The 71741-nt window shown below is 42.1% G+C and overlaps 4 protein-coding genes across 11 annotated transcripts in view; 3 read left to right on the forward strand and 1 right to left on the reverse strand.

The window, feature by feature from the left end:
* The window catches only part of vmp1 (vacuole membrane protein 1), a 10617-nt gene extending 10290 nt beyond the window's left edge, over nt 1-327 (forward strand). For both annotated transcript variants that reach the window (XM_027021233.3, XM_027021236.3), the window contains exon 12: nt 1-327. This exon is cut by the window's left edge and continues 584 nt beyond it. The gene's annotated coding sequence lies outside the window, so the exon portion shown is untranslated.
* An 815-nt stretch (nt 328-1142) lies between these two features.
* tubd1 (tubulin, delta 1) lies at nt 1143-4260 on the reverse strand. The gene is made up of 8 exons (XM_027021232.3): nt 3625-4260; nt 3314-3461; nt 2990-3206; nt 2664-2895; nt 2411-2575; nt 2129-2257; nt 1806-1989; nt 1143-1709 (listed from the first exon to the last, which is right to left on the reverse strand). Exons 1-8 carry the CDS (start codon nt 3773-3775, stop codon nt 1607-1609), a joined length of 1329 nt encoding a protein of 442 aa, XP_026877033.1. The 5' UTR covers nt 3776-4260; the 3' UTR covers nt 1143-1606.
* Nucleotides 4261-7638: 3378 nt separating this feature from the next.
* On the forward strand, nt 7639-14596 carry rps6kb1b (ribosomal protein S6 kinase b, polypeptide 1b). 3 transcript variants are annotated; one of them, XM_027021208.3, is made up of 15 exons: nt 7639-7807; nt 8825-8868; nt 9160-9280; nt 9401-9469; nt 9614-9761; nt 10126-10183; nt 10472-10572; nt 10872-10962; nt 11742-11832; nt 12066-12173; nt 12273-12335; nt 12498-12575; nt 12661-12768; nt 12859-12971; nt 13212-14596. In XM_027021208.3, exons 1-15 carry the CDS (start codon nt 7739-7741, stop codon nt 13456-13458), a joined length of 1509 nt encoding a protein of 502 aa, XP_026877009.1. In that variant the 5' UTR covers nt 7639-7738; the 3' UTR covers nt 13459-14596. The 3 variants fall into 3 exon arrangements, with proteins under 3 accessions (XP_026877009.1, XP_081555990.1, XP_081555991.1); XM_081699865.1 differs by lacking the exon at nt 8825-8868 and adding an exon at nt 8908-9005 and having other exon boundaries at nt 7663-7807; XM_081699864.1 differs by lacking the exon at nt 12498-12575.
* Nucleotides 14597-14816: 220 nt separating this feature from the next.
* Nucleotides 14817-37133, forward strand: snx19b (sorting nexin 19b). Of its 5 annotated transcripts, XM_027021230.3 has the most exons (13): nt 14817-14998; nt 15421-16122; nt 16630-18264; nt 18997-19135; nt 19228-19328; nt 19420-19539; nt 19628-19749; nt 19831-19924; nt 19997-20180; nt 21621-21747; nt 34887-35071; nt 35234-35321; nt 35574-37133. In XM_027021230.3, exons 3-13 carry the CDS (start codon nt 16645-16647, stop codon nt 35695-35697), a joined length of 2904 nt encoding a protein of 967 aa, XP_026877031.2. In that variant the 5' UTR covers nt 14817-14998; nt 15421-16122; nt 16630-16644; the 3' UTR covers nt 35698-37133. The 5 variants fall into 5 exon arrangements, 4 of the variants coding, with proteins under 4 accessions (XP_026877031.2, XP_081555987.1, XP_081555989.1 ...); XR_014117839.1 differs by having other exon boundaries at nt 19831-20180; nt 34948-35071; nt 35574-35622; XM_081699861.1 differs by having other exon boundaries at nt 19831-20180.
* The last annotated feature ends 34608 nt before the right edge of the window (nt 37134-71741 follow it).

The raw sequence follows: 71741 nt of genomic DNA on the forward strand, positions 1-71741 counted from the left end.
TTATACAAGGATAGCAATATCAAAACTTCAGTGCGATTACTTAATAGTTTACGCATTGTGTAAATAATTAGTTTCAACATGAATGCATAGCTTTGTTGAAGTCTGAAGAGAACTATCCATCTGCCATAAAGACTGAACTGATTTTAACCTAGTAAGGCAGAAAACTGACCTTGCCTCATGTGCTGTGCGTGTAGATGTCTCCCTTTAGAAACTGCCTCATTCTTGTTTTTCTGTCTGCCTTTGTTCTGTAAGTAGAAAAAAAATCTCTCAGCTAATGTTGACTTACTTTTTGACATTAAATTGGAATAATATCATTGTTTTGTTATACTTTCCACGAGCCAGCTTTTGCCTGTATTGTGCGTTTGTCATGGAATTCTCGTATTTATCATGGAAGTCCTTTCTGAAACCTGCACTTGGAAACACTGAACAGGTTCACCTAAATAGGTAAGTGTACAGTATAAAATACAAGTAGCTTTCTAAATGTTACTGTAAAATGTCAAGACTTTGTGAGGGAATGAAAGGCTTTGCTTATTAGTATTTCCTACTACAGTATGTTACATATGAACCTCTAAGATGACATAAACAAGTGGCATGATTAGGTCTTATAAACGGTTAATTTGATAAGCAGGTCTATGGAAATTCTTTGTTCAAGCCAGTTTTGCCAACTAGGCAATTGCTGCTTTCGGTGCCATTGTGTCGGTTAGCTTATCAGACTGGTGTTGGCTCTGAGCTCCTAAAGGCAACAGCAGTCTATAGGCTGACTGAAACTTTGGGTTGATCACCACAAAGGACCTGAATAAATGTATTTGTGTTCTGTCTACTTCTGTTACCAGTAACCAGTGTAACATATATATAATTTTCTAGTGTTCTCGTCTCCAGAGTTGTTTGGACAGCCTGGTTTCCCCAAATGGCATCAGGGTTATTTGGTCCAAATAGCTTTATCAATATTTATGCCAAGTTTCTTTTAGTAAACTGTGCAGTAGTCAAGTTCAAATCAGGCCTTTTCATTTCACATAAGGTACTAGAGACGCAAGTGGGGAAAATGGACGTTAATCATTATTTAATTTAGTGTTTTATATGCTTAGATTCTCATGGAGACTTGTCTATGCTTGTCACTCTCCCATATCTATATGATGTCAACATGTGTGTGTGTGTGTGTGTGTGTGTGTGTGTATATTTATTTATTTGTGTGTGTGTGTGTATATACACAAAAATAAAGATGACTGCATTTATTTTCCTTCATTAAAAAATGTGGCTGGCTGGTTGTGTCAAATAAAAGCACAGTTGATTTAAAATGGCTTGAAATAACCTTGTAAAACATTGAATACTACCTAAACATGTATGTGACTACAGTATGTGCACTGAACTGCCCCATTCTCTTCTGGATGAGAAACTTGTGTGAATGTGTTCCAACTTTCTGTAGTGTATGACTATGTAATGTTACATTCCCAGATAACTAAACAAAGGGGTCTTATCTGCTGTTTTCTCTTTATAATTAAAAAAAAAAACACTATACAGAGCTTTTCAGGTTGCAATAAGGACTTATATTTTCTAATGTGAATTCATGACAGGCATTAACATTCCTAAGAAATCTGAAAAACTAGATTCAGAGGTGTGTGTAACTAGAGATAATCTGTTCCAACATGGCAAAGCTGTCAAGGAAATTCTCTTCTGAAATTCCAAATTTGGTATATTGATGAATATAAGCCCTATGGAGGGAGAAAAAACTTAATCATTCATAACCTGATGCAAGAAAATAACATTTTAAAATACAGTATACCACATCAATGCATTCTTTGTCTCACCTAGAGGCAAACATATTCCAAGCCTTTCTAACAATATTATCCAGAGGTTTCAGCAGAGACTGGCTGTTGCTGACTAAAGTGGCTGACTTCTCATAGCCATTGAAGGGCACAGGTGAATTCCATGTGTTGAAAGTGCCCCCTGGTGGAAGCCATGGCACATAAAGTGAAGCATCCTTAAAACCACCTGTTGATCCAAAAAAGTTTATTAAAATCAAGTCAACCTAAAGTGAAAACTACACCTGGTGGTATGTTACCTTGGCTTTGATTAGCCTGATTATCTACTCAGTGTGCATTTGTTGATCATGCATCAGATGTCTAATTACCTGTATCTGCACTCGAAGCATCTTTACCTCTCAGGATCAGAAGGTTAGAGAGTGACCTGTTAAAGCACATTTGTCTGTTTGCTGTGCTTTCCTCTCCAGACAGTGGAACACACACTTTCCAATCAATACCTGTAGGAAAGGGCAAGTTTAACAGCTTTTGACAAATTTTAATGCACCTTTTTTTAAACCCACAGATTTCATATAAATAGACCAGACACATCAGTTCAATTACAATGACAGTTAGTAAATGAGTGCACAGTTGTATCAGTTTAGGCCACCCACCTTCTTCCATTCTGGCATTGGCAATAAGCATCTGTCTTAAATGTTTGAGCAATCCAGGCCAAGTATAAGCACTGTAGGCCAGAGAGGTTTGAGACATCTGTGGGATGCTACACAAGGACAGCAATTTATATTCTGGATGACACACCAGGGAGCTCAGCAAGTCACCTGGACAAAACACATTCATCAGAGTACATCTTTGTTCTCGCCAGTCAAAAGACACCGCAGTGTGTGCTAATAAAATAAAGAACGGTACCTAGAGCATTCCTGCAGTAGTGAGGGGCCGAGTCTGTAGTGACTGCAGGCTGCAGAATGCTACCCAGCTGGTGAGCGATTACCCTGTTAATATCACTGATTGAGATGTTCTTGATGTTCATCAGCTGGCTGCAGATCTTGTGAACAGTGTCATTCTCGTGAACCACGAGGGCGTCGGACAGGTGGTAGAGGCGAGACAGCGTGAGCACCGAGTTGTAGTTCTGCACGATCACCTTTGACAGGAGCAGAGGGAATTAAAAGTGAACGTCCACAGTAATCTTTCCACCGACAAGCAGCACACTCTCTTCAGACATACAAGCCATTTACCTCCCCTGTTGCATATGGCCATGTCAGATGATTAAGAATAAAGGACTGCGGATACATGTCTCGCAGACACTGTGTGACGTAGGTGCCGACCCCAGAACCTGTCCCCCCGGCGACACTCATGATGGCAAAGATGCCCGCTAGGCGATCGCAGCGTTCCGCCTCCCTGCGGACGAGGTCCTCCACTGCGTCCCGGTGACGAGGGCCGTGAACGCAGTAGCTACACAGAAAACACGTGACAACACACAGGCTCAAACACGACGCAGTAAGAAACGGGCACAACGGGAGTACAATATGAAACGCATCAGGGGATGGGTCCCCTCTTACCCGTTTGCCCAGTTGTTTCCAGAGCCTTGTTTCTGGCAGAAGTGCGCCTTGTCCCCATATGTCCAGTGTCCCGACTTCGAGGCTTTTGCTATGGCTCGAGAAATAACTTTAGGTTCCATGTCAACAAGAACAGCCCGCGCCACCAGCGCTGCAAGAGTCAGAACGCAATCACAGAAAACGTCTAAAACTTTCCGAAAAACATAGCTAAGGCTAACCAGATGTAACGTAAAAGCTAGCGAACTTATACGTGTTTCACACACAGTACACGACATAAGTGTCACTACTTATTAGTGACCTTGCTAACTACCTACCTCCAGCTGCATTCACACGAAAGAATCTCTCTTCGCTGCATTCCTTGTACATTTTTTGACCGGCTCCAACAGAATCATCATGTATGGTGCTGAACATTTCTTGACCTATTTGATTGCCACACTGGCCTAATTGCACTGTCACAACGGACATGTCTGGCTACAGCTACAGGTTAGCGTTAGCCAACCTAGCTAGGAGACACTGGTTAACGTTATATTTTAGAAATTATGTTAGCTATATTTATAAACTACTGTAACTACGCAATTGTAAGTACACAAAGCTTTACAGTATCATGGGTGGCATGTTAAAGGTTTGCCTGGTTAGCTAGTTAGCACTAACAATTCCAACAGGTCTCTTCAGCTAGCTACATGGCGAGCTGGCTAGTTGTGGGTGCGTCCTAATAACCCTGCCAACCCTAGACTGTTAAACTCCTTGTTTTCCCGCTGCTTCCACGTTCACATACGTTCGCTAGTTAGCTTACCCTAGTTAGATTTCTCACAATACAATGCAAGCACTGCTTCCGTCGCTGTAACAGTCAGTTGAGTAATTTTTATTAGCTAGCTAGCACCTTATTTCTGCGAGCCGGCAAGGTTGCAGCCATTCGGATGTTCTACGCCACCTTAACCTACATGATTCGGCACCCGGGAAAAACTTGACTATAGATGGCGCTCAAACTCTCATATTTCTTCTATTACTTCTATCTGATTAATTCTCAAAATCCTTCTGAGATGTAATTTAGGCTAAATCTGCTCCTCTAGGACCTTTGGGGACCCTCACGTGAAATATCTTGTTGAATGCTAACAATGTAGATGACATCAGTGAACGGTAGCTTTGAAATATATTTAAATAGAGATATTTAAATAGAGATTCATAAATTCAGTTTTATTCAGTCATAATTGTAAGTCGCTTTGGATAAAAGCGTCAGCTAAATGCTGTAAATGAAAATCAAAATCAATTAACATTCCTCCAGTTATGAAATCATTGAATACTGCTAACAAACAGCCCATATAGTCTCTAAATAATAGCTGAAGGACCAATACATGTTTGAAGTGTATGTGTGTGGTACTTCTCCCCGCGCTGCTCTGAGTGCTCTGGTATCGATGTGAGGGATAGTCACCTCCTGCAGGTGTGCTACAGTGGATGCAGGAGGAGATGTGGCTCAGAGTTGGAGAGCATTTTCACAGGAGAGCAGTTCGCTTTGACCACTGAGGAGATTGGAATAGAAGACATCAGCCACCCTGTGTTACTTATTCAGTTTGTATTCATTAATCTTAGGCCTCATTAGTACTTCATTTAAATTCTGTTCAGAATATTTAATCTTTCCAGACAAATGTTTTGTTCAATTAAGTGGTTCATTGTTGATAAATAAGAATCCACTGGTGAGACCATAGAAGTCCAGAGTAGTGGATTTCAATCATAAAGAAAACATTCAGCTGAAAATGACAAAATAATAAACACTCTCAAAGAATTATGCACATTTTGATGAAGTTTGCCATAGAGGAAAGGTTTACCACAACAGAAAAACCACTTGTGAGCCTCACAACCAGAAAGGGTAACCTACAATGTGCTAAAAAGGACAGAAAGATGCCAGTAGAGTTTTAGGACAGTCTTATGAGTATGGCAAAAAGGGAAATCACTTTCAAATTAAACAAGTACATTTAAATGAAAACTGCTTTGGGTGTGTATCACACTTTGCAACTATACCTCTGTTCCCAATCACCCATATATTTGTAATCACCTTATCCTGTCCCATGTTCCAGTAGCTCCCTATTTAAGTCCCATAGGTGTCCAGCTACAGAGCCTCAGCCATCTGGAGACTGTCTGTGTACAATGCGCTTTAGCTCAGTGTTTTCTACTGGTGCCACTACTAGTGTAATATATATATATATATATATATATATATATATATATATATTTCAAAGTTTATTTGTCACGTACCTAGTCATACATGGTATAGCTGGCAGTGAAATGCATTTTGTAACTTCTCTATCCATGGCTGAGGAGAGATGCAGGGAAATGGATACGGTTTAGTGAATAAATAAATATGTTATGATGAATGAAGAGGGGATGAGGAGAATGAGGAGGAGAAGAAGGGATGTATACCATGCATATATACAATGTACAATTTCCAGTTTTTACTATTTACAGTTTACAGGTTTTTAAAAAAAATAGTTTTTTTAAATGATGTTATTGTATCATACACAGAGTAGTCCCATCAGGTCCATCAGTTGCCCTGATTCAGGGTCTGAATGGCCTGTGGGAAGAAGCTCCACTTCAGTCTCTCTGTGTTGGTCTTCAGGGAGCGAAAGCGCTTCCCTGACCTCAACATCCCATTGTTGGGATGGGTGCGGTCCTTCACAATCCTCCTAGCCTTGGTCTGGCACCGCTTGTAGTAGATGGTCTGCAGGTCAGGAAGTTCCATATGAGTGATGCGCTCTGCTGAATGTGCCACGCTCTGGAGTCCTTGCCTGTCCTGCTTGGTGCAGTTCCCAAACCAGACTGTGATGTTTCCTGTGAGGATGCTCTCAATAGTGCAGGTGTAGAAGTTCTGCAGCACCTTGGAGGGCAGTCTGAAGTCTTTTAGGCGTCTGAGGTGGTAAAGACGCTGACGAGCCTTCTTTGCCAGGGAGTTGGCGTGGTGGGACCAGGACAGGTCCTGCGAGATGTGAACTCCAAGGCACCTGAAACTATCTACTCTCTCCACCATGGTTCCACTGATCCTCACAGGTGGGTAGTGCTGCTCCTGCTTCTTGCTGCAGTCCACAATCAGCTCCTTTGTCTTACTGATGTTTAGGAGGAGATTATTTTCCTGGCACCAGTTCTCCAGGTGTTTAATCTCCTCCAGGTAGGCCCTCTCTTCGTTGTCCGAGATCAGGCACATGGCGACGGTATCGTCAACAAACTTGACAATGGTGGTAGAGTTGGAAGTGGCCACGCAGTCGTAGGTGTACAGTAAGTAGAGCAGGGGGCTTAGGACACAACCCTGGGGAGCTCCAGTGCTGAGGGTGAGGGTGGATGAGGCACAGTTGCCCACGTGTATTGATTGTGATCTGCCTGTTATCAAGTTGGAGATCCAGTCACACAGGAGAGGGAGATATTCAACGGAAAGTACTCAAGGACAAGGATTCCAGAGAACCAGAAAATTTCAGACAGAGAAATATACTTCATCAGCCCTGATCAAAGTATTGTGCATTTGAATACTTTCTGTAGGGAAGCAAGGATCCTCACAAAATCTTATTTAGGAGGTGACAACATTTGTCATGGATTAGAGATTGATCTCAAGTGGAGCACAGGCGCTGGTCTGATATTAACATTCACATTTATAGTGTTTATTAAGAGCAACTTCCAAAACTGCTTTAGTTATCTACTTAAAATATCCTTACTAGCACAAATAGGTTAGAGTCCAAAAATACCCTTAACCAAGATATGCAAGAGGCAAGTGTCAGTGCTGAAATCTAGGATGAGATCTACAATACAATACTATAGAATACAATACAATTACAGCAATTACTAAACAGGAGTGGTCAAGTGCCTGATCAAGTTTGATTAAATTACCTTTCAACGAGATAGTGTTTGAAAACAGTGAAGCACTCTACTGTTCATACAGCCAGCGTATAGTGAATGTTGAATGATGGTCGGGCAGGCAGGGCCTTGCTGAAGGGCTGAAGGAACAGAATGAGCTTTGACCGCTGATATGCGTTTGATATGCATTTGTATTTAAAAATGATAAATGTATGAGAACTTGATTGATCCTTTCTGAGTGGGTCAAGTGATTAGTAAACCACGGTTCACATGTTCTGAATACACATCTTGGGGATAACTAACCAGTGAACCATTATAAAATCCCAGTCCTGTTCAACTGTTCATGTGAGTCGATCGCTTTGTCTTTAAGACTGATCGCTTACAATGTGCATCATGCTGCGAGAGTTACTGAAGCTCGGCGCTAAATTAAAGGGCGCGTGTGTGCCTAATCCCTCCGCGTGGGGGTGCCCTTTACGCACTACTGTGCGCATGCCCTTACCTTTGCCGGTCATGGCGACGGTGTGTTCATGTCCATGAGGCGGGAAGTACCACGTACTCTCTCAGTAAAAGTGGATTAACGGGGCGAAATAAACAATGGCTGGAGTCTTCGACATTGATCTGGATCAGCCGGAGGAAAATGTCTCCGATGATGAGCTCGAGGAGGTAGAGAGTTTTGTCACAGCTCGAGTCGCATGGCTGCACGAGCGTGCCACCCTGCTAGCTGGGCTGTTAGCGATGTTAGCTATGTTAGCTAGCGCGCTTGCTCACTGGTCGGCCTGTGGCTTTGGTTAAATGCCTTGACAGAGATGTTAGGCCTAACTGTATTTGTCAACGGAAACCCTTACTTAAGACAGAACAGTTAGATAGCTAACGCTAGCTAGTGCTAGCTAGTTTACCAGGTGGCTAATTGTTATGCTAGCAAGCTCTGAGATATATATATATAGATAGATAGATAGATCTCTCGTTAGCTTGCTAGCTAGCTATCTCTCAATTTCTTTCTGAAATGCCTATGTGAATGTCTAAAATTAGCAGTGGCAGGTCAGAGAAGACTTCCCGACTACTTTCGGCAGATACATTTTAGTCGTGTGCTAGTGATGGCTAAGCATTGTTATATCGTGTTGTGGTTAGCTAGCTTTAGGAAACCGCTTGATTATGATCAAGTTACCTGCCCAACATGTATACGTTATTCTGCATGTAACGTAACTTGAAACTTTGTGTTAGTACGATAGATTAGATATCTAGCTAGCTGTCCAGGTCACTTGCCAAATATTTCTGAAGTTGTCATATATGACAACTAGTTATTGATGACACGTTTCATGAACAATTTCTAGGGTCTTTGCTGGCCACAGTAAGTTTAGGAGGCGTGTTTTCATATGGCAAGCTAACCTAGGTTAGGTAACCAGGCAGCTAGATGAGCTACGTTCAAAAGAAAGGCGACACTAAAGCAAGGCTAGCACATTAGTGATGGTGGTGAAGACTGACACTAAAGCAAGGCCAGCAGATTAATGATGTTGACGAAGACTGAATAGCCGATCGCCACCAACCCGCTAATGGCCGTGTCCTCGTGCAAGGCTCCTAATAAAAGATCAGTTTTCAAATTGCAGTCCAACGGTAATGGAATGCATACCGGTTATTCGTAACGGCTGACCAACAAATCTACTGTTTTATTTATTTTTGTAGGCTCAGATCACTGACTTAATGGATCAGTGCAGTGGCTTTGAATTGTGAGTATTTATATATTTTGTATGTAACGTCTTTTGCAGTTTGCAGAGGGCATCACCGTCACCACTACAAACGCTGATGTCATTCATATGAAAGTGCGATTAAACGTATTGGTTCGATAGATGGCCAACTACACAGTGTGAGAAACCACGGGAAATGCCATTTAGTTAAAAATGAATACAAGTACACACTAAATTTGTTACATAAACTAGATTAGTATTTTCCAGTATTTGAGAAGTGACACTTAAAATGACTTCTTGGAATTTTATATATGTATGCATGTGTGTACTCAGTAATATGGAGGACTGTGAGAAGATTGAAATATCTGAGGACAATGTAAACCAAGGCACAGAGAGCATACGTCCAGAATGCTTTGAGTTGTTGCGTGTTTTGGGAAAAGGTGGCTATGGAAAGGTATGTATTTATGGGGACATTTCTGTGTCTGACTTGTTTATTTCAGAAATGGTTGCATATACTAGTTCTACTTGGTTTGTACTATTAAGGGGCATTTTAAAAAGAGCATTAACTTCACAGGTTTTCCAAGTTCGGAAGGTGACGGGTGCGGGGTCAGGAAAAATATTTGCTATGAAAGTCTTGAAAAAGGTTTGTGTTGATATTTAATTTGCAAGGTTTCAATAATTATACATCAAAATGTTATTTTTTGTACTGTATTAATTTTTTTAGATATTCTGAATGTCAGTTTTATTTCATTATTTTTATTTTTGTTCCTAACATGACTTTTTCTAGGCTATGATCGTGCGGAATGCCAAGGACACAGCCCATACCAAGGCTGAACGCAACATTTTGGAGGAAGTGAAGCACCCTTTCATTGTTGATCTCATCTATGCCTTTCAGACCGGCGGCAAGCTTTACCTCATCCTTGAATACCTAAGTGGTCAGTGAATCAAGCTCCACCTTTGTCTGTAAAGACAGTTTGCCTCTCATTTTTTTTCAGTGTCTTCCTGTTGCCATGGAGTTGCTAGGAGATATATCCCCCCTGTAATGTGTAATGGAATGTCTTACTTGAATTTCTCTCTTCCTTGAATGTCTTCATTCATGTACATTTGCAATGTACAGTCATTTAGACTTCACAATGCTGTTTGGTTTCTGTGCTTCACTCCTGTGTTTGATATGATGTCTGGCATTTTGGAGGGGATCGTATTATTTTTTTGTTGTCCTTTTTTAAGAGATTTTCCCTCCAGTAAAAAAAAAAAATAAGACGTTTAAGAAGAATCTCTAATCATTGGTGGTCTTTACAGGTGGGGAACTTTTTATGCAATTGGAAAGGGAAGGGATTTTTATGGAAGACACTGCCTGGTAAGGATGGTTCTGCTCTTGCTCTTATTGTTTTCTTTGCTGATTTTTAAGGGAACACCTACCTTTTGAAATAACAGCATTGTGTTTTAATAATTCTTTTCATGTTTTATTTAATTGATTTATTTGAGAAGTAGCTTTGTGAGAACTCACCATTATTAAATGTATATTGTTGTGCTAAGGACTTTTACTTTCAGAGGTGCGTAGGTTTGTGATCAGATTAGATTTGATTTCTTGACTGGAGTAATAAGAAGATAATCAGTAATGATCCCAGAGGCTTTTTACTTGCAGCTTTTACTTGGCAGAAATTTCTATGGCTCTGGGCCACCTGCATCAGAAGGGCATAATCTACCGGGACCTTAAACCCGAAAACATCATGCTGAGTAGTCAAGGTGAGGCTTCACTCTTTATTAACAATCTCATTATCAATAAAACGATTAATAAGAGAAATGTTTAACCTCCTGTTTGGGATTTACTGATATGATTCCATGGAAGACTAAGGATTACCTCTGAGTTTAATAATGGGGTGTTTAGCATCGTTGTTGTTTTGAAAATCATTGCTCTTGCAGTACAAGAAAGAAATCCTGTTTCTTGGGCCAGTTTCTGATTGGGCTTCAATGAATTTGAAATACAAGTGTGTTCTTGTGGCTGAGGTTTCTTATTTGTAACGTTTTGTCTTTTTCTTGGAAAGGCCATGTTAAATTGACAGACTTTGGATTGTGTAAGGAATCCATTCATGATGGAACTGTCACTCACACCTTCTGTGGCACCATTGAGTACATGTGAGTGATTTCGTTAGAAGTTGGTCATATGTGTATGTACCTTTTAAACCTTGCCTGTTCTTCAGCATTTTCCACTACCTGTATTCTTGAACTTCTTTGAAATGCAGCAGTACATGCCACACACATGTATCTAAAATTTGTGTGGTTCTAGATAGACTTGTGTGTTTTTGTTTGTTTTTTTCTGTTACTGTTTTTATGAATAAAATTGTTTTTGCATGAGTTTTTATTTTCTAGATCAAAAGATTTTAATTTCACAATTTTGTTTTTTTACAAAAATGTTAGAATAAAATCTCTGGTGTGGGAATACGGAAACTTGTGGTGGGACATACTGTGGCTTAGTACTGTTGCACGAATATCTCTGCATGACTCTTGTAGGCATTAGGCAATATTCTTTGATGGCTAATAATTCATGCCTTGCACTTTTTTAAGCTTTTAATCAATGCAACATTGGTGTCACTTTTCCCAGAGCCAGCTATGATACCAAGGAAGACTTTTACCATTACAGTCAAAACAGTGGACAAGGGGTCTGTTTAAAGATAACACTGTGTTCTTTTCTAGATTACTTACTCACACCATCACACAATGAAACCCGTGCCACTGTTGTTTGTTTTGCATTTTATATGCTATGAATTGCAGGAAAACGGGGTGTGAGTGCACACAAATTGGGGTGGTCTGGCACAAAGGGTTAAATTCATTAACTGGTAACCATTTTCATGTCCATGGTCCTAAAATGCTAGACATTACAGGCTATGTGTGACTTGTGCTGTGATTTATTATAGGGCTCCAGAGATTCTCATGAGAAGTGGGCACAATCGTGCTGTTGATTGGTGGAGTCTCGGAGCCTTGATGTATGACATGTTAACTGGGGCTGTGAGTGCAAATTCCTTGGTTTAACGTGGTATTCATATAGGGGGCATAATAGTCCGCTGTTTTAAGTGTATATCTCAAGTGAGCGTTACATTTATGGGTTAGCAAGCAAACTTGAAGTGCATCTTGGGTCTTAATTGATTTGACATGAACTACATTAAACAGATTGAACCACACTGGTTGCCAATGTATTATGTCCTAGTTGTGTAAAAGATTATATTGATTTGCCTTTATAGCCACCTTTTACTGGAGAGAACCGTAAGAAAACTATTGACCGTATTCTTAAATGCAAGCTGAACCTCCCCCCCTACCTCACACAAGAAGCCAGGGACCTGCTGAAAAAGGTACAAGAACATTACTGTGCTCCACGTACCATCTCTTTGGCAAGTTGATTGGTTTTTTATGTTTATAAAAAAAATCAATTAAAACATGTAATTGTCTAGCTGCTAAAAAGAAGTGCCTCATCTCGACTCGGAGCCGGACCTGGAGATGCTACAGAGGTGCAGGTCAGTTGGTGCTGAGTTTGAGCTGAATGTCTTTGTGTAGCGCTTGAGTAGGTTCCCTCAACACTCCCTTCACGCGTGCTGATTTGAGGAGGCTTTTGGCTAAATTACAAACTTGCAGGGTGATGGTGTCGTCTGCGTTTCACTACACTTTCTTGTTCTTAGACTCATCCCTTTTTCCGGGCAATTAACTGGGATGACCTGCTTGCGAGGAAAGTTGAGCCACCGTTCAGGCCTTTCCTGGTGAGCTTGCTCTCGCGCTTTCTCTGCTGCCACTTTAGGGAGTAGTTCTCAGTGGGGCACCTGAACTCTGCTCTTCTTTCTGTAGCAATCGGCTGAAGACGTCAGTCAGTTTGATTCGAAGTTCACCAGCCAAACGCCTGTAGACAGTCCCGACGACTCCACGCTCAGCGAGAGTGCAAATCAGGTCTTCCTGGTAAGGAGGTGTATACTCCATGTACACCAACCCAAGCATGGTTAACAAACACAGTTTCTCACGTTGTGTCCTCCTTTTGAAATCCTCTAGGGCTTTACTTATGTAGCTCCATCTGTGTTGGAAAACGTTAAGGAGAAGTTCTCATTTGAGCCAAAAATTCGTTCACCTCGACGCTTTTTAGGGAGCCCAAGAACGCCTGTGAGGTAATCTGAATTTAATGTCGCCATGCTATTTCAACTTTTGTTGACTGTATACTGCTTGCTGTACAAGGTGTAATCCACGATGAGTTTAATGTGCATGACAGTGAAACTATACATTATAAATTGTTGGGCAGATTTTTCAATTACAGATGAGGCTAGGGTTAATTCATAAAATTCATGCCTTGCTTGTGTCACAAGTGAATTTGCACATGTCATCAGTGATTGCTGCTTCCTGTTTCTTAGCCCTGTCAAGTTCACCGGAGACTGCTGGCCCCGAGGTCCTCCCATGCCCGGAGTGTCCTCTCTCCAGTCTCCAACGGAGCTTGCCATGGAGGTGTCTACCATGGACCAGATGGACATCGCTGCCAGTGCTGAAGTCACTGCTCCCCTGCCCATCAGGCAGGCCCCGGGATCTGCCATGGGCCCTTTCAAACAGCAGGCATACCCAGTTCTGTCCAAGAGACCAGAGCATCTGCGGATGAACCTATGACCATTAGCTTGACTTAGAGGTTTACTTTGCTGTCTCCGTTTCTTTTATATAAATATTAGGGAAAATGGATATCTCTCTCCTCCCACCCCCACCGTCATGCGACCTCCTCCTATTGTAGACTGTCCTTCCCTGTCTGATGAGCATGTGTGGTTTACTGAGCTCGAGACACTACTTCCAGTCTCTCCCCCCCCCCCCCCCCCCCCCCAAAAAAAAAAAAAACCCAACAATCTCAGACCACGTTCTTCTCAGATGCTTCCTGTCTCGACATATCAGATGGATTATCAGGATTGGGCCTTCTTTTGGATCAATGACTTTTTTTTTTTTTTTTTTTTTTTACATGATTGTACTGCAAAAGGATCATGAAACACATGAACAAAGCAGATCAAATATGACACTGTTTTGCTAAGTGTGCACACTAGATGACATGGTGCTCCCTTCAAGATGATCAATGCTGATGAGGAATGGCTTGCCTGGGACGCTCTGGTTTTACAGTATTCCTTGGGAAGCAGAGTGGCTTTCTGAATCTGAATTAAATCATTGTTAATTAAAAGAGGTGAATGTATTATGGGGATTCCACCAGAGCAGAGGTCGATAAATTGGCTTAAGTCTTATTCTCTTTGAACAATGAACATATGCCACAGTGATAGAGATGATGGGTCAGTACACTAAAGCCTCAATAAAAAACAAAGACATTGACTTTTTAAATTTTTTTTTTTCTTTTATATATATAAATGTGCAGGTGGATTGTTTTTGCAGTTGAAATGTATGCTCTGCAAAGTTTGTTCTAAAGCTAAAAAAGCAAAAACAAAGATGTGATGCATACAAGTTGTACAAAAAAAGCAATTTATTTAAGAATATCACCTGTCCCGGATGAATCGATGGTCGCCCGCAGTTGCATGGAAGGGAGATACTTCCATCCACGTAGCTTTTAGATGTGTCATAATTTTTGTGATTTGCATAGCCTTACACTCCTCATGGCTGTGGAACTGGATTCCCTCTGCTTATTACTTCTTATTTGTTTTAACTGACTTGAGACATATGGGGTACTCTTTTTGTGACTGGAAAAGTGAATTGATCTCACTTGACACACACACAAAGTCAACTGACCATTTGGCAAAATAAAATCGCCACACCCATAGTTTTGCATACATTTCCTAAATACTTTTTTTTTTTTTAAGTATTTTTTTTGTTTTGTTTTTTAAAATAAATTTATTAAAGATTCACAATTATGTCCTTCCCCATGACACCTACAGAACCGTTACCATGTTTGAAGGTGTAAGGAAAAAAGCAAACATGTATTTAAACATTAGTTGGGCATAGGCTTTTATTTTCATGAGGGGCGAGGAGACGTCGTTATGAATGCATGATGTAAATTGGCATTAGATTTCTTTGTAGTGTTCACTGAAATTCTGGAAAGTAAATTACCCCCTCAGGTTCTGTCTCCCTGCTAAGGGAGTGTGCTGTTTCACATGTTTTGTCCTGCCCTCTTATTATAGGACACTTGGACACTTCCAGTAGGAAACATTCACACAGCATGCAGGTATAGCTTGTGATTGACACTCAGGACATTATCTGAATAATGATAATTTACTTTTTTAAAAAATACAATTATGTTTTGCCACATTACTATGGGGTCTGATGAAAGTATATATGTTTTTAAAGGTCAAACATTCAAGGTTGATGTTAATGAAAAATGTCTATGTTGCTTTGTCACACAGCAAGCCTTTGTCGATCACTGATTAGTTAGTACAGTTATGGCCCTAAAATTATATGATTCCTATGAAGTTATTGTGCTCCATAGTGTCTTTCATTAGTCTTTTTTTTTAGATATCTAGTTTGTTAGAACAGTAAACAGCAGGCTAAAGCATAGGCAGTACCTTCATAACATGTTTCAACCTATACTGCCCTGTTGCCTGTGGTCAAACTGTCAGTAAACTTGCTCATATCCTGATTGTTTTCCAGTTGCTGAGTGCTGAAAGAAGATTTAAAGCCCTCAAGCACTCAGACGGTAGAAGAAATATGGAATATGACTAGGGGCCCCAAATGTGTTACCAAGGAAACAAAGTGCAGATCACTTGTTTAAATGGTGTAAGGGTAGGTGAGGGGGGCTTTGAGTGCCTGACCTCGGTGGATTGTGTTTATCACTCTTCAGAAGCATGTACCAAAAAGTGTGGTAGCTCAGACTCTGGTCGTGATGATGAGGGTCCCAGGTGAATAACCATGTTTAACATGTTTGTGTGTTTTGGCTTCCTCATAATTAACACTTTCAGGGTATTTTGAACTTTCAAATAGTAAGTGGACCCCTTTTTATGTTTCTAATATTCTGCTTTAATTGAAGATTTCAGCATGGTGATTTACATTATCCCACCAGTGCAATTATTTCAGACCTTTTCAGGTTTATCGCCCTGAATTTGGAAATCCAAAAGTAGGCAGAATAATTACTAGATTTTTTGTTATATTTACATGTTTGGATATAACTTACAACTAAAATTACTTCCCTGAGTAACCTGTGGGGGGCGGTAGGAAAGGCGATCATATGTCTCTAGTTCTACCGATAGGCGACGAAGAAGGTCGAGCAACAACAAAAAAAAAAGTTGGCGTTACCAGTGTTTTGGAAAGTATGAGTTGATCTGCTTCGTGTTCGTGCCATATTTATAAAACCAGGTAAAACGTACGTTTTCCTTCTGTGGCTGGCTTTTGCACGAGGAGCTGTATATCTTCCATGGTCCTGGTTGAGTTGCTGTCCCCCCGTAACTGACATGCCTAAGTGGAAACCGGAACTGGGCTAGCACGGTAGCGCTAGCTGAGGAGCAAACGGACGCTGGCTTTAGACCTTTTCTCTCCATAATCACTTGCTAACAGCTTTACGGATGGCATATTTAACATTAGTAGTCCTATAATGATGGAACCGCAACGACGACTGCGCCGTGTTTGACTTTTTAAGTGTAGCTGGCCAGCTAGGTGAAAGCTAAGTCATCTCTGACTTGGGGAAACAAGGTTAACTGCATGTCTGCATTCTCTCATTCACGTTGAACTTGAAACCAGGCCCAGAGTAGCCAGGCACTGTCCTGAAAAGCCCTTGTGGGCCAAGATGTTTTATTTACGGCATAATGTCTCCTCCTTTCCCGTATTCCTCATTCATTTCACGTATAAATTATGTCTATTTCACAGGATCCTTCCTTTACGATGTCCCAGCCAGAGCGTCTCTGCACGTCGGAATTTATGATGCAAAGGAAACTCCTTGGATTTGGTGCATTCGTGGCCTGGATGATCCTGTTTCATTTACTGGTGAACGTGTGGCTTCTCTGTTTGTTCACTAGTCTTCTAGTAGTCATAGGTGGTTGGCTTGGATCTCAGGCTGTCCTTGACTCTGAAAGCGTCATTCATCTTGAGCATTTTGTCACACTGGACAAGATCCAGTCTTCTGCGGAAAGCGAGCTGCAACTGGACCATGAGATCCAGAATACAGTTTCAAAGATCATACGAGACTTTGTCTCTTCGTGGTACAATACTGTGTCCTCGGAGCGTGAGTTTGAGGAGGAAATTCACAATGCTATGATCTCCATGGCGATGGAGCTGAAGCGTCGTGCTCAGAAAGTGGACAGGAAAGCTTTAACACTGAGGACATTAGACCTGTGTGGATGTCATCTCCAGAGCTACATAAGAGCCAAAGAAATAATGGCTGAAAATGCAAGCAAAAAGGAAGGAAGTGAGAGTGCTAAGGGCAGCCTCTGGGACACATACAGTGCGTGTTTCACTGCACACCCGGCACTGCAGGGTTCAACCGTAGAGGTCAATTATGCGAGAGCCATTGTGGATTTGCTTTTACATGTCCTGGTCCCACCACCACATCTCGAAACCAGAACAGGGAGATTTGTGGTGTGTGAACTTATCACATGCAACATTCTTCTCCCTTTAATTGGGAAGCTGTCTGATCCTGATTGGTTAAATATGAGTATTGTAGATGTGTTTAACAAGTCCAACAAACCGGAAGCTGAGCCGGAGGAGTTGGTGAAAGATTCGACTCCAACGCAGGTGGTTGCGTCCGAGCAAGATTCACGGCAGGACCTTGAGGCTCCTCCTTCTTTAAGCATCGAGGTCCATCCTGATCCCCCCACTGTCAGTGAGGTCCCGATGCCAGAACTGGCCGCTTATGATGTCATTGACTCTACAGAGCTTTATTGTCCACAGAACATGGAGGAGGAATCCAGACAGGCCAAACCGTTTCCTGCAGCGAACACAAGGCGTTTCCTGAAATTTGGTAAATCCAATCCATTCTATCAAGAAACGGATGCTGATTTGGAGTCTCCTGTGAGTGATTTCAGGAGGAGCTCGCTGGAATCATTGGTTCTGATTGGCACCGAAGAAGCAGAACGACTCAGAGAGTGTCCTTCGCCAGCAGAGGGTGTGCTAGACCTCGAGGAAGAGGTGCATGTCTCTTCCAACACAGCAGAGAGCTCGTGTCCTGAAGTCGTTGTCTCTGAGATACGAGAGGCTTCCGACACAGCTGACGGGACAGGAGAGTTGTCATCAAGCTTTTGCGCCCTACAAGAAATCGAGAAGAGTCACGCGAGAGTAGGCCTGGGAGTGGAGCAGTCGCGTGCGCTGAATCACAGCGAACTGATGGAGCCTCCGCAGGTCTCCTCGCCTTCAGGTGGGACCATTCCGCTCTCTCCGTTCACGTTCGAGCCGCTCAGCAGTCCAGAGGGCCCAGTTATTATCCAGAACCTTCGCATTACGGGGACCATCACAGCCAAAGAGCACCGGGGTACCGGCTCACACCCTTACACGCTCTACACTGTGAAGGTGAGGGTCTGTCTCCCAGTAAATGCCCAGTTCACCCTCAGTAAAGACCTGGAATTGCAGGGAATTCAGCAATATGAATTTGACCTTGAGAAAAACATGTTTGATATCTTTTTTGAAAAGGCAATGATGCTAGCCTATTTTTGCAGTGAGATTGTGTTTATGTATTTAAGAATATAAATAAAAATTAAATATAAAGTGAGAGTGAAGTACCATGCTCGTCGCATTGTAGTGGCTGTGAGGTCATGTAGTTAACGTGTTTGGTGTAGTGGGTAACAACGCTGGCTTTCCTGTTGGGGACTGGGATTCAGTTCTGTGTCTGGTCAAATGCACTATGCAATACCAAGAGTCCTTGGGCAAGACTCCTAACGCTACATTCGCCTACACTCCATATCTGCCAGTTGTGCAAATGTAAATGTATGTTATGATGACCATATCTCAATGTTTCATTTATATTTAATAAATAGATACTTTAGCTTGGTTACACTATACTGGAGAGTTAATTACAGAATTTAAAATGTATAAAAATGATATATAGTGCAATAGTAGTAAAGTATTTATAGAAATGTAATAGACTAGGTGTAGTGTAGAGTATAGAAACATGTGGTCTAGTGATTGCTGACTATAACTGAACGCCAGGGACCCACAGGGTGAGTGAGTGAGTGAGTTGGGTCATTTGATGCAATAATGCAGTTTAACTCCTGCTGTATCTTTGTCATTGCTCCTGGTTTGCAGTATGAGACAGCGGTGGACTCCGAGAATCCCGGCACCGTGCAGCCGGTGGCCTATCACATGGTCAATCGACGTTATAGTGAATTCCTGAACCTGCAGACTCGATTGGAGGAGAAATCAGAATTACGCAAAATTCTTAAACGTGAGTTCTGCTGGATGAGGGTTTCATGATGGAGTGTGCACTCCTGTGTCGTACTGCTGTGGGTCTTTTACTCACATTGATTTCCATTTTAGACGTGAAGGGACCTAAGAAGATCTTTCCTGACCTTCCTTTTGGGAACATGGACAGTGACAAAGTTGAGGCCAGGAAAAGTTTGTTGGAAACATTCCTTAGGGTGAGTTTGTCCCTGGTGGTCTGCTTGCACTATACTGTCTGTAAAACACACCTCTGAATGCCAGCTGACCGCCAGCGGGTCGTCTTTTCAGCAACTTTGTGCCGTACCTGAAACCGCCAACAGTGAAGAAATGCAGGAGTTCCTGGCCCTCAACACTGACGCGAGGATTGCTTTCGTAAAGAAGCCGTTCATTGTCTCACGAATAGACAAGGTACTTTTGAAAAAAAAAAAAGCTTTTGTGCACTGTAGTTTTAGACACGTCACCTGTGAAGTGTGTTGACTTTGGTGTAAACCGGCAGATTGTGGTGAATGCCATCGTGGACACCTTGAAGACAGCATTCCCCCGCTCTGAGCCACAGAGCCCTACAGAAGAGGTGGATACTGAGCCTGATGGGAAATTATTGTCTGACCGGAAAGCCAAGTAGGTGTATACAGAAATGAAGACTCGAGATCATTGGCTGTCTCATCATGTCCCTACCGTCTACCTCTCTTCTGTTTCCAGGTCCAGGATGCGTTTCGCCAGTAAAGTCGCTCCTACTCTCCACGTTTCTGACATGAGGCCCCAAGTGCTGTACTGTTTTGATGAGTTCAGCACTGTAAGTGTTTATACTTCTGTCTGTGCTGTAACGCTGCCCCCATATCGAAACCTCTCCTGCTGTTTTCTTCAGGTTTGTAATGGCTTCACCTTGAATGGTCTAGAGCGCTTCATCTCTGAGAAGGAGAGTCTCGTGAGCAAGGTGCCCCTCAGAGAAGCAGAAGGGGAGGGCGTGGCCAGCCCCGGAGCCAGGGGCAGCGTGAGATCGTGCACATGCCGAGAAGAGAAGTTACAGCATGCTACTTTTCAGAAGCAGGGTAAGGTACTGCTTACACTTCACCCAAACGTGCTGATCATGTTGGCACAGAAGGGAAGGTGGCGAGGGTTGGATGTGTGTGTGACCCGCCAAAATACTACAGCGTGTGAACACCACAAGCCTTTTTTGTAAATGATATTCATTCAACGAGATGCCAATGTAGCATGTCCTCCTCGAAATAAAGTTCAGAACGACATAAGCTGAATAAAGTAGCATTTAGTAGGAAGGTATGTGTATGTATGTGTGTATGTTCATGGCTGAGATTCATTGTCAGCTGTGTTCAACTTAATGAGGGAAGGAAGCTTGAAGTGGAGGTGCAGTGAATATTTAAGCTTTAATTCTTAAGTGCTGTGTGCTGGTCTGCTGTAAAGCGTCCTTGTGCCTGAGAAAGGCGCTATAGAAATGTAACATCATAATTGTGTGGCTTGTTGTTTGGCAGTTGTGGGAGTGATTAGTCATTATAAAACACAGCTGTGTTGGGGGAGTGATTCCTCAAAGAAAGAGTTGGATGCCAAGTGTCAGAATATGTATTGGTGTGCCGAAGCCGTCAGTTCTGTGAGATGGGCTAGTGTTGCCAGCATGAGGTAACGCTGATGCATGTATGTTCATGTTTAGATTTGGGATTTGACATTGTGTAACATTATATAACGTAATATTTAATATGAATATGAAGTCATGGGTATTAACAAATATTAAGCAATAATATACAAACCTGAAACTGAATTACGTTAAGTTTAAACTAATGTCTTGTCTGTATTTGCTGTAATATGATTTTCCTTTATATGGGGTAAAGGTGGTGGTAGTAGTTCAATCTAAATTTAGATGAAGGGGTGTAACTATGAACTGAACGGATATGCTGTACATGTTTTCTACCTCTGGAGGGCAGTAGATTCAAATAATGGCTCAGTGTTTGTAACTTGGTTCCTTTGCACAGGGGATGTTTAAAATATGCAGATAATTAAAGTGTGAATTATTTTGTCTCATGAAGCTTTGCTTTTGTGCACCATTTTCAGTGAATACCTCCTGGTTTAGTTGTAACTTATTGACAGTTCAGTAAACTCAGTAGCAGAACTCTGATGTGTGTACACTGTGTGACTGTAGTAGCACCTATTTTTGACCCCCACTGCTTGCCCCTTACATTCTGTCCTCGGGTCCCCTGGCCAACTTGCACAACTGTGAATCAGAATCACGTGTTTTGGACGCAGATCTGTACTGCTAGCGGATGTTTTTCTGCCTCCTCAGTATCACCTCGATTGATCACCTCGGTCCTGTTTTCTGCTGACTGTAATTTGGAGAACTATTTCATCCTTTTTGCTAATTACTAGAGTCTTTAGAGACTTCTTTGGTTATAGTCCCAAAGCTGCTATTTTCCAAACGCTGTGTTTGTGTGTACCCTACAAGCACTGCTCCTCTGCTCTCGTGAATCTTGTTTATTTAATAGGTGAGACGCTGCTGGCTGACTCGGCTCTTGGCGTTGTTAGTCTGCTGATGAAGGACCAGTGGAGCTGGCTGTGCACTCAGAACATCCAGAAGGCCATCAGGCTCCTGTTCGGGACCCTCCTAGACCGGTATGTAAAACCAGTACAAAAAACCCTCCTAGACCAGTATACAAAACCAGTGCCGTGGAAAGCTTTTGTTTAGCGTTATGCGCACTGGAGTGGTTGTCTGAGGGCTGAGATGAGGTTTGCCCAGGAAATTTGTATATTCAGATGATCACAAGAAGGACAAAGTCCAGCCAATTTTAACATGTTGGAGATGTGTGTCTTAATATAACACATGAATACAAAAACAAACTTCTGCAAGTACATCATTAAAATTAATGATTTGTTTTCACAGCTATGTTGTTTAGACTTTATGCCCTGAGGCTGTTTTCACCTCACATTGGATTGGCAGTTTGTTTTTTTATTACTATAACGACATGATTGTTTGACCTCAAAGTTGTGAAGATTTAACCACACCTTAGCATTAGTGATGTGTGCTGTGTGACAGGACCTTGAGGAGACGTCTGACTGTAAGCTTTAGTGATTTGGTTTGTAAATGATATGATGCGTTTTTGTACGTTTGTAATCTGGCTTGATCGGAGTCCTGCGTGTTTCTTGGTTTTATTTCTTCTGGGTATATCAAACCGCGTATGTACGTCAGCCAGGCAATATCCTCACACCAGCCTGGGCTCTTCTAAGGAAAATGTTGTCTTAAAGCTTTTAAATAAAGTTGGCTAAATAACTAGGCTCCATTTTGGCCTGATCTTTAGGTGTAGTGTGGAAAGCAAGATAATAATAGAGGAAAAGAAATCTCTCACATAGCTCTTGGAGAGGGTGTTTTGTGCAGACTGTACGGTGGTGTGAAAGTTTGCCCCCTTCCTGATATTTTTATGCATGTTTTTCACACCTTAAATGTTTCAGATCAACAAATTTAAGTATTAGACAAAGATAACACAAGTAAACACAAAATGCAGTTATTAAATGAAGGTTTTTATTATTAAGGGGAAAAAGAGTCCAAACCTACATGGCCCTGTGTGAAAAAGTGACTGCCCCTAACCCTAATAACTGGTTGGGTCACCCTTAGCAGCAACAACTGCAATCAAGCGTTTGCGATAACTGGCACTGAGTCTTTTACAGCGCTGTTGTGGCCCATTCATCTTTGCAGAATTGTTGTAATTTGGCCACATTGGAGTGTTTGAGTATGAACCGCCTTTTTAAAAGGTCATGCCACAGCATCTCAATCGGCTTCAGGTCAGGACTTTGACTAGGCAACTCAAGTCTTCATTTTGTTTTTCTTAAGCCATTCAGAGGTGGACTTGCTGGTGTGTTTTGCATCATTGACCTGCTGCAGAACCCAAGTGCAATCACTTTTTCACACAGGGCCATGTAGGTTTGAATGTCTTTTCCCTTAATAATAAAATCCTTCATTTAAAAACTGCATCTTGTGTTTACTTGTGTTATCTTTGTCTAATATTTAAATTTGTTTGATGATCTGAAACATTTAAGTGTGACAAACCTGCAAAAAAATAAGATATCAGGAAGGGGGCAAACACTTTTTCACACCACTGTACACGGATGGGCCGATGACTGAATTTCTAGCCAAAGGCTGTCTCTGATATTCGGAAGTTTTCTGCATATGCAGTAACATCTATGGATAAATGCCGTAAATTATGTGATTGATGTGAAAGGATGAGACTTCTAGCAGGAGCTGAAGAATGCGGCACTGCGGGAGTGTTCCAATACTCAGGAGGAGGATTTGGACACGTACTCCTTCTCTAAGCTTCCTTGACATTGTTACAAACACGTGGAAAATATTTTCCGACACAAGTCATAAGCTGAAGTACTAGCTGTAGTGATGAGGGCTGGAACTCTCGACTGTCTGGGTTTCTGTCGGTGTTGGACCGTAATAAATTGCCTTCTGGGTTAGGATCATGCACGTTTTGATGCTTGAATATGACATTACAACAGCAAAAAAAAAACTGTGTGAACAGGATGCTCACACACTCTGTTTTTTAATTCAAGAATTTCTCAACTAGCAATGGAATCAGAGTTTTAAATAATGTACTTTTGTATGCATCATATTTTGGTCTCTTATCGTGAGGAGAGGGAGATTTCTAGCTCCTAACTTACGATGTTCTCTGACTTTGAGATTACAATACTTGTAAAAAAAAAACCAACTTTATTTATTTGCAATACATTAATTAGCAGCAGTGCAAAATCATACACTTACATCAGTACAGGAATGTGCTGGTAAATTTTGCCTAATAAAAAACACTGACTTTTTTTTGTTTTAATTGCTTAAGAAATATTTCAGTAATGAGCAGAAAACAAGCACATTTGGCAGTCTCACATGCAGGAAGCGTTCACTGCGCTTCTCCTGGACTGATTCACGAATATTACCTGTACATCTGTACATCACTCTTACCATCAACCTCTCAGTACAACACTGGTAAACCCCTCCTGGTGCTTCACTACGACAGCGGGGCTTCATTACAGAAGACCTGGCTAATAATTACAAATCCCTTGGCAAACAGATTTCTGTTCCATGTCTGAGAGAGATCACTTTGACCACAATAAAAGTTGAATAGCCAGTAGACGTGTTAGTAGTTATTACATAAGTATTAGACTTTAATTACGTATATAGTCACATTAGGCTAATTTTCTTAAACTTCTCTAACTTGCAGATGGTACTTTCCATTTGTGTGGTTTCATAACTGCCCTGTCTGCCAACTACACTGTCTGTATGTGGACCGTGTTCAGGTTCCTCAGCTGGGTTGGGTGATGCGTCAGGTCAGCAGTTTACAGTTAGTGTCCCGGATTCTTAATGGGATGGAGATTTGGACATTGCAGAAGTTGCTCTTGGCCTTGTGCATGGCATCAGGGTCTTGCTGAATAGTAATGTTTCTCCAGGCTGTAGGTTTATTTTATTGTTCAAACTGAAGCAGGTTTCTTATATTATTTTCCTGCATTTTTGCACCATGCATTAGTCCAGTGACTTCAGAGGGGAACCGTGATCACCACATTCTATCAGCTGCATGCTTCTCTCTGGGGTTCTTCTTGTTGTTGATGACTTGACAGTTTTGGGTTTGTGCCACACAAAGTGTTTTGAATTTTTTGACCTCATTTTGATGCTTTCTGCCAAACCCCAGAAGGATTTTAATGTTTTTTCCGTCATTGGTGGCTTCTTTCTCTCCCATACAGGCTAGTTGTGTGCAGAGCTCTGGTTATTGGCAGGTGCACCTTCCTTCCATGTTGATCAGCATGGCAGAGTGCTGGATTAGAACAGGATGCAGCCACGCTTTGTGCACATTCTGCTTCACTTGTCTAACGTGCTGTTGTGTAAACCCAGAGGTGGAGTTTAATCTAGGAGATAAATGAGTGTGTGAGGGTGCCTGTGGACTCCTCCTCCTCTGTCACTGTGCACTCGTGCCTTGAGTAAATGGTATTGTGGGACTGGGAGCGGAGGAGGTCTTCCCCTCTTCCTCCTGATACTCATCTGAACCTCAGTACAGACTCATTTCCCCTCTACAGACTGCTGCACTGTGGATACAGTTTCCAAACACACATAAAAACAATTTATTAGCACCAAAATGCACACATCGGTCGGCCAAAGTGCTTTTCAGGATGAGATCTGGAGGACCAGCACTTGGGGGTGTGGGGGGGATTACGGCAGCCCATGGGGAGCTGGCCACTAATCCCAAGGGATGATCACAGCAGTGCAGGCTTGTGCTCAAAGATCTACCCGGATGGACAAGGCGGTTATTGTTGTCGTTGCTCCTGCTGCAGTGTTCCTTCCCAAACAGAGTGCACATTAATCTCTCCAGCAGAGCCATTTGCAGTCTGTGGATTGATCTGATTTCAGAAACACTGCTGTACTAAACCTGTTGGAGCCCTGTTGTCTCAGGAGCTGGAAACAGTACATCAATCCACGCCACTCTTCTGCTTGTCAGAACAACCTGCTGCTTCACAATTTAAAACCTTGTTGATCTTTGCTTTGGCTGTTCAACTTCATTCTTGCCAGAATGACAGATTCAGCATATAAGACCTTCGGAGAACATGGATGTGGCTAGAGCGCCCATGGTCAAATTATCCTGAGATTCAAGCAAAATTGTGTTTCTTCAGTCTTTTTTTAGACCTACTTTGTATCCTTAAGTGGCTTATTTATATTATTGCTAGAACTGTTTCTTTTGCAAGCAAATATTGAATCTATGTGACGCATAGCAGCGATGAACTGAATGATCTAATACCAGCAGGAGCGCTCGGCGCGCTGAGACATGGCAAAGCAGCAGAGTCTCGTACTGTGTGTGGTTGGCAGTGGGCGTGTCCCTACGGCGCATATCATTAAGATATGTGTGTGAGTAAGGATACTTCACTTAAATATAGAGTACAGTGGGTATAATTCATTTAAGTGCAGAGCGTGATGTGGATATTTGCTGTGTCTGAGCCTTTCTTTACCATACTCTGTACTTGATCAGAGAGATGACCACCAAAGTGTGGGCGTGATTCATTATCCTGGGCTTGGAGCACTCTGGGTAGGATTTCCCCATCCTTTCCATTTTGGTGTGATAGCTGTAGTGTGTTATGCGAATGGAGAATTTCTCTGGGTTTAAATGCTGGCAGCTTCGTTATTTTTGGCACCCTTGACTATTGAAAAATGAAGCATGTCGTTACTGAGATTCTAATTTTCCAACATTTTCCATCATCGCGGGTAACTATTCAGTGGAGTCAACCAAAGTAACACATTTTTCAAATTCCTCTTGTCACAAATCACCACCAAGAGATGACAAGCTCACACACACAAATGCACCTGTGTGTTTAAAATTTGGTACAGCCTCTCCTTCAAAAGACAAAGCCCAGTTCAGGCCACAGGGTTTCTGGGTTTTTGCAGGGTGTAAGAGACCGGGGCTCAAAACATCAAACTGCAAACAGTGTAGTTATGTTCTATACAAGCATGCTATCTTATTCCTGGATGAAGATCAGACCAGTGAGCGATGCACTAGTACTGGTTAGACCGCACCATTAAGTGGTGTTTATTATTGTCATAATTAAACAGTAGTCATAGTAACAATAAATATTAGAAGGTGATATAAAAATATTTTAAGAATCTTCCTAGTGTTATTAATAATATAATAATGTGTAATTATAACTGCTGGATATTGATATTGGATGCAAAGGATATTGATATTAGATTGATAATTCTGCTAGAAATTAATCAATTAGAAACACCAACCCCAAACATGTCTCCCAGCTATCATAAAACTGAGCAATGGGGAAAATATGCCTCATACCTACCAGAGAAACAACAGATGACTCCCTGAAAACAAAACCATTGCCTTCTTGAGATGCAGAGTGACAATCTGTGGTGTATACATGGGGGAAGAAGTGTTTTAACGTGTGTGTGTGTGTGTGTGTGTGTGTGTGTGTGTGAGATTTCCTTGGTAAAAAAATAAAAGCAATAAAGAGCAAATTTCCTATTAATAGGTGTTTTGAGAGTCATTCCAGTATCTGAGAATCAACTGAGCACAGGTTATTAAACCTGGTGTTAATGCTCTGAGTTATTCTTTCATCTGAGGTGCTGTGGTTGTGTCCCCGGAGAAAGACCGCTCTGGAGACATTCTAACCTTCCCCCCCCTATATTCCAACACGTCTCATATTGTCCTAAGGTTTTTACAATCAGTGTTGGTTACCCTTAGATATACCTCATACCTCTTTGGTGCTGTATGAAGTCGTCTTGATAATTGAACACATGACTCTGTTTTGTTCCTTGATGAAATTGAATGTTCCCTTTAACAATGTGTATAATTTGCACATATTTCCAGAAATGACCCCAGTCCCTCTAAATGAATACATTTGTTCCTTCATTCTGTTACAGGCAAAAAACTCAGATGCCTTTTCTTAACCTCTGAGCTCAGTAAATGGTCTGGTTACCTGTTTTTATTCTGGGGGATGTCGCTCCTTCCCAGTGTCTGGCCAGCTTGGCCAGTTAAAACAAAACAATGCTGTATTATGTTTAGAAGTCACAAACCTTAACCGTCTAACAAAGTGAGGGAAACTTCATGTAAGATTGTTCTATTATGCTGACTAGTCTGTAACTTAAACATGCATTGTATGGCTCTCTGAACTGCGGTCCTTGGCCTTCTCTGGCTCCCGTCAGTGTGGAGATGATGAGATGCGCATGTCATGTTGAACCTGTTCCTTCTATGTACAGTCTGAGCAGGTTGACACTGATTTAGTTCAAAAGTAATTTAGCTCTAAACACCATCACGATTGTGGCTTTAATTTTATATGTTGTATTAGGCTCAAATTATTATACTAATACTAGAGCACTGTGTGTCATCTGCTCAATTTATTACCAAGTATTTACTAATCCCAGAGTGAAATGGGTCTGTCTGGAGTGTTTAACTTCTCAAATCACCTCCTTTTCTGTTACTCGCCTCATTTTATTAGAAACTTTATCTCCTGCCAGTCAGTATAATTTTAGTTTAATAGACTTGATTTGTTTTCTTAAAACTGCCATTAAGGTTTCATTTGATGTATGAAGAAGGTCAGGGAGTCGTTTAGTTTCAAGACGGCACTTTCCTGCTCAGATGCACCACTACCATTTCAGTCAAACACATTTAAGTTGGTACATCTCAAGTACATTAAAGCTGAACTTCAAACACACACACAATTAACTCAAATGCCAGTTTAACAAAGTACCTGAGTTGTTTGTATGGTTATTAAACAAGATTTTTAGTTTTTGTGGTTTATTATTTTCTACATTTTGCAAATTCTTTGCTCTTTTGCCATTGAAGTGGTGTGGCCCTCTTGGGAAACCTTTTCCACCCACTGTACAGTTTTCTGTTAGCTGGACCTGCTCACCAGTCAGAGCATTTTGTGTGCATGTTGTCCTCTGATGTCTGTGGCGACTGTGATGTTGACACCCCCTACTGAAGTGCCTAGAAGAAATGCAAATTCAACACATTCCAGTTTATTACACTTTATGCATAAAGTGCTTTAAAAAATAAGTGCTCCATGAGTGTAGAAACCATGATTTCAGTGCACAATTCCTACAGATAGAAGGAGATTGGCTGATGTTGAATGTTGCAGCGGTTCATCAGGGAAACCGTTCAGTTGAGATGGGTGGCGTGCCCTGAAAATGGGCTTGGATCTGATATATTCTAAACATGACCTGTTCCTACAGCAAGCTGTCAAAAACATTAATGTTCCTGCTTCAAATAACCACTGTTAGTGTTGCCATGACACTCTTAATAAAAGCACTCAAATGTGCTGACAAGACGACAGGTTCCTCCACAACCGGACACCCCTGCTACACGGTTGCTAAGCACCCAGCACCTCCCACTAGACCCCTGGACTCTGTATCTGGCCGGTTCAGCTTGGAAACTGTAGCGCGCAACCTCTTCACAAGCCCCATACAGAGTGCCGGCGTGCCCTGGGCGACAGGTGGATCTCGCTGTGTGCATCGCAGCTCTGAATATCTCTGTGAAATGTATGTGAACTGATGAATTTTGGCCATCTTAGCTTACACACATCCCTTGAGCAGTTCTGTAGTTGGCGCAGCTCTGTATTTCAGAAAGAATCAGTACACAGATGCTTCAGCCTGGTGCTTTAGTGACTGTTGATCGTTTTAGTTAATTAACTTTAATGTTAATTATGATGACAAAGAGGTTGGTGTCATCTTATTAGACGGAAATATTACTGTTTTGAAAGGACCAGCAAAACAACTCAGATCAACGTGTGTCACGTGTATATTGGTGATTGGCTGTGCGTTTCCTGTGTCCCCGCTTGAACCTGCGGCTTGCTTTTGAAAAAATATTTTAAAAATCCTTCAGCAGTGTGCGCTAACGCTAACTGTGCTGTTCTGTGGAGGTCTGCACCACTGGGTGGCAGCACATGCTGTCTAATGGTGTGTAGTGTCCGACTTGGGGATTGCTAACGATTATACTTTTGTTGATGATGATAATAATAATAATATTATTCTGTACTTGTACTACATTTCTAAATTCATATTCATATGCTTTTTAAAGGCAGAATTTTTAGAATTAAACCCCCCCCCCCATATATTTTAGGCCAGTAATTGCGCAGCACTGAATGCACACTCAGTCAGCCCCAGTCCTGTGTGTTGGCACACGCGGCCGTAGGTGACCTGGGCGAGCTGCCGTTCTTTGGGCAACGCGTTGTAAATGGACTTCATCATGCCGCCTCTAGTGTATATTGCTGAGCTGAAGGCTTCACCACATGCCAGGACACATTTACCTCTCATAACGGACTGACATGCTTCAGCTTTACTGTGTCATCATGTTCCCCGTTCCGACACTGGCCTCGGCTGGGCGTTTAGTCACCTCAGACCCGAGGAAGGGCTTGGGAAAACCTCCCTGACTGAAGCCTCCCACGGTGTGGGTGGGAACAGGAAGGAGCAGGCTGTCAGGACACCCGGCTCCCTGGGGACATGTCCGTCACCAAACCACTCAGGCGTCACATATCTCTGTCAAAACCATGCAGTCTCGTTTGTGGAAGCGCAATGTCGTCCTTCACCCAGGTGGAGTGTTGGACGACTCCACTGTGCACTCTGTTGTTTGCAGACATGCTGCAGAACGCTCTGGTCTTTGGCAGTGTAAACCAAAATGCCTTTGCTTATGGCAGTGGGGTCTCGTAATGCAGTTTTCACAAAGAAGTAGCGAGTAAACTGCCAAGCTTGACATGATGTTCCACGGCAAACATTTAAATAAAAACCCAGCGTTTCCTTCACTCTGAACTGTTTTATTGTAGCCAGATACCTGCTGTAGATCTTTCCCTGCTGGACAATAGCATCACCCATGCGAGAAGACAACAGCCAGCAGATGCCTCTGTCAGTGGGGGCGAAAGTTCACGCTGTGCCTCTGAAGTGCCAGTCTGCTCCGTGTGGTCTCCGCAGCCTGGCACACTGCCTCGGGGCAGGGGGAGAGAGGCTCTGTCGCCTGCTCCGGCTGTTTTTACGATGCTCCACTGGCGCTTGACTTCCTGAGCTAAACCGAGCATGATGAGTTCTGCACTAAACATTTTGATGCTCATCTGTTTATAGCTGCATGATGGACCAGTTTAACAGTTTAAAGGTGCCCTGTGGAGATCAGTGTGCTGAGCCTGTCCGATGTATAATTTTATTTATATATATATATATATATATATATATATATATATATATATATATATATATATATATTTGTAAGTTTTGGCTCACTGTTGGTTACCTGGCTTATTGCGACATGGACCGGGCCAGAACTTGCAGAGTCCTGCTAACTGCTATCAGAAAAGTAGGGAACGATTCGCTTTGGATTGCAGTGACCCATCTACTTCTAAGAATTGTTGAATTTTGCAGCTTCTGTCATGTAATAAAGTCTTCTCTTAGTATTTTATCAAATTTGTATAAATACATTTTGTTGTACTCATTGTTGATCGTCAGTGTTTAACGTGTATTCAATAGCGTGCATTCCCCAGTGTGCCTGTTTTACTGTGTTAAACTGGACCTGGTTTGGGAAGTGGTTTCCAGCTTATACCATGGTTTTCTGCTTCTTGCTGAGGGCCATATTTATTTTACTAACAGGTCTCTCTGGGGCTGCTACAGCTGTGTCCGTGTCAGTCTTGGTGACTCATTACTTAGCTGTTTTCCTTAACGTTTTATCTGTTGGAGAAGATTTATTACAAATGGGCCCCTCACCTTGACCTGTCCTCACCTTCAGCCTGAGAAATTACGATCAAGGGAAAACCCCCTAAGCCCCCGTCTTTCCTTAGAATAGCAGATTCTCTCTTGATGGTGATTGATGTGTTTGAGATAAACCGCTTAAGTTGGGCTTAGGAAGGACACTCCATATTCCAACCTTCCCCTGGGCTTTTAAGACAGTCTAGAATGTAATGGCTTGTTTAAAGATTGGCTCGTGACCCAGACACGTTTCAGACCTTGATTATGCTGTAAGCTGAACTGATGAAATGCAGTCCTTGGCTGCCCAGAGAGTTCACTGTGTTCCATTTGGTAAGGAGGTATGGTTTGAATCAGGCGCCTCATTCCCTGTATTTGTACAAGAACCTCAGGGTAATTAGTTTGTCCAGACACCTGTCGCAAACACCTGCCCTGAGCCAGAGTGTGGGATTAATCACTCTCCCTCCCGCACTGCGACTGGGAGCTCTCACACTTCACCCTGTGTGCGGCTTAAGATACACACTTTAATTAATACATCAGGCTTGAATCCATGGTATCAAGTGAATTGTATTACGTAACTGAATTTGGAAAATGTGGTGAGCTGTTTCCATCAGTGGAAAGTACTAACATTGTTAGTGTGCTGCAAAGAATCTTTTTTACTAGCTAGAGAGGTGTTTCCATTTGACCAGTTTTATAGGGTATTAAAAAACCTGTTCGTATCGGTGTCTGATTGTCTCCGTGATTGGTTTGTGGTGGTGTTTGCTGGCTAAAATGTTATTTCTTTTAAGAGTCTAAATAATTTCTATCACTGTTTTTTAGTATTGAATTTTAAAAAAGTGCTCAAAGTTTCAGAAATTTCGCTTGTTTTGTAGTGTTGGAGTGGGCAGTGCACCATAACAATGCAGATACAAATCCTTTTTGCCAACGTTTTTCTAAATGGGAAATAATTTGAATAGAGCAGCTATAAAGGTAGTTCTCACTGATCTGAAGTCTCTTCAGCAAATCCAGCTTCCTGCCTGTCATTTGCCTCCAACCTTTTGGAGAAAGAAAGGTGATCTGCTTGTGCAGCCATGAGTGAAATCTGGGTTTGTGTTGCACATACAGTGCTGGTATTGCCCAGGAGGCAACGTGGGGCATGGTGAGAGATCTTCTGTTAGCACGGTGTGTCTTAAACGACCTCTTTCTAATTAAACCGAATCATCTCTGTAGCCACGGGATTTGTTCGGTGGAAGAATTTTTTAAAGCATACATTTGGCCAAAATAACTTCAGTGAACAATGTGGTTTTAGGTTTAATAAAATGTAATAATTTTTAATTACATTTTTTCTCCATATTTATCAGGACGTATGGCAAATTTTGGCTGTTTTGTGATTATCTGTAGACCCATTAAGGATTTTTCAGTGTCAGAAAATGGCCTGCAGTTGAATTAATGCTAAGAACATGATAAGCTTTTGTAGAATACTGTATGTCTGAGTGAATATAAGGAGAATTACATCATCAGAATTACAATATCAGTTCTTCGGATCTTCAGTTCCTCTTAGATACTGCAACGCCCTTTCCCTCAGGAAGAGTTTGGTGTGACGTAGTCATGTGTAAATAGACAGAGGTCACAGTGCGGGCTTCCCTGTTTAGCATGAGACCATGAACTGCTGCCTCTGTGCCAGCTCCAGTGCCCACTCAACTGACCACTCCAACTGTTTCATTTTTTTTCCAGTAGAAATTCAGATGCCACTTAAGGCAGGTCTCCAAATGGAATATTCATATAATTTTTGTTTTTGGAGTGTCAGAAAACCTCAGGGCTCACATTAGCATTTAAAAGGACTGTTTGTGCTGGGCCGGCTTGGTTCTGCAGAACCAGCATTTGGTTCCAGTACTCGCGGATGGAGAAGTGCGTTCCCTGCTAATGGCCTGTGACCTCCTTATAAAGCCATTAAACTAAGCTTCACTTTATAAAACTGCACTAATGCCATTAGTAGAATTTATTAGGTTTTAAGTTCTTAACATCTTCAGTATTGTGTAAAATACAGGATCTAAATAAAATGTGTAAATATTTAAGTTTGATGCCCCAAAGCAAAATATGTCTAAGACTTATCAGAGGCTCAGTTTAAAAGAGAAAGGAATGTTAGATCTGCCCGGCAACCTTGTGGAAAAACCGGCAAATATGTTTAGAAACAACTTTTTTTTTCTTGACTGGAGCTCCACGTGAGTGCCTCTCCAGAAGGTGCCCGGAGAGCCGGCATCCCCCCGACAGACCGCTGCACCCTGGGTCAGACTGCACAGCTTCTCCTGGGTTGATCTTCTCTGTGTAGTGGTTCAGAATTCTAAACAGAATGACACTCAAGTTGCAGAACTTAAATGGGAATGATCGTGTTTTTTAACTGTTCTGTGTGTCTGTCTCTAAGCATGCTCTAGTGGTATGGTGATGAAGAATTATAACTTAAGTGAGGAACAGAATGAACCTAAACCACTAGAATCATTTTGCAGGATGTAATCTGCTGAGCCTTGTGGATTTCTCTGGTAGTTACCAACTGTTGGTTGTAATGTTATCTGAAGAAGATGTAGAAATGGCAAATGCATTTATAATTCCCTTCTTTGGGCTGGAAGTACACTTTGCTTCCTGTAATGCAATGCCTGCTGGGTTATTGTATGCACTCGCTGTCTAAATGCATGTCTGGGCAGTCTAGCGCTCTTGAGCAAAGGTTGTTTGTTCTTCCTAAAACATGAGCCCCAGGGGTGCAGTAGGGCAAAGGTCTCCGGGTCATTGCTGTTGACAAGGACACACTGATATTTAGTGTTAAAATTGATCACTGACCTGCTGGACGCTGGAGTCTTGGCAAGTCCCCAGTGTGGAGGTACATCCTGACATCTGGAATTAACAGAGGTTGTGTTGTGTTGCACAAGCCATTATGGCAGTAAATCCCACCTCATATCCATGTTCTTCACATGGAAGTCAAGGACATTTGTGCATGATGCAATGTTGTTTTATATACTTTTATTCAGATGTAATTTACAGCATCGACTTTCTGTAGGAATAGAAGCGTCTGTAATTGAGCTAGACATTTAAACATTGTCAAATTCTGCGTTACGTTAAACACAGAAGACAACTGCATTTTTGCAGCATTAACAAAAATGAGAGCAAAGCGTTATAAACTTGTTTTGAGAAAATCAATCCTGTATGGAATCGTCTTGACTCGGATAAAAAACCCTGATGGTTGTCTGCTGAGACGACATTAATAATGCATGTCAGGAGCGTGTTGGACACCTTTCATGAAGGTTCAATGCCAAGAACAATGTGGTTTATGTGGTCATGTCTTTGTAACTGTTTGTCCCTGTATCTCCTATATTTTACCATGCGTGGTGTACCATCTGTGCCCACTCAATAAATTAGTTGTCAGCTTTTATTTCAACACCATATGCTGCTGTCAGAGAGTGCAAAAGTCCAGCCCTAAAGCATTCATTGTCATTTGTAAGAGCATATTTCCAACCACGTATGCATATTTAGGTGTGTGTGTGTGTGTGTGTGTGTGTGCGCGTGTGTGTGCGCGTGCGTGCAGGTGGCTGGAGGTCGGGGTGACTAATCTGACCTGTAGGCAGTACTGGGTGATCTACCTGCAGGTCCTGCAGGAGGCGGTGTGGCCGGGTGGGAGACTGCGTGCACTACCCCGAGTACAGCCCACGCAGCAGCAGAGAGACCAGGGCAAACGCCAGTGCCTGCACTGCTTGATGAAGCTCCTGCCAGGTCTCTGGTTTCCACAGCAACACACATCACCTCTCTGTACATCCTTCATGCACTAGCCAACAGTAACAGTTCTGTGAAGTCAGTGAACATGCGACAATCTTCACTGTCAGGGTCACATAAAAACTTTGTTAGAGAGTGTGACAGTGTTTGATGTGTTTCCAGATCTGGTCTCTGATATGCTGGGCGCTGAGAAATACATGCACACCTGGCACACAGTGCTGGACTCTCTTCAGGATCCTACCATAAACAGGTCTGGTGCAGTGCAGCATCATGGATTAGTAACACTGTTAAAGAAAGTAACACTTTCACATAATTACATCAATCTTTATCTAACTTGCTCAAACACATAGTTTTTCTTATGATTCATGGTACTTGTTTCCAGACTGACCAAAGTGATTTAAAATATACATTTTAAGTGTGTGTGTGTGTGTGTGTGCGTGTGCGTGTGCGTGTGCGTGCACGCAAGCGCACTGGTGCCCGTGACTCTGCCGTGACTGCGCAGGCATCTGGTCTACTGCATCTGGGACCTGCTCATCGAGGTCCTCATCCCTGAACTGTCTGAGGACGAGTTCCAAAAAACTTTGCTCCACAGCATCTCCAAAAATGCAGAGAAACTGCCCCCATAGGAGACCTGGAAACTGACCCAATATCAGACCTGGAACCAGTGCAGATGGACAGTCATGACAACACAGCATGTGTCAGTGGACAGACATGAGGGTACAAAGGAATGAATGAGCAGTAAGTGGATCAGTGGCTGGTTTGGGTCAGGCTCCGTGATCACTAACGCGCTGCATGTGTACAGACTAGCTGGGATTATTCAGGCTGCGACTAGGCTCCCCCAGGCGGCAGAGCTGAGGTAGCGGCCAGCCGTCTTCAGGCCCTTGTTCTCTTCTGTCCTTCTCCCAGGTCAGATCCAACATGAAAACATCGCGACTGACTCAAAGTTGCCAAAAAATTCTCCCCCTGGCTTTCATGGTACTGTATGGCCTGGTTTAGCTGAGCCAGCTCCAAGTATACCAGTCGTCTCTCAGCCCATAGCTGGGCTTTAAACATCATTCATAATGTGACGCAGAATTACTGACATGAAGAATCCTTTAGTTTAAGACTGATTGGCTTAAACGTTGCTCTCTTTCTCAGTTTTTCTGTTCCACATTATTTTCCAGTTAAACCTAATATGTGAGATATATAAAGATATAAATCTGTCATATATAATGAGAGCTGTGAGATGTAGGAGACATGTGATATCATATCCACATCTCTCTCCTTTATCTTGCTCCCGCGCACGCACGCACACACACACACACACGCACACGCACACGCACACACACACATATATATATATATGAGAGAGATGAAGGATATATGAAATATTTGTCGTGTAATGAGAAATGTTCTGTGACATTTAGTTGGTCTCTTGTGTATTTAACATTTTTTTGGATGTAAATACTGAATTAATATATTCTCACAGTTGTAAATGTGGCACTAAAATCATGTAAAATGTTGAGCTCCCCATTTCTTCCCGCTTTGTGTGAAACTGCTGACGGCCTTTAAGTGTCCGCAGACCTGCGTTGTGAGTGCTGTGAAGGAGATCGAAGGACTGGCCATGAAGCTTTGAAAGGATCATTTAGTCCTTTATGTGCAATACAGTTAACTTTCCATGGTGCTTTGTGAAAATATCTTTGTCATGTACTGACACATTTATCTGCTTCTGTTGGATGATTTTCAGTGTTTTTTTTTATTTTTTTATTTTATTACTATTATTTTTTTCCCTCCTGGTCAAAGCACAGCATGGATGATGCATTTAATAAGTGTTTTGTGACTTTGTGTGAGGTCTTACTGTGGAAAACTATTTGTCTGTTATCCAGCATGAAGGATAACCTGTTTGGTATTCGACTGTACTGTGATAATCGCAGGTGCTCTCTGTTCTGTGGTATTTAATTTTGTGTTTGCCTTGACTGTTGCACTGTTTGTAAACCTTAGTGATTGCACCTGAAATAATTATGATGTGATTTATGCCACAGTTGAAATAAACCTGCACAGAACAGCAGAGTTACTGCCTTAAGGTGTGTTTACTTCATAAATTTCTTTTGCATACAGCATGGACATATTTTACTAATTTGTTGAACAAATGTGACAGTTCGGAGTCCGTCCAAACCTTGGAGGTAATGGTCCAGGGCCCTAAAGCCATGTTTGGGAGTTGTTCCCCGCTCGGAGATGCTAATGTGTTGGGAAAATGTACGTGTTACTCAACATACTATGTAACTGCCAACAGAAACGGGAAATAAACTACATCTGGACTGACGTGTCCAACTGTGGATGCCTTCATTTGTAAAAAAAACAAACAAAAATACATGCATTGTAATGCTAGAGGTGATGGAAGTATTTCATTGAAATGTTTTAATGGAATTTAAATTTTTTAAAATGTCTGTGTGTCTGTCTGGGTGTTTGTTTCCTGAGTTTGCATAACAATATAGACTATAGAGCAGTCTGCCGTACTGCTGTACTGTAGAAAATAAAGACTTAATCCTCTCGCACACAGTATGTAGGCTCCATCTTAAGCCTGAAATGAATTACGGAACAGAACTGCTATAATCTAATTTTAAAAAGACTCAGATATAGTAACAACCTGTTCAGTCAGAAAAATAATAGATTTTTATGAATTTTCCATCAGCCAATTGGTTTGAATCAGAGTTCTAAGCCTCTGCTGCATCCTCAGATTGCAGTGACGCTGTTTTATTTAACAGAGTGCTGATGCTGAGAGACCTGTGGGTTTAATAAACCTGAGTACACACAGCAAGTGATTGAAGCTGTTTAGGGAAATGAAAGAACTCCTGGCTGTTTATTATAGATAATAACTCAATCAACCTCCCTCTGCCTGCAGGGTGTTACTGGAGCTGCCTGCGTCCTAAGCTGTAGGAAAGTTGGGGAGTTTCCACATCACATCGCTGCCTGCCTGAACACACTTTTTCAAAACTCTCGTCAAATTGCTGAAGACTGGATACTTAGTCGTTAAACGATGGATGATCTTTAGGGGTCGTCAGTGGTTATACTTTTTATTGTGTTTATTGACTTATATAGTTGAACTCCAAGGAAATTTCATCAGTATTCACATGAGCATTAATGGCAAGTGAAGATTCTCCTTCCCTGTCCTCTCAAATAAGAGCATGACCTGTTGCTTGGCAACCATAACCAAGGTGACACATGGCACACCTGGGAACTGGACCAATCCATCTACTGAAGTCTGGGTTACTTCCAAATATGTCCATTCTTTATTTGTTATTTAAGCAACAACTATTTAATGAATTTGGTGTTTATTCTGAGACAATATTTGTTTAAGATGAATTCTCATCACTGCTTGACTTTATCAGTTTTTTACACTTAACATATGCTGTTAACACTGCACCAAGATATGTGGTCACCACAAATATAGGAATTTAACATCCATCTTTTCTAAGCAGATGGTGAATTACACTTAATGTCTTTTGCCAAGTTCTCATTTATTTCTACAGAGGAAAAGTAAAGTTTGTCCAAAATCAACAAAAATGGATAAAACAGACTTCCCATTATTAAAATCAGATCAAGTCTTTAGGATTTTGGGATTCCTGTGACAAATAGTGGTTTGGCTGAAGGTCTGTTTATGTTACTAGAATGTAATCTCATACAGACAAAAGGCCCAGAGGGGCGTCCTAATCTGACATGCATAGTGGGGAACACACAAAGGTCTCACTGACAAAAATACACATTTCCATTTTGACTCCACCAAAAAAACAAATCATTTAAACTCAAATTGTCACAGCTTCTGAAATTTCAGGTTACCATATATTTCCTTTGTTAGGTCATTTAGATTATGGACATTATTTACATAAATTTCAAAATCCTAAGGAGCAAATTAATTTCAGATATTATTTACTATGTACAATTTTCAGTAGGTTAAAAATGAACATTCTCTTTGTTGCTATTCGGTAGCCAGTGCTCAACTTGAATCAGAGGGTTGGGGAAGACTTCTCTGAACTTGTGGGATGTTTTGGTGGAATCTTTGCTTGTTCTTCCTGACCGAGCTAACACATCTCACTCAGGTTTGTGGGCCTCCTTTCTCTCTCATGGTTTTTCACTACCGTCTACACATTTCTATGGGATCCAAGCCAGGAATTTGCGATGACCACTTTAATAGTCTTTAGACTGGATATATGTAAACATTTGACTTTAACTGTATAAGGTTGCAGTTTTCATAAACAGTTCATTTATTATTTACTCTCAACTATTATTATACCAGTATGCTGTTAGCTATGTGATTATTTGCTTGAACTTTGATATGCATAGTGCTAAAAATTTGCATGCCTCCAGAAATCAGTGGATTGATCATTTCAGTCAAACGAGGTTCTGAAGTTGATTGGATCTTCTAGCACATTAAAACTGAACATGGCCAAGAACACAGAAGGCTTTCTGTCCAGTTTCTTTAGTGAGGCGTGCTCACACAAGCGCGTGACCCATCACTTTGAAAGGCTGACCTGGGCAGTTTTATCATTCCACAGAATGTGTGTGTGTGAGTGTGAGTGTGAGGTAACGCGAGACACCGATGCCTACAGTAAAACCTGAACGGACAGCTTTTAGGACTCTCTGGGAAACGTGCTAAATTAGAAATACAACTACACTTTTGTGGCACAAAGTTAATAGCCTGATCTGCAGGATTGGCCCAGTCTGCTTGTCATTACAGACGACTGGTTAGAAGGTCATACATGAGCATTCTACGGCTGCACACTGACAGACTGCTTGGCTGTGGTCGCCGCGGTGACTGAGTGACTGCAAGATGGAGCTCCAAGGATGTGAGGTCTTGGTCATCCCTAGCACAAACACTGCATATTTGGAGTGGGAGTGAAGGTTCTCAGGTGAAGGTCCTTGTCCTCTCTGCAGGTCCAGCACTGTGAGACAGAGGGCCCTCTGAGACTGGGCGCACTTATGTTCAGGGTTCTGTTAGCCTTCCGACAGAAGACACTAGCACTGTACTGTTTTCTCAACAGTCCTGGCTTTGATTGTTTCTGTGTGTTTATTTTGGCTTGTGTAATACACAATATTGATTTGATGAGACAATCCTCATGACATGGTTCCTATGTCTGTTTGTTTTTTAAACAGATGAAATTATCCACTCCTGCTTGTGCAACTTGTGGTTTGGATCATATTTGTCCTAATGCTGAGACACGAGACATAATTCGTTTGTCATTTGTTTCAGTATTTACCTGAGAGATTTACAATAAAATAAATTAGTGCATAATTACCGATTTTTCAAGATCTGAAATCAAATAATCTGAAATTATTTTCTGAAATTGTCTTCTATCTTCTCTCAGATACCCCCCACCCAAAACCTCAGAAGATGGTTGAACCTTCATGCCCTCATTTGCATAGGAACACATGTTTTCAGTGATGTCACGTAATCGTGCTCCTCCAAAATAAAAGCCGTCGGGCTGGTCCGCGTTTGGCCTTGCTGCTGTTTTCTTTTCGATGGGGTTTGTTAGTTCTAGTTTACATAATGAGAGGTGGGAGGACACGTGTTAGGGGAAGAGCTTCATCAGCCTCACACAACATGACCTTACACCTCTACTGGCCCATCTGCGTTTTATATAATATATATAAAACTTTGTAATTTAATGTTGGAAATCTGGGTTGGTTAATCAGGACAATTCCGTTAAGGCTGCGTTTCTGGAATGTGACGCATCACTTCATTAGTGATTATCAAAAAGAAAGAACAAAACTGTTATATTAACTGTCTGGAACAATGGAATTTAAATGTATCCAGAATTTAAGTACTTAAAAAAAACAAAAACGTGATTATATTTATTTGTGTAAGTTTGCTATAACAAGCAGAGCAGCCTGCTACTCTGGGTTTCGTTCACATCTTACAGTTATATTTATTCCATTTGCAGATGCTATTCAAAGCCTGCTAACAGTTAAAAATCTGTGAAATGTCATTCTGGGTTCCCGTGTTAACAAACACACAGATATGAAGATCATGTAAAGATAAAATTTGACTGTCATGTTGCAGTGGATGTTCAGTGGACGTTTCCCTCCTTAACTGGCCTCGTCCATGTCTTTACTATTTCTGTGACGGGCTCTTTTGAGACCCACGCAGAAACTAAGAAAGTATAAGGTTTGTTATGCAGTTTTCACCAAACTGAAGACACCCTGTCAAGGTCACTCAACCATTCTAACCAAACAAAACCGAACTTTGAGGTTACTGTCCACGTGTGTCCAATAGGGGGCGCATTTGTCACATTTGTGTGTGTGCGATGGATTTGTGCACATCCGTGGGGTGGCAGTATATGTATGGAATGTTCATTTGGACTGTTATACTTTGGGTTTTTATTTACAAGTTTTCACTTAGAATTTGGGGTTATATTTGTTATAAGTGTTTTTTTCAGTATCGTTACAGCAGACCTTGTACTGAGAAGTCAGCAGCACAATTTATGAAGTCAAAAAGTGTTTTCATATTTTAAAATTGGTTTGGAATAAATTATTTTGGTTTCTTCCACACAACTGGGATTGAAGGAAAAATCAGGGTTTCTCCTTCAAAAATGTGTGCATAGAGAAGTTACGACTTTTAATTTTTTTTACAGTATTAATTTTTCCTGAACATCATAGTTTTCCACTGGATTAGAGACATGAGCTGAATATGGTGAGGAACACTGCGATCTCTGAGCAGCAGCTTTCTCCACACCTCAGTCTGACAGTCCTGCTGTACGGTCCCTGTTCACGCTCGTCTTGAAGGAGTTGGGGAAAGCTGTGGCATGTTCCTGTTCCTGTGTCTACTCCAAGCCTGTGCCTCCGGTAAGCTTGCTGTACGTCACAGGCTGTCAGGAGCGATATCAGGCTTCATATGGAGCAGTTGTTCCGTTCAACTCGTTCTTCCTTTCAGCCCCAAAGATCAAGAAAGACGACCTTCCTGACCCAGGTCAGCGGGACCTCAGGAAGGAGGGTTAACGAAGGACTCCGACTGTTTCCCATTAGTCCGAGTTCAGGCTTCACTTTAAGTGGGAAAGCGATTGCTAGTGTATATACATTTTCTGCACCTGCATCAGGTTTGGTTCGGAAGATTTTACGCTCTGCTATTCTGTATTTGCAGCCAAAAATGCTTGACCGCACATACTATTAGATTTATTCTGCAAGATGTTCCCTATTTACTGCCTGCGTTCTGGACTGCAGAAATGGCTGTGATTTATCTTTATAGGTATATCTAGCATCTATGCCTGAAGCTGAGGCTGATTCAGGTCAGTGTGGTCAATGGGAGGTGGCTTTCGTTAGCAGCATGCTGCCCGAACAGGAAGAGCGGGGCCTTTCCCATGGCAGCTGACGGGGAACGGCTCATAACCGGTAGATGATCAAAGCAGAGCCTTTATGGATGAGACGTTTTCCAGCTTTATATAGGCTCACTCAAAGGCAGGAGTGCAGGCTGTGGTTTAGTTGCTGTTTACTGGAAGGTTTAAGTGATATGACAGTTTCAGGAATGAAAACAACACTTAGCATGCGTCTGTCCGTGTTTATGTGGCCTGTGTACGGTTCTAAGCAATGGACAAGCTTGTGTTCACAGAGGATAAAGAGTACCTGCACCTGTTTACTCATAAGGCAATGTATTCATTTTGGCATGTATATGAAACAATATAATTATTTTTTACCAGTCTGTCAAAGGCATTACATTGCTTGATCTTGCACTGAAAATATGAGAAGTCTAATGTGAGGTAAAATTATTTAAAAAATGTCTTTAAACAAAATATCTATCTACTTTAAGATACATTACATTTATTGGAATCCCTAGAAATTCTCATGAATAATCAAAAGATATATACATAGCAAACCTGAGATTTTTTTAGCAACTTTTAAGTAGGCTTCAGTGATTTCCTGTTTCACCATTACAGCAGTAATTGCTACTGCAGGAAGATTGAAGCAGTAGGAAATGTGAGGAACCTGCCTGGAGATGTGAGGATCCTGAGGTGGAAGAGAATGCAGGCACTTGTCTCCTTTACAGGGAATGTGGATGAGGCTGGGGGGTGGGGGGGTAAATCCCGTGTGTGGCGAGCTGAGGGAAGCCACGTGCCGCACAAGAGCACCCAACGTTACCTCCGCAGGGAGCGAAAGTACTAAACGCACAACTACCCATAATCGTGACACTTCATTTCAAGAAAAACTGAAATACATATAATTTTTTTCCCTTGAATAATAATTTTATCTCATGGGAAAGTTAGTGTTCCCAGATTTACAGTGTCATATCAGGCTGATATGGTCTTTTTCGCCTGTTTTTCCTGAGGTGGTTTTGGAGAGCAGTCTTAGCTGCTGCTTCATTAGCGTCCAGCACTGTCTTCTGCAGTGTCCAGTCTTGCTTGGCTCATACTGCAGGCCTGCTGATTGGTCATAATCGGACTACTGACAGGAGCATCTGCAGGAAAGGATAGTTTCCCAGGAATGTGGTATATGTTTATTGAATTCCTGATTAATGGCCACTAAACTCTCCACTGCAGCTGCTTCTGCTTCAGTCATTCTCTCTCTCTCTCTCTCTCTTTCTCTCTCTCTCTCTCTCTCTTTCTCCCTCTCCCTCCTTCTCTCTCTCTCTCTCTCTCTCTCTCTCTCTCTCTCTCTCCCTCTCTCTCCCTCTCTCTCTCTTTCTCCCTCTCCCTCCTTCTCTCTCTCTCTCTCTCTCTCTTTCTCCCCCACCTCTCTTTGACTTTTTCTTATTCTGTCTTTCTTTCACACCCATTGCAGTGTGAGCTCCCGGTTTTGAAGGGACTGGAAGAACACTGCAGTACTGTTACAGGGTTTCTCCAGCGCTAACTGGCACAGACGCCCTACGTCTTTTGCCATCTGTTATATGCTCACTGTCGGAAGTAAGAATAAAATGGAGTCTGGATTAGAGTGTGCTGAATTCCTCAAATATCTGCAGCGGTATTAAATACACTTTATGGTTTCTGCCCTCATGTGGGCATTCAAGGGGGTCTGAAACAGACTAAAACAAGAACTTTGTTTTCACTATTGTATAATGTTGTCCTGGGATCCAGAACCCTTGTAATATCTCTTTAACTCAATATGCACAATGGCATTTTTATATAGACATCAGATTGACTTCAGTGAAGAACTTTGAGCATCTATATTTGGGCTCTTGAATAGCTTTGCACGTATAGATCGTGCACTTGATTCTTGTCTCACAGTAGCTGACTATTGTGTGATAGTGTCACTTATTCACAATTACAGTATCATAACAGAATGAATAATGTCCTCAGAGGTGTTATTGCTGGGATATGTGATAAAACAGAACACTGGAAAGCGTGTCACCTGCATGTCACCAGCAAGTCCCAGCATTTACCAGAGGCTGTGTGAAGATGATAGGAGCTCACTCACATGCCTTACTGATGTGCAAACCATTCCTCATTTGAGCTGATGTCACCATGATGATGATGGTGGTTTTTCCAGCTGGTGTAGTAGATATACTGCACTGCGTATATTGATTGTGTGTGTGTGTGTGTGTGTGTGTGTGTGTGTGTGTGTGTGTGTGTGTATGAATGAGAGAGGGAGATATTGAGCTTTCCTGAAGGCTTTTTCCTGGAAAGCTGCATGCAGATCTGAGGAGATGCAGAAGAGAGACAGAGGAGGTCTTAAGGCAACTGTTCCTCCTACTGCTGTGGCATATGTACAATATTTTAAATTAATATGAGTGAATATTCATGGGCAAAATAATCACTTAAACAAATCTGCGGTGATCTGCGGTGGATCAGTTCATATGTGAATTTGGTTGGTCACATTTTTTTTCATTCCATTAATTTGATTTATAATAGCATAATCAGGAACTGGACATGGCTTGGACTCAAACCCTAGCCCAAATGTCTGGGCAGAACCCTCTATTTTTACTGGATGCTTTAAGTGTTATGATTGATCTAATGGAAAAATGGAATTGTATCCAAGAACACAACAAGCTTATATCAGCATTTTAAAGAACATAAACATAGACAGTCATGAAGACAAAAATTCAACTGCTTATAGTTTAAAGTAATCCAATTATTAAATTATGAGCTATGGAAAAGTATCCTTTTTGATATTAGAGAAACTATTACACACAATTTGACTTTCAGTTCCCAGTCACTCATTTCCCATTACTGATAAGCACAATGTGAAGCAGGCAGTCAGTAAATTGTAAGGGAATATGTTTTATAAGTAATCTTAGTCCACCACATCCACCACGCTGCTTTATCTAATAGTGTGACCAGAACATTTCCCAGGTTAAGCGTAACGAAGCCAGTAATACAGAAGGAATGTAAACATTTAGGGCAAGAGCTCTGCTCAAATTGCACATGATAAATGACCAAAACACTCCTACCAATCAGGTCGTAGTTTGTGAGTCTGAAACTCTGGATTGTTTTTTTGGCCACAATTAGCTTTGAGTGTATTGTGTGTTGCATTAGCCAAAGGTCTAGTGAGAGGAGTTCCTTTTTTGGTATGAATAATAATAACTGGTCCATTTTTCTTCATGGAGAAGAGTTGGAGCAGACCAAATACAAACAAAGATAAACCTAACTTTACCTAAAGGTATCTCTATGGAGGGAACATTACGCTCAGTTGGCATGACAACCAGGGGTGGGTCTGGAGGACATTTAAGCCAGCACTTTGCAGGCTGTTGTCTTCTGTCATGTGTTGTTCTAATCATACAGTCGTGGTCCCGTGTCCTGGCGTCATGTCCTCCACCCCCCACATCCTGAGTTGGTGGTGTCCTTCACTGCTGTGATCTCTGTGCAGTCCAGGAGTCCGCCTTTGGGCTCCTGCTGGATTTAAAAGTGCTGAATACACACACATGAACACACGAGGCCATCTAGCATTCTGACCCACTGAGGAAAATATTGTAGTGGCCTGTAACACGCCAGCCAAACGTACACACACTCCAACACCAAGCACTGCTTCCAACCTCTCCACTGGGGCCAATCACCACCTCCAGCCACTCAGCCGGAGCCAATCACCGCCTCCAGCCACTCAGCCGGAGCCAATCACCGCCTCCAGCCACTCAGCCGGAGCCAATCACCGCCTCCAGCCACTTCCCTGTTGAGAAGTTTACTAATTCACCTGATATTCACCTGATGTGCATTACTCCTCAACCTATTTAATCCTGCAAGATTAAGTTTAAGATCTCAGTTCAATGCTTTGTGGTATCTTTCCTTGAATTTACGCTGGCTGCAGTTTCCACGTCTCAAGAAGAGTCCTTATGTTCTTGTGTGCTGCTTAAATGGAGGAGGATTTCTTTTGTTTTCTGCTTTTTCAGATAAGCAGTTTCTTTTGTTCTTTAAGGTTGACTATGACTACTGCGCTGGTGCCTCCTGGTGTCACACGTCCAGATTAAACAGAGTTCTGTTGTTTATTATACATTCTGCTCTCTGTTCTTGCCAGCCTTGGTGTGACTGGCTCTGCATGGAAACGGTTTCCCAGCCCTTACCATGACATCACAGTTTCCGTTGAGAACTCCCTGGTATCACTATCTGAAGCTGCTCGTAGCCTGCGCAGAACTGGACGTCCAGTTGTTGTTCTCAACTCATATTTCAAATCTGACCCAGTCTTGCAGATTTCTCCTTTGTAACATTTCTCTCACAGGAAGCTGCCTCATATACTTGTGCAGTCTCTTGTAATTTCAAAGCTCAACTACTGCAACTCGCTGCTTGCTGGTCTTCCTCTAAGAGCCATCAAACCTCTACAACTTGTCCAGAATGCAGCAGCACAACTGATCTTCAGTCTGAAGTTCACAGGTCACTCCACTGCTGTGTTTCCTTCATTGGCTCCCAGTAGCTGCACACATCAGATTTAAAACCTTGATGCTCTCCTACAAAGTCGAAAATGGACCAACCCCTCCATACATGAGTCAACGGTCAATCCGTTCCTCAAGTACTTCAAACCTCAAGTATGGCTCAGCTTGAAATACCATACTTCAAGTCTCATGGAGACTATTCTTTTCCCTGATGATGGAACAAACTTCTGCTTGCTGTTTGGACAGCAAAGTCCCTTGCAGTCTTCAAAGGCAGACTGTTGACTAACTAAAACTCTACTACTTATTGTAGGGTATTGTTTATTACACTTATTGTCTGTTACAGAGCTTATATGTGTTTTGCACTTCTAGGCCTCAGCACTGATCTCTGCATTTCGACAGTATTTTAGTTCATTGGTATCTTGGACTCTAACCTACTGTACTGTACTATTACAGATAAGAGCATCTGCTAAATGACATAAATGTAAATGTAAATAATACATCCGAATTTGATTTGGCAGAAACAAAATAAAATAATTTCTGTTATGAAATAACAATTATTATAAATCAACATAAACCAATACATGTATGCCAATGTACAGATGGACTTCAGACGAGTGGCTCCTTATCGAAGATTTTCCACAGACTGCGTTTTGGATCAAAGTGGCCAGGAAGTGTTCCATACTGGAAAGACCGGTCAGAACAATGTTCCATACAAGAAAGATTAGGCAGGACAGTGTTCCATACTGGAAAGACTGGTCACAACAATGTTCCATACAGGAAAGATTAGCCAGGACAGTGTTCCATACTGGAAAGACTGGTCAGAACAATGTTCCATACAGGAAAGTTTAGTCAGGACAGTGTTCCATACTAGAAAGACTGGTCAGAACAATGTTCCATACTGGAAAGATTAGCCAGGACAGTGTTCCATCCTGGAAAGACTGCAGATCTGGTGGTACTGCTTCACTGAAGCAATCAGGAAGCTTAAATACAACAGTGATGCATTTGAGACCTTGTCAAGACACGTGTCACAGCCTCAAGATGCAGTCTGGATGATTTCTTTTTTTTCTGTCTTCTCATGTACTATTAGTTCCTGGTTCATTTCTGTGTGCATAAATTGTAACCTCCCTATCCAGAGAGACACGCCTACCTAATGAATGTTCAGAATTTTCTGCTTTTGCCTACACAATGCGCACGGTAGCAAGGAAGTCAAATGGACAGGGCTGGTTACCCCAAAACATCATAAAAGAAAGGTGATCTTTAAATGGTGGAGCAAGTCTTACATGCAACACTACGATAACTTTGGGGAAAAGCATCTGAGTTCTGTTCATCTGTGTGTGCTGCATTGTGTTGCTTGTTGTTTGGTCATGTGACACCACAGTAATCTTTGTGTTGCTATTTACATATCAAGCATTTGGAGTCAAAGGCCGATATGAAACTCTTTATGACTATATTACATAAGAGACTACATTACATAAATGACTACAGTACCTATGTGACTACATCATATAAATGACTACATTACATAAGAGACTACATTACATAAATGACTACATTACCTAAGAGACTACATCACATAAATGACTACATTACATAAGAGACTACATTACATAAATGACTACATTACATAAGAGACTACATTACATTAATGACCACATTACATAAGAGACTACATTACATAAGAGACTACATTACATAAATGACCACATTACATAAGAGACTACAGTACATAAATGACTACATTACATAAGAGACTACATTACATAAGAGACTACATTACATAAATGACTACATTACATAAGAGACTACATTACATTAATGACCACATTACATAAGAGACTACAGTACATAAATGACTACATTACATTAATGACCACATTACATAAGAGACTACATTACATTAATGGCCACATTACATAAGAGACTACATTACATTAATGACTACATTACATAAGAGACTACAGTACCTGTCACGGAATGCTCCCTCCCCATACGAGTCCCGTGCTATGGCCCGCTGCATACAGGGGGAACCACATCTGTTTGTAGCCACGCCCTCTGTAAGGACACACACCTGCATGGGGTTAATTGTAACGTGTCTGTCTGTCTATTTAAACCCCATTTAGTGTGAGCCTCGGTGTGGGTCATTGTAGTTGTTGATGTAGAAGTTGTAAGCGTTACTGTTTTTGTAGAATCACTGTTACTGTTACTGTTGTTTAGTCTTTGTCATTGTTATGAATGTTCACGTAGTTAATGTAAGAATGTTCAGCGTTAATGTTTTGTGAGTGCCAACATTGTCTTGTATGTACATTAACACACCCAAGAATGTGTCACACTAACACACTCCAGACTGTGTCACACTAAAACACCCCCGACTGTCACACTAACACACTCCAGACTGTGTCACACTAAAACACCCCCGACTGTCACACTAACACACTCCAGACTGTGTCACACTAAAACAAACCCGAGTGTGTCACACCCTAGACTGTATAACTCTGATTTTCCTTTTCTGAATTTTGGAGGGAATCTTTAGCAAATGAATCAAGTTTAGAGTGGTCCAAGCCAAGAGCTGAAAACCAATTAGTTCAGGACCATTTCAAATGAAGCCAAAAACACACAGATGTTTAAGGATTCATTCCAGTTCTGTTGTTCTAGCAACCCTTACATGATACAGAAATGTGTTTTAAAAATCTGTCAACTACACTCTCTAACTGTTAAAATAAAACAAAAAGTCAAATACGTCTGCTAAAGATGTTGAATATGTCTTACATAACTTAGCAGGAATATTAATATTCATCATTAATAAAACAAAAATCAAGGAGAGGATTACTTTTATAATTAGAATATATGAACTGCATTTGTTTCTGGAAAAAAGACCTACAGTTTCTTTTGCTTTCAGAGGGTCGGGAGTCAGGAGTAAAACCCATTTCTCAGCAGGCTGTATCCCACTTCCAGGATCAGAGATTACAGGATTACACACTAGCCAACAACAGATGCTCACACCAGTGGACTAGTTGAGAATTTATAATCAAGAATTTCCAAAAGACTGAGTGCAAATCTTTGTTACATAACCATGGGTGGACACACACAGCTGTGCAGCTGAAACCTTCTCAGTTCAACAGAACCTCTATCTGGACTCAACCTGGATCTGAAATCAGTTTGACAGAACCTCTATCTGGATCTGACTTTTGGATCAGTGTTCTGTAAGGACTTCTTAGCAGACTGAAGTATGCTTTAAAAAAGTTCAAAGTGGCCCTTTCATCTAATAAGTGACCATAAACTGTACTACATTCACATTACGGCCAAGATGGAAATTTGCACTGGATTGTCCAAATTCCACAAAGTGAATTTATGTCCTGCACCAAGACCAAAGCCTTTAAACGTGTATCCTGTCAATTATCTCCCTAATGTGCCTAATCTATCCAGACCTCTGCTATTCAACACCTATCAGGGAGTAACATAACCGTGTGCTTTCTCCACCTGGAGCAATGAAGGCCACCGCACGAGCACACCACATTAACACACACCGCACAAACACACGCCACACAAACACACACCACATTAACACACACCGCACACACACACGCCACACAAACACACACCACATTAACACACACCGCACACACACCGCACACACACACGCCACACAAACACACACCACATTAACACACACCGCACAAACACACGCCACACAAACACACACCACATTAAAACACACCGCACACACACACCGCATGAACACACACTGCACAAACACACACCACATTGACACACACCGCACACACACACCACATTAACACACACCGCACAAATACATGCCACACAAACACACACCACAGTAACACACACTGCACACACACACACCGCATGAACCCACACCGCACAAACACACACCACATTAACACATGCCACACACCACATTAACACACACCACACACACACACCGCATGAACACACACCGCACAAACACACCCACAAACACACACCACATTAACACACACTGCACAAACACACACCACATTAACACACAGCGTACACACACACCGCATGAACACACACCGCACAAACACACCCACAAACACACACCACACAAACACACACCACATAAACACACACCACACAAAAACATACTGCACACACACACCGCACGAACACACACCGCATTAACACACCGCATGACTGCAGCCAAAAACACAAACACATACCACATTAACACACACTGCACAAACAGATCGCATGAGCACACCGCACAAACACATACCGCACACACACACCGCACAAACACACACCGCACGAGCACACCACACAAACACACACCACACAAACACACACTACACAAACACACCACACAAGCACGCCGCACAAACACATACTGCACACACACACACCACATTAACACACACCGCACAAACACACACCACACAAACACACACCACATTAACACACTCCGCACAAACACCCACAAACACACACCACACAAACACACCGCATGAGCACGCCGCACAAACACATACTGCACACACACACACACACACACACACTACATTAACACACTCCGCACAAACACACCCACAAACACACACCGCACAAACACACACCACACAAACACACACCACACAAACACACCACATAAACACACACTGCACACACCAGAAGAGCAAAGACAAATGGAAACCACACAGCTCACCAAACACTGGAGAGTCTCTTCCAGGTGTCTGTTTAATTACGGAACCAAAGACCACATTCTCAGGATGTTTTATGCTGTTGGAAAATGTGCCTGTTGAAGCCCTGCTAGACAGAAGGTTCAGAAAGACAATGGAAATGCATCCTGCCAGTGCTTAGTGAAGTTACGTAAGGTGACTCTTCACCTTCACCTAGAGGAAGATATTACAGGACAACCCAGCATCTACACAGAGCGCAGATAATGTGCACTCAATTGTGCTGTAAAATATGCTCTTAAGATGTTGAAGCACACGGTGAATGCACCTTGTAATCAGACTGTGGAGGGATCAGGTATACAGATGATTAAAGACATTCAGCAAAAGAGCAGAGGACACACACACACACACCTGGATGCCATAATGAGTCTCTTTTAGTCATCTGTAGCTCACACACACACACACACACACAATCTCTCTCTATCTCTCTCTCTCTCTCTCTCACACACACACACACACACACACAGACATGCGTGCGTGCACCCGCGCACACACACACATACACACACGCGCGCACCCGCACACACACACAGACACACATGCGCGCACCCGCACACACACACACACACAGACACACACGCGCACACCCACTCACACACACACAGACACACACGCGCGCACCTGCTCACACACACACACACACACACGCACCCGCACACAGACACACACGCGCGCACCCATACACACACGCGTGCACCCGCACACACACACACGCGCACCCACACACAGACACACACGCGCGCACCCATACACACACACAGACATACGCGCGCACCCGCACACATGCGCGCGCGCACCCGCACACACAGACACACATGCGCGCACCCGCACACACACACACACACACCTGCACACACACACACACACACACACACAGACACACACGCGCACCCACACACAGACACAGACGCGTGCACCCGTACACACACACAGACACGCGCGCGCGCACCCGCACACACACACAGACACACATGCGCGCACACACACAGACACACACGCGCGCACCCGCACACACACACACACAGACACACACGCGCGCACCCGCACACACACACACACGCGTGCACCCGCACACATACACACGCGCGCGCACCCGCACACACACACACAGACACACACGCACGCACCTGCACCCGCACACACACACACACACACACACACACAGACACACAAGCGCGCACCCGCACACACACACACACGCGTGCACCCGCACACACACACACGTGCGCGCACCCGCACACACACACACAGACACACACGCGCGCACCTGCACCCGCACACACACACACACACACAGACACACACGCGCGCACCCGCACACACACACACAGACACACACACACCCGCACACACACACACACACACACACACACCCCTTTGGTCTTCTTTTAGTTTTCACATGCAGTCCTAGGAGAGTGTCTGGGGGTGAAATGTGCTCATATTAGAGAAGTACGTGGATAAACCATTTTACAAAAGCATATAGCACATGAATAGAAACGGAGAATAACCCCACCACTACTGATCTTATCAGCTATGGCCGGGTTCTGAAATGGCATCAATCCAGCGTTTGCTTTGCAAAGAAACACGCTGCAACAAAGAGTGGAACTTCAACTCAAACGTGACTGAAATAACAGCTCACAGACATGCTTTAGCTGCCAAATGTACATTACATTGTCCTGACTAGTCTGTGCGTCCTGTACAGTGTAACAGTCATTGTCCTGACTAGCCTGTGCATCCTGTACAGTGTAACAGTCACTGTCCTGACTAGCCTGTGCGTCCTGTACAGTGTAACAGTCATTGTCCTGACTAGCCTGTGCGTCCTGTACAGTGTAACAGTCACTGTCCTGACTAGCCTGTGCGTCCTGTACAGTGTAACAGCCACTGTCCTGACTAGCCTGTGCGTCCTGTACAGTGTAACAGCCACTGTCCTGACTAGCCTGTGCGTCCTGTACAGTGTAACAGTCACTGTCCTGACTAGTCTGGACTAGGAAACTTGGAAAAAGCAAAAGTTACCAGTATTAGTAATGTCATCAATTTCATGGATGTCCTTCTGAAGTTTCCTGTGCAAGACAGTGAGTCAAAATGACCAACCATGACAATACAGACATCACCAGACAGCGAGCAGCATCACAGGTGCTGATAGACAAGGGGTACAAACCTTAGCTCCAGCCAGTTCCTATGACTCTGCGCACCTAAGCAAGGTGGATAACCCCAGGCCACACCAAGCCAACAATTCCCTACATGTGGATCATGTGAAGGCAAACCTGCATCCCTCTTCAGCTAACACCTGCAGAGTGCCAGTCCAGTCAGGAGCACACCACAGCTGAGATGTTCGGTGATGCCAAAAGCAGCCTCGGTGATACGCGCTCCATTTTAGCAGCCGCTTGGGCTGAGTTTAGGCTACAGCACATTTTCTTCATTACTGTATGATGAAAAATGAATATGATGATCGCAATGATTACAATGTACGTCTAAGATCAGCCACAGCTGTTGGCGATTTGCAGCAGGGTGTGCAGGGTTTGTTTTCCCTGAACATTCATGTAATCTAGGCTGGAAATATGAATTTCATTAATTTATTTCTTTTCTTGCTTAAGTTAGTGGAGTCATTCGCTAGGATGAGATGGGTGTGTGAACAGGAGGGAAGAAAGCATCATTGTGTCTCAGGTAATCCTCACAATCAAAAGACCCAAGATGAGGGATTGAGTCCAATACCAACCGTGAGGATTCCTGTGTGCTCAGTAAACAGTAAAGCCTTCGAACAGCATAAAACACGGCCCAGCAGACAGCACCAGTGTAAAAGAAAGCAGATTATGATCTCACGCAGGCTGCACGAAAACAGAACAAGCAAGCAAGCAGAACAAGCAAGCAGAACAAGGGACTGGATCTACCTGGTGCATGGATGCGTTCATCTAGGACCGACGCACACACTGTTTCCACAGATGACCCCTTGAAGTATCTGTCAATTCAGTAATCCCCAAAATCCTGAATATATTTACTGAGATACTACCTCACTGAGTTCCTCTGCATGAGTATGTGATGCATTTGTTTGGTTTCTATGGAAATCAAATGTATAAAGAAAAATTATTTTCAAAACTAATGACGACAATCACATCTTGCAAATGTCTCAGGTGGGAAATTCTGCTTCCAAAAATGTTTCAATAAACAAATGGTCAAGTATCCGAGTAAACTTTGGATAAAAAATGAACAGTGTCTGTTTTTAAACTGTAAACTGTAATCCTGCATTTTGTTGCCCTTTAATTTCTTCCATCTTGTCCACTAAAATTATATTCACTGTTGAAAATTTGTCCAGCTCAAATGTATTCAGTTGAAACGTGTCCAGTTCAAATATGTCCAGCTCAAATGTGTCCAGCTCAAACCTGTCCAGTTCAAATATGTCCAGCTCTAATGTGTCCAGCTCAAACCTGTCCAGTTCAAATTTGTCCAGCTCGAATGTATTCAGTTGAAATGTGTCCAGTTCAAATATGTCCAGCTCAAATGTGTCCAGCTCAAACCTGTCCAGCTCTAATGGGTCCAGCTCCAATGGGTCCAGCTCAGACATGTCCAGCTCTAATATATCCAAATGTATATGTGAGGACTGTTCTGAACGACATGGGTACTGGAACCGATGGGAAAGATTATGTCAAAGATTTAAGATCATGTCAAAGATTTAGGATTATGTCAAAGATTTAGGATTTTGCAAAGCTTTCGTTTCTGTTTTGGTGAAAGAGCACAGTGTGAGTGTGGGCCGTGAGGCCAAGATATGCATAATCTAACTGCAATAACTGCCAGGGTTCTATATCTGAGAGATATTTTACCATCATCTACTGTTAATCAAACTATACTATTTATAATCAAATTTATTCCTGCATGGTTTATTCCTCCATGCAGATATACTGGAAAACAGGGTAATTAAATAAAAACCTGCTGTTTAGTTTGGATGTCATTTACATAACTAAGCTAATAATTAGTAATGTTAACATTATTAGAAGGTTAAAGAATCACACCTGTGTCACTCTTGTACTGTTTCCCAACAGAAGCAGAACATGGCCAGCTGCTTACAGCGTGTATGTTTGTGGTAAGCACACACGCTCAGGTCTTAGTCATAGTTTCGGCATTCTGCCTGCACTGCAGGAACACAAAATAACATGTTCAGCTAGCACATGCAGTTTTTTTTTTCAGTTTTAGCCAATGAAAAAACATCTCCCAGTTTTGTTTTTTTTTAATCTAAATCACTGTCCTTCAGTTCTGCCAGCATCTGGATGATCTTTATACAAACACTGATTAGAACTGTGAAAGCTTCCTCTCTGATGTGACGGGAGCCAGTCATAAATCCTGACTGGAGCAACACAGCAACCTAATCAAAAAATGGTCTCAACAGTGACATATCAAGCAGTGGGGATCAGAAAACAGGTAGATTGCCATTTTCATTTAAGTATACCAGCCGTCATCTCTAAACTGGGAGAGAAGAAGTGCAGTGTGGTGTAATAAATGTGTAGAGTTAGTCAAAATTACGGTGTAGCACACATGGCTGACAGAGAAACAACATTTCAGACAGAGGTCCTTCATCAGCTGTGCAAGCAAAACATTATCCAACTTATAACCATTATATATAATTATATATAAGTATTTTCAAAAACAGTTAGCACTTTGTTGCATAAATCAAATTCGAAGTCAAAGTCAGCTTAATTGTCATTCAGACTCTACAACCAGTAGTGCACAGCTTAACGAGATTACATTTCTCCAAACTCCAGTGTGCAAATATACAATATACATAACGGTAAATGCATGAGACAAGACATATTAGTCAGCTATGGGACACATAACTATATCATTATGCACTACACTACAGAACCTTTAGGACATGCTGAAGATACAGAGTGTTGAGATGTAGTTTGTAGTTTGTGTGTTAATTAAGGGTCAGGTAGAAAGGTTCAAAGCTAGCTGGTCATGAACAGTCATTTCAGTGTGTGGTTTGAGGAGTATCGGAGTGCCTTTAGTACCATGCTGCTCCCACACAATGGCAAACACTTTAAAACATTATAATCACAGATGTTTTCAAAGCTGTCCAAACAACCATGCTAACACAGGTGGGTAGCCTAGCTTCTCAAGGTCACTAATTACATAAAGTCTTTAACTTAGAAAAAAAGATCAGCAGTTTCTCAGGCGATGACAACCTACATAACCCCTTTTCAGCCCTCTGTCTTTGACTGTTTTCATATGTTCATATTCATAAGTTTTCATATATATATATATATATATATATATATATATATATATATATATATATATATATATATATATAGAGAGAGAGAGAGAGAGAGAGAGAGAGAGAGAGAGAGAGAGAGAGTATAATTCCTAGCAGAGTATAAACGTTGAGTGCATTACCTCATGCATGCAGTATGTATTGCCTCCTCAAGGTCATTACTGTCTATTGAAGGAACATAGAAACCCTTCCAGTTAGAGTAGTCCCTTTATAAACATGTTTTCTCTCTAAATTGAAACCAGACTCTACAGGTTGTGTAGGACACAAATCACTTGCAAACTGGAGAACTAAAATCAGATGGCAGAATCGCATATCTAGACATTCCACAGGAACTGCCTGGACGTTCAGAAACATCAACTCATGCAGTGCTCCAGCAGTACATTTCAAGCCTTTTCTTTTAAGAGGTAACATATTGCATGTATGTTAAGATTTGAACTGAACTAGATATATCAGTCATGTCAGATTGTAAAGGCTGAGTCCTCCAGTGTTATTATTAAGAGAAAATCTCATGTACTTTATAGTATAAAACAGCCAATGCACCTGTGAGCACACAATGAAATGGTTCGATATTACATGATCGTACTTCAGGTAGATAAGGACAGAACATGTAATAGTAACTGTGCACAGTACTTGGAATCTGGATTGCACAGATGAAGAAATGATACAGTCATTGTATAACGTCTCTGATATTTCAGACATCTAATTATAGCTTCCCAACCCACCTAATTATCAATTAAAAGACCTTCCTGCACATTTGAGATCAGCATTTCTGTTGTTTTCTGAAGTTTGTGTTGTCTTTTGATCAGGCTTTGGCTAAAGTGAAAACTTCACTGAAAAAACCTGGACGTGTTTCTGTCATTTTTTGGGGCAGAAAAGTCCTACATACTTCGATGTGCATTTGAGATATTGATCTTTCTTCCATTGTATTGTAGGGGGGATTTAGTCTTGAAGAACTTCTCATGTTTTGATTGGTTCGTCTGATAAGACTCATTTAAAAGCACCACAGGGCTGAGCATGAGAGAGGTCACATGGCCAACCAGCACCATCTGTAGCGCTCCCAGCCAACACAGCCAATGAGGGGGCTACAGCTCTGTACCTGCTGAAGGTCAGGGTAATGAGCTTGGTCCAGATATGTACTGTACCATGGTGGACAGAACACTTCCATTTCATTTTGACACCAAACTGCAGAATAATTTTTGGATTTGTTTGTATTATATGTATTATGTATAAAATATAAACAGTAGTGTATGATAATAATCGCTCTGTTACTAGTACCATACACAAATTAATATTCATAATTTTTTTACAGAAGCAGACAGGAATTTGTTTATGTGACAGACACTGGTGCTTCCTCAATGTCAGTGTTTTTCCTAGACAAAAAACAAAACAACACTCAAAATGAATGAATAAATCAATGAAGCTGCAAAGTCGTTTACTCCACGTAAGAGTTTGATATGTTCTTTTGAATCTGACAGTGCCTGGCCACTATCTCGTCTCCAACATATGGAGAAACTGAGTGTCTCCACGGCACTGATGCCACAAATGGAGCAACTGTTAGAGGAATGCAGAGAGAATGCAGAGAGAATGGGGCCTGAACCCTGCGCAGTAAAGAGGGGACTCGCGCTTAAACAGGGCTGGACTGTTTCCATTGTCATGGCAACCTACTATTTCAACACTCTGTTTGAGGGGAGAGGGAGGGAGATGAATGCATGCATAGGAGGTCAGCTGCCATGCACACCTGTCTTTTAACTCACTGCTTTCATCAGACAGCAGCTTAAATCCTGACACATTACCCATTAGGTCATTTCTGTGTGAAAGGAAATAAATGGCCATTGTTGTTAGGTCCTCCACTGGTTTAATTCCCAAATGTATCACTCTTAATGTTATGAGAATAACAACAAACACTTTGTTGAGCTGGAATGTTGTGCACTTTTTATGATTATTCCAAAACAAAGGAATATTATTAAGAATATCAGGCATCTATATTTGCTTGGTATTCTACGATGGTGGAGTTGCGCTGATAGTTTTATAGTGCAGAGAATCACATTTGCTCCAGAAGCAGTCAAAGTGTAGGAGGTTGAATGAGTGAAATCTAAGTGTGATTTGAAAAGCATGGTGAGCTGAAGGATACAGTAACGTGTGAGCGCAGCCAGTCTTGGGGTTGTCACAAGAACTCTTCAGAGTTTTTATTTTTGTCATCCATGCTCACACATTATATTATCTTATAGAAGTATGCCTCTATATATTTTGCTGACTTGATCTAATTCCACGTTTACATTTTTCATATAGACTGCATATCATATTTATGCTTTGTTATTTATTATTCTACACTGAAGTATATTAAACATTGCATGGTTTTAGTCCAGGGATTTTTTTTTTTTTACTTCATTCTGTTTAGACCGGACAATGTATTTGTTCTCTTCTAATTTCCCAACACATTTGAGCTCGACGTTATCAAGAATTTTGTAGCGCTTGCAGGTTTAGGCATGTTAAGAGGTGAAGAGGATTGAGAATCTGGTCTGTCTATTGAGAACCTCTGTAACCCCTGTTACCTGTGTTAGTCACTATCCAACTGTGTGTGTGTGAATGACACCATTGAAAATAGTGAAATTAAGGTTTACTTCTAACGTCTTCTTTTTGTTGTTATTGCACGTGTGCAGACAGCCCAACAGGGGACAAACATTAGTTTTAAAGTCTGTTATGTTATAGTGGGCATTCTTTAAAATTCCACAGCTTCTAATTCTGTTGCACAGCTCAAGAGCTGTGCCTTTCAGTACTAATGCCCTTTGGAGTTGTGCATTTCAGTACTAATGCCCTTTGGAGTTATGCCTTTCAGTACTAATGCCCTTTGGAGTTGTGCATTTCAGTACTAATGCCCTTTGGAGTTATGCCTTTCAGTACTAATGCCCTTTGGGGTTGTGCCTTTCAGTACTAATGCCCTTTGGAGTTATGCCTTTCAGTACTATGCCCTTTGGAGTTGTGCTTTTCAGGGTGAGGAAGGTCCCTCTCATACTTTACACCCTGGTCCTGGCTGCACCCAATCATCTCCTGCTGGTTCCCTACAAGTAATCATTAGTCTCTGTATATTCACTCTCATCTTCTAGTCTAGTCTTGGATTTGTGTTTATATACATTACTTAGCCATATCAGCTCATAGCTGTGTCTGAGCTGTTCTATAATATTACATTTACATTATTTATTTGACACTTTTATCCAAAGTCACAATTAAGACTGAACACAATCTGAGTAGTTGAGAGTATTAGTCAGGGGTCCAACAGTGGCAACTTGAACTGGCAACCTTCTGATTACAAGTCGAGTACCTTAACCACTAACCTACCACTGCCCATGGACCACTGGACCACTGGTGCATCTGTGTACATGTGCAATATTGAGAGCATTCTAACCAGTACATCATGATCTGGTCTGGAAACCGCCCTGCTCAAGACAACAGGCATCTAAAGCATCTAAAACTCATATCTGGGCCTAACACCACTAAAGGACCAGGGTCGCAAGAGGGCTCCATAACATTATCCAGGATTAGACCCACCCCTAACACAGCCTAACACAGCCTAACACAGCCTATTCACTGTCCTAACATCTGGCACACGATCCAGGAGTGAAGTCAAGGACCAATAGACTACGAAACAGTTCTCCTCTGCAGGCCATTAGTCTTGTGAACAATGTTTACCCAATGCCCCTTTTTGACTCAACACCCCTCTGTTGACACAGCCAACTTTCTAGGCATTTGCATTCTATAACCCAACTATCAGCAATCAGACTGCTCTTAACTCATGCCCTATACCTGAAAACTCTCACATACCATGCTTACAAGGAGCCATGCCTACAAATATCATCGTCACTCAGACAAGGATGAGAAGTGATCTAATATTGAAATAGGCTGGCCCTCATATGCCTCTGACTCAATCCGAATTTTTCTTTCAACTCCCTGAGAATATATTTATTTACAAATAAAAATTGTGCACACTTGCAGAGATATACAGCTTGATTTTGGACAAGCAATCATATATTTCAACCTCACAGTGACTGTACGACCGGAGACTTCTTACGCCTACCAAAAAGTGCATGTAGTTTAAGTCATGGTTTGACAGACGTTTTTGGGTGTGTTTTAGCTTGTGTGTGCCTGAGCAGCTGTGCAAACCAGGCCACCGTTTCCACGGAACCAGTCCCAGCCTCTCCCATGATGTCATGAGGGGTGAGATCAGTGGTGTGTGTGTCCAGGGGAAGCAGGGGTCCCACAGCCCAGCATGCCCCTGAGAGTGCTATGCGGGAGGGCTGGCTGGCGGGTGATGGCAGTAGGAGCTCATGGCTCAGGTCCCACTCCAGCAGAACCAAGCCTCTACCTAAAAGCAACAGCTCACACCTGTTTCCTCGCACTGACCTGACATGGGTTAAGGGCCAGTACATGTAAGATGCACAGTTGTAGTAAACCGCTTTATTAAAACTTATACTGTCTAATAGTGCACTGCTAAACAGCTAACGAATGAACAAATTAACTGTCAATTCTTTTTATGAAAACCTCCCTGTATCAGGTCAGAACAACATTTCATACTTGTGTAGTGAAACAGCTGAGTTTCTGCTGTTCTGTTTGTTTCCTGTGCGTGGGAAGACTCTCTGACATATGAAGCAAGACTCTGGGAAGACTCTGGGACCAGCACACTGGTGTGGCGCTAATGCATAATAAAGTGCCAGAAGATGTAAGTCATCTGAACACAATCATTTCTCATGTGTAATAATTATATCTTACAGCGTTTCCTGCTGAATATGAAGAGAGACGTCAAAAAGCTTCTTGGCCCAGGGCTCCACTAACATATCATTACGCCAGTGCTGCAAGACATTCATACATGTGCCCCGCCTCTCTTCTATAGCAGCACTGCACAATCCAATCAGTCAGCCTGAAAAATAACTCCACCCCTAAGTCACCCAGCTTCTTGCCAAATATATGTCAGAGGGCGGTGTTGTTTTAGAGAAACAGCATTACGGCATTAGCTAACTATGTGATGTGATAACAGATATTTCTGTTCAGTTGGTTAATCTATAGAATCACACCTTTTTTGAGGAAATATTATCGGAAAATCACTATATCTTTTTATTTATTAAGGTTAAAAAGGCCAGTATGGATATTTGTGTTCCGTCATATAAATCTTGATTTGCTAATTAAAAGGATTAGGTTTTGTGATTACTTAATTGATTTTGCACTGATAATTATTTGCACAGCCTGTATCTGGGGTCCTGACTGGTGTGGCAGATCCAGCCCCTACTGATCTTTGATTCAGAGCTTGTTCCTGCGCTGCCATGATCAGTGCCTCTGTGCTGTCTTTCACTCCAGCCTTTGCCAGCCATTGGTAGGATTTCTCCATATCATTTCCACTATCTGCTGGTGGTGCATACCGTGCAGGGCTTTATCCTCCCATGATGGTCCCTGTTCCTCCTCATTTCCATCCTCCTCGGGTTTCTGTTGTCTGTTGTCTCGCTAAGTTCTTCATCACATCATCCTGTTGTCCTGGATGGTGGCTCTGATGCTCGCTATTCCTCGGTACCCCTCTTTCTGCTTAGTGTACAGTCTCAGAGTGCTGGATTTGGGATGAAACCCTTCGTGCATTGTGAGGAGTGTCCTTGTCTTAATGTCAGTGGCTTCTATCTCTTCCTTAGATCAACTTATTATGCCAGCGTGGTTTCTGATGGCTGGTAGAGTGTAAGTATTGATAGTTCAGATCTTGTTTCTCCCATTCAGCTGACTTCTCAGGACGTGTCTCACTCTTTGTAGGTGTTTGTCTGTAGCTGCTTTCCTTCTGGCTTCTTCATGATTCTCATTTGCCTGTGGGATTCTGAGGTAACGTCTGTTATGTTACCTTCTGGTAATATGTTCCCCTCTGTTCTAGCTGCCTATCCTCTTCTTGTAACCTTCTTCTGACCTCACTTATCTAGTCCAATTGACATTGCAGTGTCTTTGCTGTATATCCTGGTGAGATGGATTAGTGAGTCAATGTCTCCTTCACGGCTGGCCTACAGCTTGATGTCATCCATGTAGAGGAGGTGGCTGACGGTTGCTCCATTCTGTAGCTGGTATTCTTAGCTACATTTGGTAATGATTTCACAGAGGGGGTTCAGACCTATGCAGAACAGCAGCAGGGACAGGATGTCTCCTTGGTAAATCCCTCATTTGATGGTGACACATTCTATTGGTTTGAAGTTGGCTTCTAGGGTCATCTTCCACAGCCCCATCGAGTTCTGGATAAAGGCTCTTAGAGATCTGTTGATGTTATACAGACTAAAGCATCCCAGGATCCATATGCGGGACATTGAATCATAGGATTTCTTGTACTCAGTCCAGGCAGTGCAGAGGTTGGTCTGTCTGGTCTTAGAGTATCAAGTTATATTCACCAGTAGCTGGTGCTTGGCTACTCTGGTGTTCTTGACAGTGCCTTTCTGGGCCCTGATCATGTATTGAACCATGTGCCTACTCGTCTTAGGTCCAATGATACCTGACAGGAGCTTCCATATTGTGCAGAGGCAGGTTATCGGCTAGTAGTTGGATCAAACATCCCCTTTCTGGGCGTCCTTCAAGATCAAAACTGTCCAGCCTTCAGTTAACCATTCAGGGTGGGTTCCATCCATTAGCAACTGGTTCATTTGTGCTGCCAGGTGATCATGGAGAGCAGTCAGCTTCTTCAGTCAGTACGCATGGACCATGTCAGGGCCTGGCTCGGTCCAGCTCTTCATACTTGAGACTCTTTCTTGGACATCTGCTAATTTGATGGTTACTGGATCCTTTTCATGGAGGTTGCTGTGGTCTGCTCTCAGGTTCTCTAACCACTCTGCATTGTTGTTGTGTGATGCCTCCTTCACCCATATGACTTTCCAGGATTGTTCTGTTTCCAGCTTTGATGGGTCTGTTCTTATGAAATTACCCTGCCACCGTGAGTACACAGGGTACACTCATGAGAGATCATGCTGTTTATTCTGCTGGCTTCTACTTCTCTCTTATACCTCTTCAAGCAGGCAGCCAGAGCTGTTAATCATTGCTTGGCAGTCCCCAAGGCCTAAGGTATGGACAGGTATGGACAGCTTGTTGTACTTCTCAGGTACCTTCAGGTGCCTTATTGTGTCTTTATGCATTTCTGATATCTGGCTGACTTTTTTTCATGTGGCTTTTATCTTGGCCTCCAGTGTCCTTCTCAGTGGAGGATACTGCTCCTTGATGATGTTCATTTGTAGCCAAGCATTTCCAGTATCACTGTTTCTGTGGCATATATCACCTTGTTGGTTTCAGTGATGGTCACAGTAAGGACTGTCTGTAGTGCTGCAGTCACATCTCCCACTAGCCTTTCAGGTACTTCACTTGGTCTTTGTAGTCTGTCTAGCTTGTAGATCTCAGGGGGTAATGCCACAGATTTTGATACAGATGTTTGGGGTCTGAGTCCTGAATATGGTGTCTCTAATGTAGTCTCATAGGTAAGGTTCTTAATGCTACCTGTCTGGTTAATGAACAATATATATATATATATAAAATTCTTTTGAGGAATCATTAGTCAACACAGATGTTTAAACGTAGTCTTGACAAATCACTAAACTCCCATAAATTTGTCCTCACTTAGTGGTTTCATGCTCATATTTTTATACCCGGAGCAAATTTTAAAAGCCCCCATCTGAAGCATGGCCTTCCGTTGGTTAAGTGGGTCTCATGAGCAATTCAAGTGACCCAAAAGCTATAGCATAACAGTCACTAATGACTCCCATAATCCCCAAAGACCCAGAAAAGCTATAAGAGCATTTTTCCCACCAAGAGCTGAAAAGACTCAGCAGGTGCAGTTGAGTAACAAAACCATGTCACTTTTACTAGGAGGAAAAATAAGGCTTTTCCATAGCAGGATCAAGTTTTGTTTTATTCTACTGGCATTCAGCTAATTACTTGAAGTAGGGGCCATCCAGCTATCTTATCAGTCATTCACACAACAACACTAATGATCTCAAATGCTAGTGACAAAAACTAACAAACAAAAAACAATGTAGGTTACTGCTCAGAGTTTTCTAAGTGGGTTGTCTCTGCACTCATAAGTGGTCTTTGGAGGTTGATTACAGTCTTGTATCCCTGTGGTACAGAATACAAGAAGAGACATGTTCTTTTCCATATGTAAGAACTATCTGTGCCTTAGGTTGTACCATAATGAATGCCACCAACCCATAAAAGGTAACTGAAACCCAAGTTGAGTAGTGATAAATATTGTATTCTAATACTTGTAGCTCTTCTGAAATATTTTAAATTATTTTATTTGAATACACTTAGGGTTTTTGTGCATTTATTATCATAGTTTATTTGATTATTAAAAAACAATCCATCTGCTGTCTTTAGTGAGACATATTACATGCTGCCGTCAGGTATACTGTCAATATACTGTTGAGTATTTTATGTATATAAGTACTTTAAGTTTAGAAGTCGTTTCTTAGAGAAGAATGTTTTGTTCGGTTCCAGTGAACTTGCTTTGAGGCGGTATGTTTTCTTTAGGTATGTTTTCTTTTGTATCCTTTCAACCATGCCCTGGGGTGAACTTCTTAAAAGCTCTCTGCCACTAAGGTCATTCAGAAGACAGCTCCTTCTAAAAGCCCCTCTGTCCTGTCAGGGTTTTCTGAAATTTCACCATAGTTTTACTTCTCCTTATGCTAAGCATAGTTGTCATACTAGGCGTTAACCCTTTTGAATCATCTCAATTTTTTTTACTAACCACAATGAAACAGCAATTCTTCGAGTTACCAGCAGTGACATTCCTCCTTACATTTGCAAATGAGCACCCCAGCCCGCTCCACATGTTGTTATGGAGATGACATCAGTAGAGATGTTGGAACAAAAGCCCAGCCGGCTGTTTGGATGGTTAATACGCAGGGGCAGGAGGCTCTGAGGAGCCAGCCGAGCCCTCTGTGAAGAGGGTACAAAAACAAGCCACCTCTCTGGAGAGAAGACACTTCCTGTTTCAGCTTCTGCCTGTGCTGACCCAGAAGGGTTAAAGATGGGTGCATATACAGTGCATGTTTACCTTATGTTTTGTTTTGTTTTTAGCTGAATGGATCATTTTAATGTTTATTTAACAAAATCCCTGAAGCATAACCTATAATGATAATAAACAGAAATCTCTGAGATATTGTGTAATAGTACATTTAGCCAGATTGTCTCTGCTCTGGGCTGGTAACTTAAATGACCACATATTGCTAATATAATCTTGAACAATCAAATACTAAATCTGTACTGCAACATGCAGAGAGAATACAGAGACTCGGACACAGAATACATTTTTAAATGTAAATTTAAACGAGATATCTTAAAGCAAAACTACATACTAATATGCATTTTTGGATGTCTGTAACTGAAGACAACACACAAAATTTGGTCATTTTCCTGTAGAGGTCCCCTGTTTAGCTGGAGTTGAGGTGTCTCTGTTCAGTTGGTTAGTGCTCACTGTTGTTTAGTGCTTGTTGTTGTTTATGCCTCACTATTGTTTAGTGCTCACTGTTGTTTAGTGCTCGTTGTTGTTTAGTGCTCATTGTTGTTTAGTGCTTGTTGTTGTTTATTGCTCACTGTTGTTTAGTGCTTGTTGTTGTTTAGTGCTCACCGTTGTTTAGTGCTTGTTGTTGTTTATTGCTCACTGTTGTTTAGTGCTCACTGTTGTTTAGTGCTCACCGTTATTTAGTTCTCACTGTTGTTTCACTGGTAATAACATTAGGTGGAGGAAAATCTCATTTTCTTTTGCTGAAACAACTGAATGTGTTTCCCCCGTTTTTAAAACTATGAGTAGTATTTCTAAAACCTGGGGCAGGGTTAAGGATAAGCTAGGGGTATCAAATTGCTCATAAGTATCTATGTAGAAGGTGACTGGATAAAGGCTCTTGTGGAAAACTGTTGATTGGACAACAGGGAGAAATGTACAGCCATGTAATGGAGAAAAAAAAAGTAAAAACATTCTTTCCCTTTTTTGTTGGTGGGGGTGGGGCTTCAGCATCAGCAACCATTGGAAAGCAAGCAAAAAAATTCAACAAATAAATACATTTATTCAATAGAATTGTATGGAATGTTTAATAGAATTCTATGAGCCATTTTCCTTCAGTCATGAACACCTAATAGTGGCACAGTCATCACTGGTGTTTGAACGTGCTGAACTGTTGATAAGTTCAGACAGCCGATTGACTCTGAGATTAGCAGTGTCTGATTGACTCTGTGGCATACGCGTTAAAAAGCGCAGGAGTTCAGGAGATTACGCAAAGATAAGAATCCATCATCCAGACAAGTGGGCCAATAGCCTTCAGAAAGATAAGGGGAGCGAGGCTCTTCCTGTTGGTGCTGACAGCCACGTCAGGCTGTTCAGGCAGCAGCTGAGTGAGGCAACAGAAGACTGAGCCGTGGGGCCTATGCTTGGGCTGACGGCTTGTGATGAACGTAGCTGGAGAATGCCTTGACTTACTGTCGAATAGCCGTGACCAGCTCTTCACCTGGCACATGACAGCATGGACTGCAAACATGCATTTTATGTTGATGTAACTCATAGTCTGCAACATCAAGTTTCATGATTTTGTTTATTGTAAGTTTGCCCCGTCCAGCAGTGCCATAAACATGCAGGCAGCTGGCAGGTACTCGGACTCTGTATATTGCTCAAGACTTACAGTCAGCATCAGAACAATAAATCCCAGCAAAATGGTGCTGTCTGGCCATTTCAGCTTTCTGCCTGAAATACAGCCGTTAATACGGTTTGAATGGGCCCAGTGATGCACAGCCAAATGGAGCCCAGAACCATGCACCTTCTTGAAAGCGTGCCACACAGGTTACTTTTGTATAGCCTCTGAAAGCTTTCATTGCTCTGGCGGGAGCACATAACACACTCATAGCCCTCCTCCCAGGAGCTGCTGTAAGAACACTACATAAAGGTTGGAGAGGCTGACGCTGACCAGGATCAGTGGAGCTGTTGTGTAGGAGATAGGAGGAAGTGAACAAATGAGGCCCCGGGGCCCTGAGGGGCCATTACCTCAGACCGTTCTGAGGGAGTGATGACGAGATTCATAAAGAGTATGCAGGGCTGTCTGTATTTACAACAGATGCCTGACACAGATTGTAATCTATTGAGGCGAGGTCTCCTCTTGCAGACTTTAAATTGTAAGATGATAATCCCACATAGGAGACACTCCTTTTATGTCTTATAGTTAGCTGATGAATTATGACAAGAATCTGACCTTTTTGTTGAATGGTTTGGTTCATGACCGCAAAAGTGTTTTGAAATAAGTGGACTTTTGCCTACATATGAACTGTGAGCATTTGCAATTGCACCCAGTGCCCTGTTGTAAGGAAGGAGAATGAATGTTAAATAGTCTGTTGCTCACAGGTTGTTTCACTTTGGATATGAGGTCATCTGAAATTCATGAATATTTTGGAGAGTGGCGAGCTTGTGAGCAGTCTCTGTGACGGAGATCTGACTACACTGGTCAAACATTACACTCCTGTGCTGTCATCAAGCAGCGTACGTTCTATGCAGACACTGTATTCAGTCATGACTGGTTCAGGTTTTTTGCGTTTTGGCAATGGCTTTTGGAATTAATTGCCACAGGAATTTTATGCCACACAGATCAAAATCTTGAGAGAACAGTATCATGATCTTCAAATTCATCATCACACTGTTGCACAACAAAAGCATATCAGAAATTTGTTCACTGGAAATTTGTTCATTTCTGCAGTTTAACCCAAAATAGTTCAGTGTCCCCACGACACTAATTAGACAGTACTGTTGAAATCTGACAGTACTACTGAAGTCAGTACTACTGAAGTCAGTACTACTGAAGTCAGTAAAGACTCCATAGCTTTCATGCAGTCATGGTGATGTGAACGTTCGGTTGGCGGCTTCAGCAGGACACTCTCTCCACAGGCCCTTCCCTTCAGAGTCACCCGGCTGTGGAACGGCCATGAGCGCTAGCTGTCCTGAGGCAGAGCTCGGGCCGGAAACCAGCTCACTGCTGCGCCTTGACTTGAATACTGTGCATGTAATTAAAAGCAGACTTCAAGTCGCATAATCAGGACCTGGTGTTGGATTAAAAGGGCCGATCAAGGAGGGTCTGACGGGTAAAAGCGTGGGCAAACGCCGTGGCCACATGATGGCTAGCGGGCTGGAGATGTTGTTGTTGAATGCAAATAACTCCTAAGCCTAGTTCTGTAAAGAGTTTGAAATATATACCACATAATTCTCATGAGCTCAGTTCAGTCATTTTAAAGAGACTTCATGAATGACACAGTCAGGATTAGAAAAGTGTACAGAATAAAGACTTGCTTTTGGCAGCTATTTTGGTGTATATCTGAATGCACTGTAATGACTCTGGAAACTGTGAAACTGAGAAACAATGTGAAACAATGCAGCGTTAATTATTTTAAATGATTTTAAATAGAAATTATACTCTACAAATTAATTTAATTAACAAAATAATGAAAATTATTTCAATTCTATAAATTACATGGATTAAAAGTTTAAATTGCAATGCTAAAATATTGCTGAAGAAATAAAGTGTGGGACCTCAACTAGGCACAAGAGACTAGAAATGTTTTTAACCTGGATTTTAAAAAAAAAACAATGCTTGGGGCACATCTGAGTACCTCATGGTGAAGGACTGCATCTAAAAGTGGCTGTACCGTTGTTTAGTTTGAATTCTGAGCTGACCTGTATTCATGGATACCCTGGGTTTGTATCACAAATGTGTTCAGTGCCAAATCTATGCAGTGATTTAAAGACTTCTTTAAACTTCTGAACACACCTCACTGTGGGATTGAGCATATTTATCAAAATGATTCAGAGAGCTAGCGATTAAGGGGTCTGACAATTTAGTTCGCACAGAAAATATATCTCAAGTGAAAACTGCTATCTTTTGTCCTAAGCTGCCATCAGCACCATTCATTTGCCGTGCAGAATTTGACAATAGTGGGAACTCTGCAGTGGGGAAGCTTGAACTGGCAACCTACAGATTCTGGTGACCGAGTATTTTTCTCCTTCTAGATTTAAGGAGACACCATTAAGCATAACACACACATCACCTGCCTCTCAACCACTGGCATTACTAATGCGGTTCTTGAATGGTTCTTGTCCTATATTTCTAATAGAATACATTATCTTGTTTTAGGTAAACGCACACTGCTACCATCAGTCAAGGTGTTCCCCAGGGATCAGTCCTTGGCCCTCTACTGTTCTTTATCTATGCTACCCCTTCCCTCGGCCAGATTTTCCGCAGGCATGGTCTTCATTTCCACTGTTACGCGGATGACACTCAGATCTACATTAACACCAAAGCTAACACTACCCTACCACCTCCTGTTTTATTCTCCTCAGTTCTGATCTCTCTCTCTTTTGAACCCCACGACAAGTCTTCGGTCAAAAATGCCTTTTTTCACCTCCGTAATATTGCTAGGCTTAGGCCCACGCTCCCCACACACGACGCTGAGAGCTCGGGTCACGCCTTCATCACCTATCGTCTTGATTACTCTAACTCTCTCCTCATTGGCATCCCTAACAAAACCATCCTCTCACTTCAATATGCCCAAAACTCGGCTGCAAGAATCCTCCTTCATATAAGCAAATCAGTCCACATCACTCCTAGTCCACATCAGCTACACTGGCTCCCCGTCCCTGAACGCATTCAGTTCAAAATCCTCCTCCTTACATCCAAAGCTCTGCACGATCTTGCACCTCCCTGTCTAGCTCAACTCTGACACTCTTACTGCCCCACCCCTACACATCGGTCCTCTAATGCAGGTCTCCTCTCCATCCTCAAGTTTAGACTGGTGTCTGTAGGAGGCAGATCCTTTATAGTCATGGCCCCAAACTATTGAAGTCTTTACCTCAATCTCCCCATCACTGCTCCACACTCTCCACACTCTCATTGTAATGCGACCTCAGCCCCCTGGGGCACTGAATCAGGTGCAGGGAGGGGATTGAGGACACCACCCAGGACAGAGCACCACCCAGAGCTCGGCATGCACAAGGAGAACATGGAAACTCCACCCAGACTCGAACCCAAGACTGTGCTAACCACCAGTCCGCTGTACTGTCCAAACAAGGCTAAGTCTGTAGTAGAGACCTTTTATATTAGTGCAAATGTAACATAAATGTATCATAAAATATAATCTTCTCTTTTTTTGAAAACATGATTGTAACACCCCGAATGCTGCAGGGTGCGGAGCAGGACACACAGACTCCTTCGACGCAGACAGATGTTTATTTACATATAATGCAGAAAGAACACATAATGTAATCAGTGAACATATAACTATCTCATATGATGTGGATATTAACAAGGCGACACGAAACTAGACGTTTAACATGGATACGCATCAACACGAACAATGACCAACGACGAGGTGCACACTGACAGCGGTTTAAATAGACATACAAACACTTAACGTCTAAACCCTGTACAGGTGTGTACCCTCACAGAGGGTGTGGCTACAAACAAATGAACCCCCTGCATGTGACAGGTCGTACCATGTGACTTGTGGGGGGGAGCGTTCCATGACAAAGATGGGAATATATACAACAAGCAGTGTATTTTGAGGCCGTTATACAATCCCTCCCTACAGTTGGAACATGGCATATGGCAACTGGGATCTTTTTCAAAGTCTCACACCATGTTGGTGTGACTCGGGTGCCAGCCAGATGAACCTGGTGTTGTTCATTTTCCTTTTGATCTCTGTGTATTTGTGGGAAGACTTCAAGATCCCAATTATGAACAAATAAATGATCACGGCTTCAGGCCGCAGCGGTTCCACTGACGTCTCCATGTTAGCCCTTTACTGGCCCCCAGGCTCTGAGCCAAAGGGTAGCTGTTCTGCTCTGGAGAGTTGCCCTGCTCAGCGTTAACCTGCTTCTTGGGGAGTCCATAGGCTTTCATTATTATGTGA

This window comes from Electrophorus electricus, chromosome 17 (assembly GCF_041902795.1).
Source record: "Electrophorus electricus isolate QZ-2024a chromosome 17, ASM4190279v1, whole genome shotgun sequence".
NCBI lineage: Eukaryota > Metazoa > Chordata > Actinopteri > Gymnotiformes > Gymnotidae > Electrophorus > Electrophorus electricus.

Excerpts from the sequence above, each read along its gene's own strand:
- tubd1 (XM_027021232.3), bottom strand. The coding sequence starts at position 3,775 with ATGTCCGTTGTGACAGTGCAATTAGGCCAGTGTGGCAATCAAATAGGT. Across the intron at positions 2,896-2,989 it reads GGCCATATGCAACAGGGGAG|GTGATCGTGCAGAACTACAA; the intron begins GTAAATGGCTTG and ends CTCCTGTCAAAG. Across the intron at positions 2,576-2,663 it reads CTACTGCAGGAATGCTCTAG|GTGACTTGCTGAGCTCCCTG; the intron begins GTACCGTTCTTT and ends TGTTTTGTCCAG.
- rps6kb1b (XM_027021208.3), top strand. The coding sequence starts at position 7,739 with ATGGCTGGAGTCTTCGACATTGATCTGGATCAGCCGGAGGAAAATGTC. Across the intron at positions 10,573-10,871 it reads CATCATGCTGAGTAGTCAAG|GCCATGTTAAATTGACAGAC; the intron begins GTGAGGCTTCAC and ends TTTCTTGGAAAG. Across the intron at positions 11,833-12,065 it reads ATGACATGTTAACTGGGGCT|CCACCTTTTACTGGAGAGAA; the intron begins GTGAGTGCAAAT and ends TTGCCTTTATAG.
- snx19b (XM_081699861.1), top strand. The coding sequence starts at position 16,645 with ATGTCCCAGCCAGAGCGTCTCTGCACGTCGGAATTTATGATGCAAAGG. Across the intron at positions 20,181-21,620 it reads TGCTACTTTTCAGAAGCAGG|GTGAGACGCTGCTGGCTGAC; the intron begins GTAAGGTACTGC and ends TTTATTTAATAG. Across the intron at positions 21,748-34,886 it reads TTCGGGACCCTCCTAGACCG|GTGGCTGGAGGTCGGGGTGA; the intron begins GTATGTAAAACC and ends GCGTGCGTGCAG.